The sequence below is a fragment of the Dysidea avara genome, chromosome 8 (assembly GCF_963678975.1).
Source record: "Dysidea avara chromosome 8, odDysAvar1.4, whole genome shotgun sequence".
In the NCBI taxonomy this organism is placed as follows: Eukaryota; Metazoa; Porifera; class Demospongiae; order Dictyoceratida; family Dysideidae; genus Dysidea; species Dysidea avara.
Window position 1 is genome coordinate 27,066,659 of NC_089279.1, and position 72,089 is coordinate 27,138,747.

Below are 72,089 nucleotides of genomic sequence, written 5' to 3' on the forward strand. Positions count from 1 at the left end.
ATAATTACTGAGCAGTCAGCCCTGCTGGTGTGCTCAGATTTGCCCAAATACATGTAACACAATTACAATAATGATTGTAGTCCGGTTCTAAAAATGTCAGCATCTGCAACTTCAATAAGATCTACTGGTAAAGAGTTCCAATCATTAATTGTTTTTGAAAAATGTAGTGCAGTGGATGGTACTGTCTCGTGGATCGTGATGTTGGTAGGTAGTATGGAGGAAGAGATGCAAGTTTTCATATACTTGTGGAGGACTGTCAAATAATGGTTGTACATGTGATGACTGTTCTATTAGAGTATTTTATTTTGAACCCAAGGATGATCATGAATACCCAAGAGTAAATAACTCTCCATTATTTACTCTTGCTATTACATTAAGTATACGTACTTACCTAACAACATAATCATGAGCAACCATGCTACACAAATCTAAACTATGGACATGCAATCGGTTTAAGTAAATATTCCTGCAAGGATAATTATTTTGACTAACAGCATCAAATATAAATTTCAGCATTGTGGAGTAATATCTAATTGATATCTATCTAACTGCAATGATTACATTGTATAGTACACAATAACACAACTAATATTGTCTGCTCTGAGATTCTTACAATGCCATGTAAAGTAAGCCTTATCAATTATACTCTTCAATGCATAAGAGATATGGTTTCTTTTATTCATCCAGTCTTTACTTACAGTTGGTTCTTTACATATGCTATAGACAATTTCAACTACTTCTTGTGGATCAATCACATCCCATATACCATCACTGGCTATCACAAAGAACAAGTCACTACTAGTCAAGTAATGGGTGCAGGTGTATGGAACAGGTGACACTAAGTATTCCCCACTCCTTGTAGCACTCCACAGGTCACCTAGACTTCTTGATAGATTTGGTCTTGGAAAGTTACATGGTATAAGCCCGTCTCCTTCCCACAAGATACGAGTGTCTCCACGAGCACTAACATAGACACTTCCTCCAAGATGTTCGATTCTCTTTCTCTCTTCAACATCCACGGGTCTGTGAGTCATACTAAGTTCTTTTGCCAGAATTTCAGGCTCTCCCAATCCACCATAGTTAGGATTTCTACATGCTAGTATTATCTTAGAGTCACCAACATTTGCTACATGAACTCTATCATCTTTGAACAGTGCACATGCCACTGTAGTACCAGCATAGCTTGGTATGCCCTTGACTGTTTGTTTCCATGTGTCTGTTGTGAAGAAATTTACCAGTAAGACAAGTTCATACTATGAATAAAACAACAAAAAGACATACAATAGAATGCAGTGGAACTTGTCTGTAAAAAATATATTTGGGACCAGGTAATTTAAGAGGCTCCCTTCTTTCAGAGGTAAAAATGCATTGAGCTAAAAATCATTAAATCTTTTTCCTTACTATTGTGTCCTTGATTTGGAACTTAAGAGAAGATGTACCATGACTGCTACAATGCAACTATATAGAATATAAATGCATTGCATTTAATCCAACATCTAGCCATTGAAATTTGTGCATATGACCAGTCAAGTAGCTACAAGGATTTCACACATTTTGTATCCTAGTAATTTTGTGCAAATTTTAAAAGGGATCTGTATATGTGGCTTTCATTCCGAGAATGACTTCTAAACTGAAGCTTATGATATGTATAGTGAGAAAAAATTAGCAATAGTGGCACACACCCCACACAAATGGATACATTAAAGCCATGGTGGCACATGTGACTGCTCTATTAGAGTATTTCTACAACACTAACTTCTTTTCATTCAACCTAATTTTTACTGAGGAAGCTGCAATGATACTATGTTGCTGCCTTAATTGTTATCCTCCGATGGCTATGCAAGTAAATACACTACAACACAATAACATTAGTGCTCAAAAACACAGCAGTTAGCAATGTATAGTACAGATGACAAAGGTCTTTTATATTTTACCACCAAATATATTATCAGAAACCCTTATTCAAGTACACAAAAAATTGGAATTTTCAACTAGAGTAGGGACCATAGCACATCGATAAACAGTACTGAAACAAGTTGGAGTGGTCCATGATATAAAATCACAGTAAAGCAATAAAAAGTGTTATATCCCTACTGTGCTCAAGATACCATAATGGATATGCACAGTAGGGATATTACAATTCTTATCATTTTACTGTGATTTAATATCATGGACTACTCCAACTTGCAATGTTTCAGTACTTTTTATTGATGTGCTATGGTCCCTACTGTAGTTGAAAATTCCAAATTTTTTGTGTACTTGTTTGTTGATTTTTTTTGTAAATAATTATTATGACTGGTGAACCCACGCATACCGCATCTGAAATAGCACTGCACACCCTAGCTATGTTAATTATTCATCTACAAAGTGAAGTAACCATTATGCTTCGTTGTCAGCTATGTTCAATCTGTTACATAGCAGTACGAATCAAGAACTGTTCGAAAAGCACCTCTGCTAACAAAATAGCCACTATGAAAAATACGGGCGATTTCTGTTACGAAGGGAAGCGACACTTTTTGTTGTCAGCAAAGACGAATGGGACACAAAGGAGGCACTGGTAAGCCCATGAAGAATGCATTGTATGTACTGCAGTATGCGAAAAGGTACCTCTTGGGCTGAAGCAACGTCGAACGGTGAAAAAATCAAGCCTGTAGCCTTAGCCGTTATTGAGTTACGCTTGTCTGAAGGCGTCAGTCAGTTACTTACTCAGTCAGTCAGTAGAAAATTCAGTTAAATATTTAAAAAAAAAAATCTGTAGCAACTTGTTGAAAGCGTTTTGGGTCGAACTAAAAGCACGTTTGGGCTTAGTTTTACCTAACCAATACTGCCTCATTGTCGTCAGGGGAAATTGAGGCTGTTTTTGGGTGATGTTATTTCGTGAGCCACGCCTACTACTTTGTGGTCCCTACTATACAGTACTATCATACTGTATGATTGATTACCTTCAAGGGTACTGCCAAGCCCAAACATGCTTTTAAAGCAATCTGACTGAAATGCTTCTGATAAATTTTCTACCTTACTTTATTATTTACCAGTTGTGCACTGGAGGGTTTGCACAGAAGGCAGAGCCTGTACGAGGAGACTACCAGGGAACCTAAGTGAAAATCGTTGAGTTTAGTATCCTAAAGTAAAGCAGTACAAGTATTGAAAAAAAAAGCCAACACCAGCATGACTTCGATCTGCAGTACTTTGGCTACTGGCTGACTATAATTATTATTGAAGCCAACATGTGCATGCATTCAGCAAATATTTACAATGCATACATCAAGAGCTTTCCCTAAAGGTGTTGATTTGCAGTTAATGTGCCAACAGTTTTATGTGCTGTCTATAATTATACTATACCATATAAAAATTAAATACGAATTGAGGGTAATTTTTGTGTCACGCTTCAAATTATTATACAAGTGGATGGATTACAGGAATGTTTCACCATAGATAATCTACGACACATGGATTGGAAACATCCATATTATTTACATAGTGATGTCATGGGCCATCCTCGTTTCGGTGCGCGTAAACTTTATGGCCTTGACAGGTGGCTGTTCTTGTAACCAGCAAATTAGTGTTTGTCGTTTACAGTTGGGTTAATTACCACCTACACTAATTGGAGGCTGGACTGGGTAGGGATGCTGGTGAGTAGCAAGCAACAGTGTAAGAAAATTCAGGTTTAAAGGTGAAATATGGTGTTTCAAAACGGTTGTGCAAATTTTCTGAAGAAACAGAAAGTGCAGCGTTGTTTCTTTACTGCTGTTTACATCACTTGTAGCAGGTAGACTGTAGTAGGCTAGCTAGATATTCACTGCTTCGCTGTATATTCCACTGTTTCGATAAAACGTCACAAAACAGGCACTACTTTGTGCAATTGTTTAGCTCAAGCTGAGCAGTATTGTGGCATAAAATCTATTTCTATGTATCACACATTCCTTTGGTTGTGTAAATACGGTGACGAGAAGTTGGCTAATAGTACTGAAATATTAGCTGGTGCGTACCTGCCATTGTCACCTGTCGCAAACAATATTTTTCCCAGTGTCCACAGACATGCTGTGTTCTTGCTCAGTACACAATGTAACATGATAAACAATATAAAAGGAATGCCCACGCCTTCAAACAAGCGAGAAAAAGCCAAACAGCCACTCAGTACATTTCAACAAATTTCCGAATGTATTGGCACATCGTAACTAGGATAAGTAAATAATTTAACATCCTAGTTAAATAATTTAACGGGAATTTCACATCCACTAGGACACATATAATCTATGGTTTCACATATCATTCTTGTGTTGTAAGGTAGTGCAACAGGCAGAACATTTAACCATAACTCAATGTGCCATTCTTTCCTTTGATGTGGTGTATAGAGCTGACAATGAACTATTTTAACAAAACAAACTGAGGAAATTGAATACCTAATTTTCCTTGACCTTGCAGTAATTTGTGCAGGGGTAAATAACAGCTTAGCTTTCAGGTATATTCATTTCAAAGGAGCATGCTTTTGCATGCTTTTGCATTGTCTGAGTCATGTGGTGACACATGGATCAACTGAACATCAAGTGACATGTACTTAGTCAAAACACATATTTATCACAGCTCAGTACCAATCAAAGCTGTGTATTATGTGCTTGTCACTACATAACAAAATGCTAGCCATGCATACAACAGATATACATTTAATTGAGCTTTAGACTTATTTTAGTGGTTTAAACTAAACAACTGATAATAAATGAAAATGGGACAGTCCTTACCTCTAGCTGACCACATGCCCTCGTGGATCTTCATAAAAGCTGTCTCCATAGCTCTCGACACTTTCACTGGATCACTGCTGTAAATATCTTCGTTCTCCTTCAAAGTTTGGCAGAGGTTATCACGAGCATATTCGGCTGCCTCAACTCCAGCGTGGCCATCAAACAAGGCCAGAAAGTCGATTCTTTCGCGATTTTTCTCTCGTATAATTTCCACAGTAATAAAATCTTCACAAACTGAACGATCTCCTTTCATCTTCACAAACTTCACAAATCTTCACAAACTGAACGATCCCCTAAACTTTTGTGAATGGGGCGTGCGCCGACAGACTAAAATATATTGACAAGTTTAATTTGTAAAGCTTCACATGCAGCTGTGCTTTGTTGCTTGCCAGTCCCATCATCATATGATATGAAAGGACAATTCTTCTAAAGTATTGCTGCATCATAGTTGACTGCTCATGTATTTTTAGTAAGCTATATGTACAGTTGTGCACTTCTGTTGGTCAGTAGAGTCTATAAAGGCATAAATACTAACCACCACTAGCTGTCCATACTGCAATGTAACTGTAGAGGTAGCTAGTGCGAACAGTACAGTACATGCAATGGGTATGATCCACAACACTACATACTTGCCACACAGTTACATGTTTATGACTCCCAGGCTTTAGCCTTCTCACAGGTGACTGGTCCTTAGTGGGATGACATTCACAGATAAAATAAGCTTCACTGAACAGGAGACCACGTAAGTTCTTTTCAATTAAGAACACTTACAGTACACTATATGTAGCTACGTAGCTATAGTACAGTGCATGGGAGTGGACGCCATTATATTTATCCTTTGTAAAGAGGTGTCCTTAGTTAAGGGGTGCACAAGCTACTAATATACTGTTGATTTAGGACCTTGTAGGATGATCTTTATAAAGAGGTTACATGTCTAGTATTCAGGGCTGTCCTTTCCACTAATGACCATTATACATACAAATAACAGAATATGCACACAACCCATACACATCACTTGACTTGATGAGTATATCCCAGCAGCAAAGGTTGATAAAATATCAAGCATGCATTTTTGTTTCTCAAAAACTGCTAATGCATTATGCATTAATATTGATAACACATGCTTGTGGCTGGCTTGAAAATCATTTCAATAATTTCTTATATTACAAAATTTAAGAATTGGCAACAATATTTAGATAGTCAAAGACATTGTGAAATCAGTTTAAGGAGAACATCATCACTCTTAGATCCAACAGCTTGCTTGTCCTCAACAAGCTTTGTGATATCTTTCGACAAAGCCTTCACTTGACCAAGGAAAAGTAGAAGCTTAGATCTTCTTTGGGAAGAATTTGGTAAGACTCTTTTTGCATAATCCTCCAGTAATTCCAATCCAGCATCTTGTGTGCGTTCAATCATCTTCTGTCCACTATCAGACAAGCTGTGTACAACTAAAAATGATGTAAAATGAATTTGCTATCATAATCAAATAATTAATACTCACATGGGTTCATGAAGGCTATCAATTTGAGACATGAAAGTTCTGTTTCATCTAATTGAACATCCTGCATTTTAGCTACACACTCTTTGGTAAGTTTTTGTATGGAGGAGACTACTAGCGGGTTGTCAGTCAGATACAAGTGCGCTAAGTGGTCATTCTTGAAAGCAACATCACTACCAGTTGGAAACTTGGCAATATGGTAAATGAGCTTCAGTGCGTATACTTCCATCCATGATTCTTTAACCAATTTAATTTGATCTTCAACAGACAATTGGGCAAACATTGGTATTTTCTTTGCCCATGATATCACACTTAGCAACAATCTCCTTGTGCTGTCTGGTATATTTCCTTCAGTTATTGGACTAGCCATTGGTAAAACTGGATTGTTCTCTCCCTCCTCTGCTCTTGCAAGTATCTCTAACATCACAGAAGATGACATAATCTTGACATCATTGTTGAATGAATTGCTGCCCATGTGAACAGGTGTGCGGCCAAATGAATAAAATGGAAAAGGTATACCCACAGTACTAACAGTCCATGGGCCATTTTGGGCTGAACTACAACTCTTGATATGTTTAGGTGACAACTTATGCTCTTTGGTTGGATAAGGTGTTCTCTCTTCTTGAACAGCTATTGAAAGGAAACAAATACAGAAATTAAAATATTCTACTGCAATAACATAATCATGCATACTACAATAACTTAGACATGATAAACTAAAGAAATACTATATAGTGGGGATATACTAAAATTCAGGTAATGTTTAGATGCTCTCTAACTATCAGTAGCAGAGCAATATACATTCGCTGATGAAAAACTCTGCAACACTTAATGATGAAACACTGTTTTGTGTGGATATTAGTCAGAACTGTTATGCTTCATTTTGTTATTTCCTGTCTGATGGAAGTATTAGTTTAATGTTCATGTTACCATTAAGCCACTATTGGACTTCTCTATTTAGTATGAAGTGTTAAAGGAATGACTGCTGTGTTGGAGTATATATTGCTCTACTAGAGTGTTATCAACTGTTGAATAACTTGCCCGTGTACAATTTTGTGAATCTATATGCAGCTATTAATTTGACGGCCAATTAAATTAGTATTAAGCCGTAGCTCAGCTCATGCAAACGTCTAACATTTTGATCAAGTCTTCAATATATCTATAATTGTATAAATAGCAACACATGTAGTTAAAAACTGAAATCTTGCATGAAACATCCCTAAAAAGAAGAGTTTGAGATTTAAATACATGCAAAGAGCATACAGGGGAGTAGGGTTGGGCAATATTTCAATAAATCGCCAATATCGCATAAGCAAGTGCTAGCAATACCATTATCACATGTATTTTGCCTTCGCAATATTATCGCATAGGCAATATTAATTGTATTTCACAATAATTATCGCATTTATCATCTATTTTTTTATCTATTCTAGACCTCACAATACAGCTATATACAACTGCTATTATGTTCTTGTAGTGGGGTCATTGTGTATAACAATATTTACAAATAATATTGTGTTGCTGTTCATCACATCATTTAATATGCAAATAAAGATTTTATTTTATACAGTTTGTGCATATTATTGCTAACTATGTCAATTGGTTAACTTGTTCGCAAAGAAGTTGTGTCTGTAAACTAATTCTCAACGAAGACAAGCAGTCATATGGACTTTTCAAACTATCTGGTTGTGTTTCAATTTTCACATGCAATATTGCAATAATTGCATTAAATGACTCGTGCAATAATCGCATGTCATAAAATTCAGTATCCTTCAACCCTACAGGGGAGATACTTGCCCAACCCTACAGGGGAGATACTGTGTACTAGTGATAGAAGATTTTTGGTTTGAAGCAAATCACTGACTATACGGTATATCAAAGTTCACTACTGATATCAAGAGTTTATACCCTACACATTATAAACTCTTGCTGATATGTGTTGGGTAAGTCAGAAGTTTGTTGGAAAAGCTAAAGACTAGTTTCCTCTTAAAACAACTTCATCAGCATATACAGCTTCAGCATCAGCAATGTAATTATTAGATGTACTACTGTATTAAGTTTGACAACCCGAAAAGCATTAATTTATGAAAACAAGAATTAGATATAGAAGAGACGGAAATCAAAAGATACTATCTTGCAAACTGCATATTGGATTGCTTATAAGTATCTATCATCAGACAATAGACAAATCCAATATCGATTCACTGCAAGCTACAGTTACCTGTAATTTATCCGTCAAGGACTGAAACTGATCATTGCTAGCTAGCAAGTTTAGTCTAGTACTTTCGGTGAGCTAGACAGGCATGTAATAGCTAGACTTTGTATGTACAACTTCATGGTCACTGACATTTGTGCTTTCATGAGCCCTGTCTATGTGACAGAAGAGTGTGTTTGTGGTGGTGGAGAGCGAATCACACAGCATATTAATTAATTCCATAATTGATTTGCAGTACATGTATATGGCTAATATAGAATTACAGTTCTCAAAAAAATTCTGCCACACTAGAACTACTAGCCAGCAGCCTATGTTGGCACAACAGAAAATCCAAGTATAAAAAATATAAAAGAACACGAACTAGCTACTACATATACACATAGTTGTGACTACAGTAAATCAAAACAAGTCCTCAAGAAAATACTGCCAAAACTAGAACCAGCAAAGTGGTCTATGTCACTTTGTGGGCACAGCAAAGAAGTATAAATACATCAAGTTCTACAAAATGTAATAAATTCACGGACTAGCTACTACTGCTGCTCTCCAATAATAGCTATGGAAAATACCACTGCTGCTCTTCTATTGTTCTGTACTCAAAACTTCCAATATTCCAATCTGTCATACTCTACTCATTTCTGTTACTCCAACTGTTGGATTTCAAGCGATTAGCAACTTGAATTCCAGGAATTATGATAAGCCACATAGCTACCACAGATAAATAGCCTACTCATGTCCTTACTTCGACTGTCGAATATTACTCGCTAGCTTAGAGGATTCCAGCATACATAGCTACTCATTTTTGTTACTTTGACTGCTATAGCTTTCATGTGATTATTTGCTAGCTTAGAGGATTCCAGGAATATTATGAAGTCGTATATCATATACGTAACTAGTAAATGGTTATCTTATTTCGGATCTAGGCATAATATTCATATATAGCTAAACTATATACTTGATATGATACCTGATTAATGTTAGCCATTCAACCAAATTGGCACTCAAAAGCAAGCGATTAATGCACAGATATTACAATTGCATGGTCCAAATTTTCTTATATAAATATAGCTTTGATCTGTCAAAACTACATCACTATAAAAGTTAGCTATGTAGGTCTTTAATTTATAGCAATAAGTAACCTTCAACTCTTATTTCAAATGATTTGAAAAGCAACTGTTTCTCACAGTCTCAAATTTTTGTACCAATATAGACCCTTTACAGTTAACTATTACATCTGCCATCTTGGAGTACAACTAGAGGTACATCGATATGACCTTTGGCCGATATTCAATTTCCGATTACCGATATAAAATAATATTATCAAGCCGATAAACAAAGCTGATCCAATATGGTAGCATATATGCATAGACCTTTTCTCTAGCAATTTGCATTCTAAATTTAGTTATAAAGTGACAGTGTGGGCTTGTACACACGTTACTAATCCGATACTGATATAAAATAAGGCCGATATAGCTGATAACTGATAGCCAATCCGATTATCGGTACACTAACCACTGAGACAAGCTTGCGTATGATATAATGGACTTTATTGTCTGCATCACTGGGAGCAACACAAACTTTAAGAAAACCAACACAACTCACTAATTGCATCACTGTGATTCAGTTCACTGTGACAAGAAAAGCTACGCGAAGTAGCTTACATGTTTTTCTTATGTTTTCTAAACTGAAGCGGGTACCTATGAGTTTGTTAAAATACAAATGGTTGTTGTATCAGTGCTGTTTGCGGCCGGAGGTTTGCGGCTTGTTGTAACCATTTTTGGCAGCAGTGTGGCTTTTGTTTCTGGAATCCTCTATACACTCCAGCTAGCTATACATCCTTACCATTCCTTTTCATTCCAACATTGACACATTTTTGCAGGCGACAGTGCTGACATCTGTTTCTTGTGTTCTTATCAATTTCACAGCATCTGTTGCCTCTACACACATACTTTGCTTCTACTCGAATACTTCTTCTGAAGAAACTCTTACATGCCTCACAGCTCATCACCCCAAAATGCATTCCTGAGGCAGTATCGTTGCATACACGGCAAGCTTGCTGATGTGGACTGGCTGGCCGCGAACTGGTGGAGTCAGCAGATCTTGGAGGTGAATGAGCGGAGTTCTTCGTCCTACAAGTCCATGACGGTAAAGTGACGGATGGATTAACGTAAACACTGCTTCTGTGATCAGAAATGGAGCTAATGTCAGGCCTATTGTGTTGGTCTTCAACGTCTGGTAGAAAATCTGTTGACAGCCATTCGCTGAAGTAGTCATCATCGAGGCCATAATTACCCGTAGTGCCATCATACTCCAAAGTTCTGTCATGCCACTGAGGCCAATCGTATGTTTCTTGGTGGTGTACAAAAACACCTGGAGAATTCATTTTTGCTGCAATCTTAGCTAGCTCAACGCGTTTTTATAGACAAGTTCTGACCGAGTTGACGTAAATGTATACGTCATCAGTGCCGTGTAATCTCGTATACGCTCGCTTATTCTCGAAGTGTCTTTAAAAAATTAATAAAGATGATTAACCTCGTGTTCGAAACTTTGAACGTGTAGTGCGAAACGACGATCAATGAGAAACACTTAACTCATGTAACTGAGCTTTAGATATAGACTACGATGACCACTTCGATAGTGGGAGCGCGCCACTGAGCTTGGCATGCCGGTACGTGCCAGTGCGATTCTGGCAGCTGCAATCCAGTTTGGAGAAGGGACAATGGAGCTATGCATGCATGCATGAAAATTGTTTATTCTTACCCACAGTGTGGCACGCTATCTTTCTTGGCCATAGGACGTGCTACCCTTGCTGATTACAACCTACAAGCCCTATACTTTGCCAGAATAGCTTAGCTACACGGATGATGGGTTGAAATTATATAATTATAATACCGGTTTAGTAAAAACTTTCATTACAGGACTTTTCTTTACATATAATCACCTTTTAATATTATTCTGATAATTTGTAGCTAGCTCCTGACGAAATCAGACAACTTCAGTATATCTATACAGTTTGTATAAGCAATGATTACTGGTGACTACATTGGTTATTTAATAGGCTTAAAACAATGAGTACTTTGAAGTATCAGCTGTAAAAGGGTGCATCAGAAATAAACAATAAGTATTGGATATTGATAAAATATATGGTATCGGTACAACCTTAGAGTTTATGGTGATTCCTAGACAAGTCATTTCATTGACAAACTTTTCAATTTACCAACATAAAAACCTTAGATCAAACTTCATTTGCCGTAACTTCTCCCAGCCACTAGGTGCAGGCATGAGTAGAAAGGCTGTGTTTCAATAAGCAGTAAATATAATATTATGATGTAACAATCAACTAACAGGCTAGAGCTATTTGGAAGGTCATTCATAATGAAAAGTATAGGCCCAAAGACTGTGCCCTATGGGACATCAAAAATGATATCAATGAATTCCGAGGCTTGTCCATCAACAATAATATCTCTTTACCTTCAGCAATGCCTGCAGACAATTTTTTCTGCCCAGGCTAGCAAAATATATAGCTATGCTGAAAATTACTAAAGCTGGTTGTTGTTAGATGTATCCATAAAGTTTCTAGGTAAAATGCACAAAGCAGCCATAACAGGGTATATGCAATTCACAGTGGAATGGTAATTTTTAAAAAATCCAACATCATTTTACATCCATGCAATGAAGTTCAAAGAGAAAGTTATACACTTATGTAGACAGTGGCATCTATAGAAGTGGGTCTATACCTTGTAGCTGCCAAATAATTTTGGTGCCAGTGTTTATATGTAAGATCAAGACTATCTAATAAGTCAAATATTCTAGTCACAGATTCAATGCAGACAAGCAGTGTAGTGATTTGTGGTTACATAGAAAATACTAAAAAACTATGCACTGTCTATCATAGTAGAGCAGCTAAGCAAAACAATCATTCACTTTTTGATAAAAGCACCAAACTTGGTACAATATTTGCTTGATTCATATTAGATATGGTGCCATTAAAATTACCAATCGTATCACACTCACATAACCTGACAATAAAACCAATAGAAAATGTAGCCATATATGCACTCAATAATTAATTTGTGACCGGATTTGCAAAAAGAGGTCTTCCACACACATCCAATTTTGTTAACATGGTAGATCCCATAACTTAGCGTTCAAGTAACATAATTATTAACCTGAAATTTTTACCATCTATTCAGCTATGTTGTCTGACCAATTTCAGTGTTCAATATATACTTGATATGTCAAAATGACAGACCAACATATAACATGGTCGGTCACTGGTACACAATAGTAGCAATTTGCATACACAGTGTCTCTTTAAATGCTTATTTTGATAGGTCATGATGTCAGACCATTTTTAATTTGGTCGGTCATTGTGGCTTTTGGGTTGAAAAATGACAGGCTGTTATTTTGAGCTCTGAATTTTCAAGTCAATAGCTCTTTCCTATCTCAAGTAATGAATTGTCTAAATTTGGTAAATAGGATGTGTGTGGAAGACCCCTTTTCACAAATCAATATACTGAAATTTTGCATCTGCATAGACAAGCAAGGTATGGTCAGGTGTCATTAGCTTGCAGTGTTAAAAAGCACGGAGGGTCAATGTATATGTAGCCATAGATGTGCAACATATTATTTCTATTGAACTGTACCTGTACTTTTACACTGAAATATTGGCTCCATTAGAAGTGTTTAAAATAAGTTTATTTTATGACTTGATTGCACCTGCAAATTTGAAATCCATTCATCAAGCGTAAAGAAGTGTTTGAATGCACTTGTATGGTTTCCTGATCAGCTAGAAAACCTAGTTTAAAAGTTTCCAAACATTCCCTATGGCAATGATTTTAACGTGGCACTGTATCTCAAATGATTTAGTATACCTTACTCAACTTCCCCAGAAAATCTGGTGCGTTTATCACAAAGTGAATTATTTCATCAAAATTTGTCGCTTAGCTGCTGTAATATCAGTGATATTATTGTGTTCTTAATGTAAAAATTTTGGAAGGCATCACAGGTGATTTTAAGGGGGGGTCAGGGGCACCTGCCCACCCTGTTTAAAATTTGTGTTTTTAGCAGAGTTGCACCCCCAGACCCCCTGAAATTCTATATAGCCATACAACAACCTGCATGCTGTGCCCCCCTGAATATCAGCTCTAGAATCACCACTGGAAGGCATACCAGCACTAGATATGCCACTGTACTCAGGTTGGAAATACCAAGAAAGCTTTCTGACATAATCACTGTATGTGTCCAACTGGAAAATGAACAATGAAATTTAGCCAGTTGATTACAAACACAGTATGGTGAGACACACACATTGTGGGTATTTCCAGTTTGTGCAACTAATATACAAAATAATGTTTCTATTCCTGACATAAACCACATTGCATCACACAACATGCAATTGCAAGTCACAATGCCAGTAATGACCTATCTTTATATGCAGCATTACCCGTACACTGTGTATTATTAACCATAACATTCTTTGTGATTAATGAATAATGACTTACTTTTGCTGCATGCAAGGAAACAATCCCTTCATTCCAATGTGTACATAGTCCATTTCACTGTTTATACACCCCAATTCCCCTTATGATGTGTATGTATTAAGAGTTACACATATCTAATTACCTATGCCATTAACTGTGCATACTGTGTACTTCATGCACTCATGTACACTTTTTAGGTTTTTGTTAAACCTAACTAATTGAATACACCTTTTCATAAAGCTAACTGTTTTTGTCCTTTTCACAGGAATGTTCACTATGTATTTGTTAACTAATTATAGCCATTTTGGTAAGTAGTAACAGTAGCTACATAGTTTAAATGTATTGTATAGTAGCTAATGCAGACCAATTTATGAGCAAATATGATTTTCTAGTACAAATTGCAAGTTTTATCCTTATATCCGACTACATAAACCCGTTAATTGTAATATCAAAGACTACATGCTGCTCAAGTTTTCTTTGATGTCCCTAATTATAATGACCGTGTTTGGGTGAGTATTAAGATGCAAGTCATTATTGGTGGGCTGCTAAACCTATCAGTTATAGTGTGCCATTACTTTGTGCAAAATTGGTTATACTCATTTGGTGATTTCAATTTTAAAGTACTACCTGGTCTGACTATATATAATGATACTTCAAACAGTCATCATACTGAACAAGTTCTTGAAGTAGTGGATGTATCAGTGGCGGATCCAAGGGGGCACATGAAACAAAAAATACAAGCATGGTCGAGATTCTCTAACAGAGCAATCATTCAAATACTTTAATAGAACAGTCATCACATGTAACACTATTAAGAATCTTCCACAATTGCTGAGTATATTAAAACTGGCATCTGCAGCACCATCCCATGGGCATATGTAACCTGCTAGGAATTTTGTAGATAAATTTACATGGTCATTTGTTTGTCATTCTATATGATAATTGGTCTGAACTAATAGGTAATAGTAATCATGTGTGCATCCATTTTGACTCATTTCACTACACAGAATGCAAACAATCTTCTGGTTGAAAAGTACAACATAGGAACAGCTAAAGAAATGTTGACTGGTAGTCTACCTTAGAGCCCCTCGATGTCAGTGATTCCTAGATGTATGTGTTTTAAGATGGCTTACCAAAATACTATTGACAAATGTGTTCCTGTTTACAAACTGAAAATGAAAATGAGAGAATCCGTGGATGAATTCTGATGCCTTTAAATTAAAGAATAAATTGTGGAAAAATATTGTGCTTCTGGGTCTCCTTCTGATTTATTAAACTTTCAAACGGTTAATAACCAGTTAAGACAGTTAACTCATACTCTAAGAAGAAACTATGAAAAGGATTTGGTTATGAATAATTGGTAGTAAACCTAATGCTTTTTGAAAATGTTAATTCTAGAGTAAAGACATGACCCATGATCAATAAGTTGTGCAAACCTGATGATTTATCTACTTCTTTGCTTCCAGAGATGGTTGACATGCTTAATGATTATTTCTCAATAGTCTGATTCCCCCACACTTGGGCAAAATCGTAAGTCTAATCCCTTCCTTTCTCCATTAGAATATCTCAACCTTTGCTTCTAGTATTGCCTAAACCCCCACACTTGGAGCTTAAATTTTTTTGTCTAGTCCCCTCGTTATGCCCTCATTTGCCCGCATGGGGGTAGGTGGGGCAAAACTTTGATAGGTGAATAATGAAAATGATTTTATACCATGGCCAGTACCTCATATTAAAGACTGGCCATCATACTTACAGTTCAGTTGACTTACAAACGTGAAAAGTGCAGGTCCTGATGGTTGGCCAACGAAAATGACATATGGTCACGCCTTTACATAAAAAGGGGCCATGCAATCTTGCGTCTAATTATTGTCCCATTAGTCTTTCTTCTACTATTATTAGTATATAGTCAAGGCCATGTAACCTATTGTCAAAGATAACACGTTCTGACTTATAATCTTATTTTCCCTTCCATATATGGATTCATTCTAGGAAGGTCTTGTTCCACTCAATTGCTGAAGTACTATGGGCTTCAGTTGATGTGGATGTCATGTGGATGTCATGTGGATGTCATGTGGATGTCATGTGGATGTCATGTGGATGTCATGTGGATGTCATGTGGATGTCATATATTTAGTTTTCCAGAAGGCTTTTGACTCAGGGCCACATAATCAATTAGCTGTTAGGTATAACCTTTTTTGGAATTCAAGGTCAACTCCTAAAATGGATTGAAAATTTTCTTGCCACAGAAAACAACAAGTGGTACTGAATGGTCAGTTAATAATCCTATACTGCTTCAGTTATTTGTTGAGTTTTGCAGGATTACATTTTAGTTCCCCAGCTACTTATCATATTCATTAATGACTTACCATCAGCAGTGTCCAGTTTTGTCTCTGGTCTTTCATGTTACCTAAGAAGTACATAGCTTTACAAAAATATTTGGATGCACTCCACTACATGGCAACTAAAGTTCAGTATTTTGAAATGTAGCTAAAACTCTTTCACCTATGCATAACGTTTTAAATGGCACACAAATTAGCTGCATAGTCTGCATAGGGGGTTGGGGATTCTTTTAATGATCACCTAAGGTTCATGACCACACATTTACAGTTACTGGTAAAGCTAATCGTGTATTTGAATTAATTAGTAAATCTCTTATGTTTCTAGTGTCGGAGATGCTTGTAAAATTGTACAAGACTTTCAACACTGGAATATGGCAACCCTGTCTGAAGGCCTATAGCTTTGTTTCAGATCACTGAAAGAAAATGTTCAACAAAGAGCTACACATTTTATTCCCTCCACCTCCATTAGTTATTCTGAGAAGCTGAACTTACCTTCCAATGTACAAAATTATTAACAACTGTTCTAGTACAGATTTTTCAGACTCTATCACATTCTCTACAACTATAGGGGACATGAATTAAAGTCACTAGGATCATCAATAACTGGAATGATTTTCCATTGATGTTGCTAATACTATAGATCTACGTACTAACAGGTACTTGACAATAACCTTACTGATTCTAAATTTATATATAGCATTTTAATGATGTATGTACATTCATGTTCGAGTATATACGGGCTATACCTCTACACTGTTATGTATTTAATCATTAAGAAGATCAGCAGGATGGTGATTAGTAAAAGGTAGCTACTCTAATAAAGCATTCAGCTAATAGTTAGTAATTTGCTTATTTTCGTGTAAAAAGTTTCATGATAAAAGTTTTTGTGCAAAATATTTTCGTATGATTTACGCGAATGACTGCTCTATTAGAGTATAATTCGATCTGTAAAATTTTTGTCTAAGAAATTTTTGTACAAGTTTTGCATACAAAAATTATTTTACAATGAAATAAAAGCAAAATATGGTATGTATAAGATTGTAATGAATAATGAGCTGGCTGGGCTACCAATGAACTGTCCACTTGGATTGGTTTAGGTATAAAAATGGCCTTATATTAGGCTTCCAACCAAAATAAATTCTTTATTATAATATTATGGCAATTGTTGTGCTATCTTTTGGAATCATTATAGTGTAAACCACACTTCAATCAGTGGTTCCTATCAAGAGATACAAGCAAAAGAAGTATGTAGGTAGAGTGGTGATTTTTGTGTTCAACCTTTTCTATGTCACCAAGATCCGAAGTGACATAAAATTAAATATGAGTGTCCTAATGACATGAAATTTTCACCACTTAACCAATTAATGTTGTAAAATGTATGAGCTAGACAAAACCTTTCAAGAGTAACCCATAATATTCAATGATTAACTTGTCTTTATGAATCTGCTGCAGCTAGTGCTCAAAAATTCAGCCTATTATTATTATGCTCCAAATTTTTGCTACATTTCCTGTGTTTTGCTAACAAAATTGCACTTTCAAGTGGAAGTTTGGCTTATGGGTAACTGGTTGGATATAAATATGGCTGCTTTGTGAACTGCTTCATTCTCTAATAAAGCAATCATGCCAAATATAGCCCTATATTGGAGATACTGACTATTCAATTACTGCAAGTCAGCCTTTTTCTGTGACATAATATATACATTTTCACAAACAAGGATATATTATTCTGCCTATACTATGCTAGCATTATGCTTGATGCTTTCAGGCACCTATTATGCTCAAAATTATGCTGGCATAATAGGCTAGTGCCTACCAATGTTTCTCAAACTTTGATTTCACATATTCCAATACAGGATGAAATTTAATTCAGAAAAGTGCACTACGAAGTATGAAGCATCTACCACATAATAGGACAGCAGCTCATGATGTTTGTCAAAGGGGGGTAATTTGATTTCATATGAAAAACTGGTAGGTTGAAATGGCTACTTATGTAGGATTTCCACCCAAAATAGGAAAATGCTTGTTTTGGGAGATTTTCATAAAGACTGACCTTTCAGATAAAGCAAACATGTGCTAATGTATTATTGGACTGATTGTAGCATTCAATATCAACATAATTTTAACACACATAAATAAAATATCCAAAATGTGGTCACGTGACCAAAAAATCCCATCATAGCTACATTGGACAGCCTATATTTTGTATTTTAAGACAGCCTGAATAAAGACTTCTACATCTTGTAGTGCTATATATATATAGCTTGAACGCAATAGGCTAAGGTATAATAAATTAGCACTTGTTTGTTTTATCTTAAAGGTCAGTCTGTGTGAAAGTTACCAGAAACAACAAAAGAAGGCATCTTCACAGGACCAATGTTATTGTAGGAGTTTTTGCTCACATGGCCACTTTTTGGATATTTATACATGTGTTAAATTATCAGATGCTACAAACAATCCAATAATAAAATTTGCACTTGTTTGCTTTATCTAAAAGGTCAGTTTGTGTGAAATCTCCAGAAACAACAAAAAGAAGTATTTTCCTGTTTTGAATGGAAACCCTGACTTATAGTAAATATAGTCGTACATGTATAACATCATTAGAATGGCCACCACTCCAATTAAGGAGAAAATGTGCAAGATTAACTCTATTATACAAGATTATCCACAACCTAACTGAAATACCTAACAGCTACTTACCAACATTATCACCTGTCACTATTACAAGATCTAATCATGAACAAAAATTCCTACACTATCATACATCAATAGACAATTATAAGTACTCATTTTTTCCAAGAACAATACCAGAATGGAATGGACTACCACAAGACATCATCAACCAACAAACTATTGACAGCTTCAAACAATTATTATATAATCACTTTTAATTTAATGTACATTAGCACTTATCAGTGCCCCAGGCGGGCTCTGCTAATTAAACAATATAATAATAATAATGTACGTAGCTATGCTTTCTACATTGTGACTATGAGCCGATCACGGCTCTCCTACATTTTTAAAGTCTCATGATCACCTCGTGCTGATCACGAGATCGATGGTCTACCATCATCGAGACTAGTGATTTCACTTTGATGAGGATATCAGATTCCACTCAGTTAAGCCGGATTATAAGCAGTAGTCTCGGATTCCAGTGTCAGGCCCCTTGACTGCGGTAGCTATGTCAAAGAAACTGACGAAGGTTATACTTTGGACCCCACCAAGGTGTTTATCTAGTGTATTTTATCGGTCCATGACCACGCTAAAGCGAGCAAAATGTTTTCAGGAATTGTTTACTGGTTCGTATTATTTTGGGCCCGAGCGTCGGTCAGATAGATACGTCCGTGAGCGTAATGGCTGCATAAGTGACGTAGGCCTTGATCTAGAGGGACTGACTGTCAGTGAATTGACGTATGATAGAATAAAGAAAACCCTTGTCAGCGATTATCCGAATGTGGACTTGGTTTTTACCAAAGAACTTGTGTACTGTTTACCGGAGTCGTTATACCCAGATATGATCAGTGAAGGATTCACAGAATTCACTCACACATTTCTGATTCGAGATCCAGAAAGAGCTATACCTTCAAACTACAGAGTTACTATGAATGAACAATTTGATTCTGGTTATTTAGTGCCAACGAGTGGTGGATTTGAGGAAACGTATAATCTGTTTAACTTCATAAAGGAGAAGAAAGGTCTCGCCCCTATTGTAGTGGATGCAGCTGATTTACAGACACACTCTGATGAAACAATGAAGAAATACTGTGAGGCTGTAGGGATTGACTTTGATCCCAGGATGACCTCATGGGACCCAGGTCCCTGTCCGTCACACTATAAAATTTTTTCGCAATGGAATTCCACAGTTGACCAGTCAACTGGATTTATCAAAGTTAAACCTGAAGAACTACCACCTGTGCCATTTCATGAGCTACCACATGAAGTTATGGGTGCCATTGAGAACAGTAAAATTTGTTATCAGGAAATGAAAAAATATTGTATTGACATTACTAAATAGCTACAATTATGTAGATAGGATGTGTGTATTATATTTTTAATATAAGATCCACAGAACAAGCAGTTAACTGATATACACTTAGCTATGTATATATGGTAGAACAGCATTGGCAACATATAGTGAAAAAGCCAGTACTTTGTGCTATTTGTGAAAGTGGAACTATGATCACAATCCTGTCCAACATGGATTTCAGCTCTGCTTGCTATGACACATAGCTAACATTGCTGAGTTGAATGACTCCTAACGACTTGTATGGTTCCCATATCATGCTTAAACTAATAGAGTCTCAGTAGACTCTAGAGAGTATGGCTCTCATAGGAACTTTGATCTAGTGAAACAAGGTCAAAACTGCAGATCCAGCCAATGTAACCACAACACATGCTGGCCTCTGCTCAACATGTTGTTCCACCTCCCCCACTAGAATCCCTATTCCCTCACCCACAACTCTCTGATACATCATGACTCATGAGCAAGCTAGAATTACATGTAGTTTAGTCCTGTATATGTCAACATGTCAGACTTCAATCATTTATGTCCAAATGATTTTTAGACACTTACAACACACATTATTTTGTTGATCTCTAAACAGATGGAAAATTTGTTGATCACTAAACGGACGGAAAAATTTGTTGAACACTAAACAGACAGAACATTTGTTATTCACTAAACAGATGGAATTTGTTGATCACTAAACATATTCATGGAACATTATTTTGTTGATCTCTAAACAGATGGAACATTTGTTGATCACTTAACAGACAGAACATATGATGATTACTAAAAGACAGGACTATAGTTACGGTACTGATGCAGGACATGTTGTATTACTGTACAAGCTTTTAGTTTTGATTGTATTTTTGTAAAAGTTTTTTTGTGTCGTGAAAAATCATAACAGAATTAGTAAACCTGCAATGGGGAATTCTTCAATGGTTTTATAGAAATAAGTTTGTCAGATGATTTGTGATAAGATTCACAGAAAAATGCATTGCAAATTCTATAAACAATTCTGATTGGTTACACATAATCAAACCCAAATGTGCCTTCAGAGTGACCCAACAAACTTCTATGAATCTATTAAACTGAATTTTCTGCTGACTGACTCATACATATAGTTACTTGACTATGGTTAAGGCTACAGCCGTACATACAGGATTGATTTCTTCACTGCTCTGGCCCAAGACCTGCCTTTTCACCAACCACAGTAGCAACAATGCATGCATCATGGACTTAAATTACCTTTGTTCTCCTCTGTATCTCCTGTTTCTTCTTCCACTACTGTTGGTTTATGGGTAGCAAATTATGGCTTTAACAATTTCTGTAGTGACTGGATCAATTGCAGAGGTACTTTCTTGTACTGTTCTTTGTTTGTAAATTGTGAAATGGCCATGTCGCTTTTCAGTAATTGATACTAGGGTGGGTATTTTTAAAAAAATGTGTCTAGCACCATTCTGTGTTTTCTTACAGTATACGCTATAATATAGTTCACCAACAATGAATAAAATTTAACAAACAAAACTTAGAAATTTAACATTTCAGTAGAGAAAATAACAGCAATGAAATAAGGGAGGTAAGCTGCAGCTAGGCTAGTGGATATTAATTCCTACTTCAGTCATATAGCCTGAGCTGGCTATTAGCCTGTGCTGGCCATTAGCCTGTGCTGGCTATTAGCCTGTCAATACATAGCATAGCCATGAAGCTAAGATTTTTTAAATCTCCATTAGCACAGCTATATATAGAGACGGCCTCCCTTTCTTGACTGCCTTTTATTTCTATAATCTCTATTCAAATGTTAATTTCTAACATTCCACTGGACTGTAGATGACCATGCCTCAAAGTGGACCCAAATCTATTTCTACTTTTTTTTTTTTAAGTTTCATAGTTACTTAACTGTATGCAGTGCTATACCAATTTCTTATGGTTGTATTATTCATCTTTCATCCATGTACATAGCCACAATTCACAACATCATGATGATAGTGACTACCAAGAGCTGTTTTTGAAAGACCTGAATGATATCGAAGACCAATCAGATGTGATGACAGCAACATGTTGTAGTATTATATAATTACCAACAGTATTTTTCAAATGCATTCATGAATGTGTGTACGTACACTGTGTATATGTCTGTCTGTGAGTGTGAACAAACATTGGTCACAAATGCATACAATTTAGACATTGCATAGGTACATGCTAAATTGACACTTCTAGTACATACTATTGTATTATAAGTCTTGTACCTTGCTTATGTTGGCTGTAGTGTGCAAGAAGTGCCAGAAAATTTCATAATTAATAGTATACATTTCAATTACACTCTTCGATGCATACGTACTATAAGTGATTTGGTTTCTTTTATTCATTCAGTATTCACGTACAGTGGGTCATTTACATATGCTATCAACTACATATCCCGTATACCATTACTGACTATATCACAAAGAACAAGTCAAGTGATTAGTGCAGGTGTAACAGGTGGCATTAAGTATTTCCTTCCCCACTCCAAGTATATAATAACTCCACGGGTTATGCACCTAAACTTCTTGACAGATTTGGCCTTGAAAACTTTTGTGGTTTTACTCCATATTCTTTCACAGCAAAAACAAACTAGTGAAGGTCACTACTAAATGCTCATTGTTTTTGTGCAGTGATGTTTACTACTAATTTTGTGGTGACCGTCACTACAATGTAGTGATGTTCACCACTATGTAGTGAGGGTCACTACAAAAGAGTAGTGAACGTCACTACAAAAGAAGTGAACGTCACTACACAAAAATAATGAGTATTGTGGCAGAAATTAGTAGTGAAATTCACTAATTTATTACAGTGTTCCAATGGAAACAAGGCTCTCCATCATGATTACTAACATAGACATTTCCACCATACAGTGGAACCTCTCTTATCTGGATCTCTATTCCTCAATGTCCAGATAGCCCCTAATGAGTCATGTGGCTTGTAGCTTATGAAGTTTGGTTTAGATGAAAGCACAAGGAGAGAGCCTAAAGGTTGCTGTTTACCTGACTGTTCAACAGCTTTTTAAAATAATAACTACCACTTGGTTGTTATGCATTTTCACAGCCCAGGGGGTAACCATGAATGCTCTGTAGTGACTTCCTGAAATTTGTCGTTTTGTTCATCTTCATATTACTTTTATTACTAGGACTGCATCACATACTGATGATACAACCAAGTAAATATCCCTCTGCTTACTAAACTGCATAGCACTAATTGATAACAATACAAACATTAAAATTGATGTATTTAAAGTCACTTTAGCATAATAACTAGTTATGTACATTTCTGAGATACGGATGGTAGTATGTACCTGACCATCCGGATAAGAGCGGTTCCACTGTATTGTGCTGTATCATTTGCACAATTGAAGCCTAGAATAGCATGTACAGATATAGGTAAGCCGTGTTCATGAATAATATAGTGATTTATCTATACAGAGTTAAGCATTCTTACTTTTTTGTAATAATAAACCAAGTGCTAAAATGTCAGTTGCATTAATTTTAATTTACTCAGCATGCAGGTGCTACAGGTAGACCAAATACTGTATAGTTTCTACAGGGTAGAGAAGATGACCCTGCAATCTTATTATGTAAGTGATGTTACACGTCATTGTAATCACACTTTGTATATATGTAGGAATGGAAGGTGTTAATTCCCAACAAATGTGATATACCCTCCTTAAAATTTCTCACCACAGATGGATTACGGCTAGGTGTATGGTATAGGTAGCTACCTCTACATGATTACTTGAAACTGAGTCATGCCTAAGAAGAAGAAAGCAACATGTACAAGAAGTGACAATAAAGATGGCTCACCATTTAGTCGACTTGAGGTCTACAAAGAACTCAAAACAATTAATGAGAGAGTGGAAAAGGTAGCAAACAGTTTTCTTCTGCTAAATAAATTTTAATTTCAAACAGATAATAGCGAACTATGAAGAATTTGGACCACCAACACAATCATATATTACAGATGAAGAAGTAGTAAGTGAACATTAGCTAGCAACATGTGTACAATAGTAACGAATATATGTTATCACTAGGACCATGTTAGGAAGTTGATAGAAAAGTTTGAGAATGTTCGTTTGGAGAAAGAAACAGTAAGACAATTTTGTCTAAAATTTAGTGTCTATATTTTACCTTTATAGGCTCTCAAGACAGTTAGCGCAGTAAGCCACTGTAGAAATTATTAAATGTGTCAAAATTTTCATGAATTGTGTTAATAGTTCTACATGAAACAGCTAGATATCTGTATGAAGTTTTACAAACCTGTAAGATGACTTCCTTACAAAACTATAACACTCATTAACAATTTCACACATACCAGGATATAGAATCTGGTGAGAGGCTGCTTGAAGAATTATTAAAAGACATAAAGCATCACGAGTTCCAGTAAGTCTATATGGCATATGTGATTAACCATTCTTCAATCATTAGACATGTTTATGATGAGGCATTAAAAGGACTGGATAAATTGAAGACACTTATCACATCCACTGCCAACTTAGCAAATTTGCAACTTTCATATAGACCGTCTACCAGGTAAACACCTACAAGTAACCCGGTAACAAAAATATTTCAATTATTTTTATAAAGCCTCGTATAACAGGCTAACACACAAGGTTTCTGTGAATAAGCATATACTTAATTAAGTAAACACACATTCGGTAAAGTTTCTGTTTTGTGCATATTATATTAACTGCTTTGTGCATATTAAACTTCATCTCTGTACAAAGTGACTCACCACAAGGGAATCACCATGAGAGTAAGTATCATCATTATACACTAACTGTGTACTTCACAAATCTATTGTGATTAAACAGTGGCAAAGTCACCGATCAGTCAAGAGCAGAACTCACATACACAGACTGTGACCCAAAATGCAAAGCAAGTCATAGTGGTTAAAATTTATAGTTTGGTAATTCTATAAAACAGATTGTTGAGAAAATACTCCACCCAACAAAGAGTGAGTACTTAAATAAAGGCCTCATTCTCTCATAGCTATTTCGTTAAAAAGGATTTGGAATCAACCAAAGTGGCTTACAACAAACTGCTACAAGAGAAGACTAACCTGAAGGCTATGGTTAGTGAAGTTGATAGACTAAAGAAGGAACTCAGCCAAGCTAACAAAGTATGTAATGAAATAATTCCTTTCACAAAGTTTAATTCAACAATTAGGAAGTTGAGTTCTTACAAAAGATTGTAGACAAGAAGAAAACTATGGATAGTGCTGGCAGCAAAATGATAACAGACCAACTATCATCTGCAAGGCTCAGTGATGATCAAGATGACACTTCTGGCACAAATTCACCTACACTCCCTCCTATAGTAGTAAGAAATAATTTCAAGTGTTGTGATGTCACTGAATAATTGCAGCACTAAATAGTGCACACACATACATGCAAGCAAGTAGCGTCTTCTTATAAAAATAGATATTTACATATTTTGTGGTACTAAGAAATGTCCCAGTACTGTTTACGCTGAATACCAATTTGCCATGCATTGCATAGTAAAGCTGGAGCTTTGCTACATTGCCTATTAGAACAAGCTGGAAGGCAAATTTTTAAGCATAGTATGCATAAGTATATAATTCTATTATACACTGGTAAATGCATGGTACACAGAATTGAAGTATATACAAATGTATATGTAAAACAAGACTTAGTGCAATCTATTTTCAATTATTTAGACCACTACAGACAAAGGTGCTAATGTTAAAGAGGAACACAGACAGAACAATGTGTTCAGCAAAAGTGCAGTCAAAAAGAACACATTTATTGTTGGGAGAAGACCACTAAGCAATAAGAAGCAACAAGTAGTTAATCCTTTAACTGCCAGTATTAATAATAACAAGAAAGACAGTAGCACTAACTTTTTCACAATGACAAAACTTCCTGACATAAGTCATAAAAGACCTAGTACTACCTATAAGCCAACAGATCCGGTAGTGAAGTTACCAGAGATATGGTCCAAAAACACTCCCAATCTATCAGTGGTATGTACGTAAATGAGAAACTGGATTACTCACATCCACTTATTTTGTAGTCTCAGGAATCAGCTGGTCATAACAGAAATTCCAGCAGCAAACCACAGCCAATTTCCTCAGAGAAAATTGTGGAAACACTCCTTGACCTTCATGCCAAAGATGAACTCAATTCACAACATCTTAAAAATGACCATGTAAATATTCTAAATAGTTTGGTGAAGGTAAATGTGCTACTCTATGCCATTCTTACTGTATTGTTTACAGGAGCCTGTTGACAACCTTAATCAGACAAATCAACATGATAAAGCAGCTCATGCTATAGTAAGCTGATACTAGTGAATACCTGTATATTAATCTACTAATAGGTGGAATACACTAATATGGGTCAAACAATTAAAGAAGTTGACCACATTGTAAATGAGCAATGCAAACAGGAAAACAGAGAATACCAGTGGATTGTGGACAAGGAAGAAGAAAGCAAGAAAACCATCATTGAACATGTACGTATGTGTGCAATAAACGGTACATTATAGTCTATCACTTGATTCAGTATTCAGAGTTTGTGGAGAGTGTAGGATCAGCAGTGGATTTTGTAAACAAGCAACTTCAGAGAGATGGTAAAGCTGTGATCTATACAATGTGTAAACATCAATAATAATATATAGGGATACTTGGTAGTGGGCAAATTAATGGAACTAGCACTGATCATCCAGTTGCGTTTAGTCAAATTTCAAAAGAAACTGAAGTAACTAAATTAAAATTAATGTTTAATTGTATTCCTCTTCTAATTAGGGTACATATCAAGATTTTATTACAAGGATGGCTGAAGGTAATTCCTGTATTATTGCACACAAGTTTAGTCTACACTTATTTCACAGCTCTAACTACTATCAGCACCAGCTCTGCATTGTATTTGCAACATGTGGTAAGCAATAACTGTAGCAAGATTGGTAAGTAAGTTGTGTAAACTCACAGAACCTGTCCATGATAGAACAACAGAAAAGACTTTTGGTTCTTAAAAGAGCAAACCCTCAGGTAAAAAAAATCACTTTAATTAGCAGATGAATTGGTTAGCAGGTATACCAGAAATGTATTCAGCAGTTAGACAAAGACTCTCAGGTGAATTCACACATATTACTGTACTTGCATGTACTGGGCTGCAGGCACAGGTTGCCTGCAGACCTTTGGATTTTGCCATAAAGCCACAATAAATAAATTAAATAAATAAATACTTGCATACTCACATGCAACCCGACACCATATAGTATCCTGAGCTAATCAGCAAGCGTTTACATGAAGGACTAGGCATTATGAATGGCATACTAGAGAAGCACATTGCAGAGTAAGCCTTAAACTTCATAGTCATCTGCCTTGTAAAACAATGATCGAATAGAATGCAGTCTGAAATTGACGTGTTTATGTCTGAACGGGAGCAGCTTGTTGAAGAAGCAAAATTGCAAGTAAAGGAAATTAATGTTGAAATGTTTTTATTCCTTTATAAGATGCAAGCCCACATTGCTGAAATTACTCACCATGCTGGCAAGATTTCAGCTCTACTTTCACTGGATGGTAGACCACGATAATATTGTTCTAGTTTTAATTCAAACGTGTACAAATTTTAGGAAATAAAACATCTTCAAATTTGTCAACAGAACTTCAAACTTCATTGTCATTCCTTAACAGATTATGCAGTAATCACCAAAGGGTACAAGTCTTCAAAGAACACAATGACAGAGAGAACACTAACAAGAAGGTTGAGTGTTAGCTATAGATTTATACAGTCAGTTTAGGTGGATATATTCTAACAGGCTGCACCTTTCTCAGAAACTATCAAACCAGGTGAATAAACTAAATTCTTGATACACATTCCACTTCATTACTATCCTGTAGTGCTTAAAGAGGTTCAAAGTAAAGTGAAGGACATGCTGTACAAGGAGGTAAGCAACCTATAATGAATCCTTTACTACGTACCAAATGGTAATACACGTACAGCTGGGCTTAAGAATGCCACACCAACTTGACTATAAACTGAACAGAAAGTCAAATGATATTGTGGTAACATACTTATTATTGATAATGCATATACACACGTTACTTATTAAACACAGCACACCACATTGCCAGTCCTTCCCAGTAGTAACCATGCTAGGGGTATACATGTACCTACAATGGATTCATCCAGAGACACCTCCTTTGCTAAAACATCAACCAGTAATGGCAGAAATAACACCAGTACATTTTGGCGTACTTCAATGTGGGACACATTTGTCCAGTCATCCTCAGCAGAACAAGAAACAAGATCAATTCTAAGTCAAGGAATACAAGGGAAGACAATTGGTAAAAGAAATAGGATGGAAGACAATCACTTTTTGCCATTAAAGGATATGAGAAATACAAGCAATACAAAAGACAATGGATCACTACAAATAGAAGGTCATGGAAAGATGAATGGCAAAAGAAGAACGAAGCCTCAAAGGATGAGCATAACCATCACGGTAAAGAACAGACTGGTAAGAGATGAGAATACTCCTAAGGAACCAGTTGAGTGCTTCAAAGTTACTTCAGTTGACATCAAAAATAGAGACACCTAAGTACAGTCTTGGTATCTGATATATGTTGTGAGACTGTACAGAATGTATAATAGTGTAATATCAAGAGTTAATAACTACTATTATTAACTCTTGGTAATATGGTTATTACTAACCTACTTTGAAATCCTTTGAACTTAACACTTTTGAGGTGTGCTTTCAAAGTTATCCCCGCATAACAGAAGGTCCACTACAATAGTAGCACTGACAGGAAATAATATGTATGTTTCTTATAATTAGAGAATAATACCAGTAATAGTGACTATTAAATGGGGTTGCTTATTAATAGACATGATGTGGGTGGAGGACGGGTAACACTATATACCTTAATATGGTGTAGCCTAAGAATTTTGACCACAGATACTTAATGAATCTTATCACTTGAACTCTAGATCTGCATCAATTATACCACAAAATGTCTCGCTAGCTTGCATCCCTGTCCAGTTCACCCTACCCCTTTAGGGAATCTAGTTTCAATCATCAACTTACTATATATGTGTACTTCAATTTTTTTACAGTGAATTTAAAGGGGCCAAAACCTATTCAACTTTAGTCCACAATGACAATTAAAGAATGACATGGTATGTATATTATATGCAGGGTACTTATTCTGCTGTGACACCTGAGTGCATGAGCCACCTCAAAATTCCATTCATGCAGGCCAATGTCTGAATAACTAATACATGCATTGCCACGGGTGGTTTAGACTGCATAGGGTTTTGAAGCATTCCCTTCCTAAAGTTTAATTTTACTATGTGCCAGCTAGTAGAAGTTATAGTAGAGGTGATATTCATACAGGGCAGCGGAAAGAGTGAGGGATATCACAATTGTATTGCGTAGGAGCAAGACTTGATTTGAAACTGCTCGGTCTATAGAACAGTCAACCACTCTTAATAGAACGTCCATTGTTAAATTTTTTCTATTAGGAACACTCATCAGTGTGTGAGCTGAAACTGAACCTCTCTTCTTCTCAAGTTATACCAAACTGTACTTGAAAAAAATCTATTGTTTGGATATATAGTGGGGATTGTTAGTTGTAGCTACAGACCTGAAGCTTAAAAGCTTACTTCTGCAACTGAAACATTAATTCCAGTTTTGCAACATTTATATACAGTGTAGCTGTTATAAAGTTAAGGTATAAAGTTACCTGGTCAATCTCCACACATTTATACTAAACTGCTACAGTGCAAACAAAATGACCACTCTATGAATCCCTTGTATATTGCATTTGAAAGCATGTTTGTGGATAATAGGCCACATATGTCTATGGGATGATGCTGTAGATGCAAGTTCTCATATACTTGTCAAATAATAGTTATACATGTGATGACTGTTCTATTAGAGTATTTGACTGTTTTTTATTTTGAACTCAAGGATGATCATGAATACCCAAGAGTATACAACTCCATTATTTACTCTTGCTATTACATTAAGCATATGTACTTACCTAACAACATAATCATGAGCAACCATGCTACACAAATCTAAACTATGGACATGCAATAGGTAGATAATTTCACTAACTGCATCAAATACATATAAATTTCAGCATTGTGGAGTAATATCTAATTGATATCTATCTAACTGCAATGATTACATTGTATAGTACACAATAACACAACTAATATTGTCTGCTCTGAGATTCTTACAATGCCATGTAAAGTAAGCCTTATCAATTATACTCTTCAATGCATAAGAGATCTGATTTCTTTTATTCATCCAGTCTTTACTTACAGTTGGTCCTTTACATATGCTATAGACAATTTCAGCTACTTCTTGTGGATCAATCACATCCCATATACCATCACTGGCTATCACAAAGAACAAGTCACTACTAGTCAAGTAATGGGTGCAGGTGTATGGAACAGGTGACATTAAGTATTCCCCACTCCTCGTAACACTCCAGAGGTCACCTAGACTTCTTGATAGATTTGGTCTTGGAAAGTTACATGGTATAAGCCCGTCTCCTTCCCACAAGATACGAGTGTCTCCACGAGCACTAACATAGACACTTCCACCAAGATGTTCGATTCTCTTTCTCTCTTCAACATCCACAGGTCTGTGAGTCATACTAAGTTCTTTTGCCAGAATTTCAGGCTCTCCCAATCCACCATAGTTAGGATTTCTACATGCTAGTATTATCTTAGAGTCACCAACATTTGCTATATGAACTCTATCAGCTTTGAACAGTGCACATGCCACTGTAGTACCAGCATAGCTTGGTATGCCCTTGACTGTTTGTTTCCATGTGTCTGTTGTGAAGAAATTTACCAGTAAGACAAGTACATACTATGAATAAAACAACAAAAAGGCATACAATAGAATGCAGTGGAACTTGTTTTTAACAAACACATTTGGGACCAGGTAATTTAAGAGGATAACTTCTTTCAGAGGTAAAAATGCATTGAGCTAGATTAGACCTCAAAATCATTAAATCTTTTTTTGTTTATTTTACCATTGTGGAACTTCCTTAATTAAGAAGATTTACCAAAACTGCTACAATGCAACTATATAGTTACTGAGGCAGCTGTCTTGGTTGCTGCAATGGTGCTATGCTACTGCCTTAATTGTTATCCTCCAATGGCTATGCAAGTAAATACACTACAACACAATAACAAAAGTGCTCAAAAGTACAGCCTTTGATAGCAGTTAGCAATGTATATGTAGTACAGATAACAAAGGTCTTTTATATTTTGCCACCAAATATATTATCAGAAACCAACCTTAAATTATTATTACCTTTATGGGTACTGTGAAGCCCAAACATGCTTTCAAAGCAATCTGAAATGCTTCTGATGAATTGTCTACCTTACTTTATTATTTTCAAGTCTACCAGTTGGGTACTGGAGGGTTTGTACAGAAGGCAGAGCCTGTATGAGGAGACTACCAGGGAACTTAAGTGAAAATCGTTGAGTTTAGTATCCTAAAGTAAAGCGGTACGTGTATTGGAAAAAAAGCCAACCCCAGCATGACTTCGATCTGCAGTACTTTGGCTACTGGCTGACTATAATTATTATTGAAGCCAACATGTGCATGCATTCAGGATATATACAATGCATACATCAAGAGCTTTCCCTAAAGGTGTTGATTTGCAGTTAATGTGCCAATAGCTTTATGTGCTGTCTATAATTATACTACCATATAAAAATTAAATACGAATTGAGGATAATGTTTGTGTCATGCCTCAAATTATTATACAAGTGGATGGATTACAGGAATGCTTCACCATAGATAATATACGACACATGGATTGGAAACGTCCATATTATTTACATAGTGATGTCATGGGTCATCCTTGTTTTGGTGCGCGTAAACTTTATGGCCTCGACAGGTGGCTGTTCTCGTAACCAGCAAATTAGTGTTTGTTGTTTACAGTTGGGTTAGTTACCACCTACACTAATTGGAGGCTGGACTGGGTAGGGATGCTGGTGAGTAGCAAGCAACAGTGTAAGAAAATTCAGGTTTAAAGGTGAAATATGGTGTTGTGCAAATTTCCTGAAGAAACAGAAAGTGCAGCGTTGTTTCTTTGCTGCTGTTTACATCATCCTTGTAGCAGGTAGAGCGTAGTTGGCTAGCTAGATATTCACTGCTTCGCTAATAATACTGGTGCTGAAATATTAGCTGGTGCGTACCTGTCATTGTCACCTGTCGCAAACAATATTTCTCCCAGTGTCCACAGACATGCTGTGTTCTTTTTCAGTACACAATGCAACATGATAAAAAATGTAAAAGGAATGTCCACGCCTTCAAACTGGCCTTCAAACAAGCGAGAAAAAGCCAAACAGCCACTCAGTACATTTCAACAAATTTCCGAATGTATTGGCACATCGTAACTAGGATAGGTAAATAATTTAACATCCTAATTAAATAATTTAATGGGAATTTCCAATCCACTAGGACACATATTATTTATGGTTTCACATATCATTCTTGTGTTGTAAGGTTGTGCAACAGGCAAAACATTTAACCATAACTCAATGTGCCATTCTTTCCTTTGATGTGGTGTATAGAGCTGACAATGAACTATTTTAACAAAACAAACTGAGGAAATTGAATACCTAATTTTCCTTGACCTTGCAGTAATTTGTGCAGGGGTAGGTAACAGTACGAGCATTCAGGTTTTCATTTCAAAGGTGCATGTTTTTGCATTGTCTGAGCCATGTGGTGACACATGGATCAACTGAACATCAAGTGACATGTACTTAGTCAAAACACATATTTATCACAGCTCAGTACCAATCAAAGCCGTGTATTATGTGCTTGTCACTACATAACAAAATGCTAGCCATGCATACAACAGATATACATTTAATTGAGCTTTAGACTATAATAGAAATTACAATGGTTTGCTTGCAGCTCATGCACTAACATATGTACACATTGTGACGCATGAATCCAAGACTATAGCCAGTGACACTTCCTCATGTCATGCGATTAGTTATCCTAGGAAGTTATTAGTTTATAGTGGGTGGGTAAGTGTAGCTACCATGCATGTTCGGGTGCGCATCATGACCTCTCTTTGTTTGCCTTAGAGCACTCGGAATTTTAGTGGTTTAAACTAAACAACTGATAATAAATGAAAATAGGACAGTCCTTACCTCTAGCTGACCACATGTCCTCATGGATCTTCATAAAAGCTGTCTCCATAGCTCTCGACACTTTCACTGGATCACTGCTGTAAATATCTTCGTTCTCCTTCAAAGTTTGGCAGAGGTTATCACGAGCATATTCGGCTGCCTCAACTCCAGCGTGGCCATCAAACAAGGCCAGAAAGTCGATTCTTTCGCGATTTTTCTCTCGTATAATTTCCACAGTAATAAAATCTTCACAAACTGAACGATCTCCTTTCATCTTTTGTCCTCTAGCAATCAATCCAGTTGACTGTACTAGCTGCACGTTCGCTGCCATCACCAACTGACTGAAATAGCGCAGATTACGGGCGTGCACATGTTTTTAAAAAGTGTATCTGCGCACGCCCCTAAGCCTTTTGCGAATAGGTGTGCGCAATTATATTGACAAGTTTAATTTCTAAAACTTCACATGCAGCTGTGCTTTGTTGTTTACCAGTCCCATATGATATGAAAGGACAATTCTTCTAAAGTATTGCAGCATCATAGTCGACTGCTCATGTATTTTTAGTAAGCTATATGTACAGTTGTGCACTTCTGTTGGTCAGTACAGTCTATAAAGGCATAAATCAGTACTAACCACCACTAGCTGTCCATACTGCAGTGTAACTGTAGAGGTAGCTAGTGCTAACAGTACAGTACATGCAATGGGTATGATCCACAGCACTAGTACATACTTGCCACTCAGTTACATGTTTATGACTCCCTGTATTCATAGGCTTTAGCCTTCTCACAGGTCCCTAGTGGGATAGCATTCACAGATAAAATAAGCTTTACTGAACAGGAGACCACGTAAGGTCTTTTAAATTAAGAACACTTACAGTACACTATATGTAGCTATGTAGCTATAGTATAGTGCATGGGAGTGGACGCCATTGGAGAATTTATATTTATCCTTTGTAAAGTCAAGAGGTGTCCTTAGTTAAGGTGCACAAGCTACTAATATACTGTTGATTTAGGACCTTGTAGGATGATCTTTACAAAGAGGTTACATGTCTAGTATTCAGGGCTGTCCTTTCCACTAATGACCATTATACATACAAATAACAGAATATGCACACAACCCATACACATCACTCAACTCGATGATTAATATCAGCAGCAAAAGTTGATAAACAGCAAGAATGCATTTTTGTTTCTCAAAACTGCTAATGCATTATGCATTAACATGTAATGTGTGGCTTGAAAATCATTTCTTATATTACAACATTTAAGAATTGGCAACAACATTTACATAGTCAAAGACATTGTGAAATCAGTTTAAGGAAAATATCATCACTCTTAGATCCAACAACTTGCTTGTCCTCAACAAGCTTTGTGATATCTTTCGACAAAGCCTTCACTTGACCAAGGAAAAGTAGAAGCTTAGATCTTCTTTGGGAAGAATTTGGAAAGACTCTTTTTGCATAATCCTCGAGTAATTCCAATCCAGCATCTTGTGTGCGTTCAATCATCTTCTGTCCACTATCAGACAAGTTGTGTATAACTAAAAATGATGTAAAATAAATTGCTATCATAATCAAATAATTAATACTCACATGGATTCATGAAGGTAATCAATTTGAGACATGAAAGTTCTGTTTCATCTAATTGAACATCCTGCATTTTAGCTACACACTCCTTGGTCAGTTTTTGTATGGAGGAGACTATCAGCGGGTTGTCAGTCAGATACAAGTGCGCTAAGTGGTCATTCTTGAAAGCAACATCACTATCAGTTGGAAATTTGCTGATATGATAAATGAGCTTCAGTGTGTATACTTCCATCCATGATTCTTTACCCAATTTAATTTGATCTTCAACAGACAATTGGGCAAACATTGGTATTTTCTTTGCCCATGATATCACACTTAGCAACAATCTCCTTGTGCTGTCTGGTATATTTCCTTCAGTTATTGGACTAGCCATAGGTAAAACTGGATTGTTTTCTCCCTCCTCTGCTCTTGCAAGTGTTTCTAACATCACAGAAGCTGACATAATCTTGACATCATTGTTGAATGAATTGTTGCCCATGTGAACAGGTGTGCGGCCAAATGAATAAAATGGAAAAGGCACACCCACAGTACCAACAGTCCTTGGGCCATTTTGGGCTGAACTACCACTCTTGATATATTTAGGTGACAATTTGTGCTCTTTGGTTGGATAAGGTGTTCTCTCTTCTTGAACAGCTATTGAAAGGAAACAAATACAGAAATTAAAATATTCTACTGCAATAACATAATCATGCATACTACAATAACTTAGACTTGCTAATCATGATAAACTAAAGAAATACTATATCAGGGGCGGATCCGGGGGGGGGGTTTGGGGGCTGAAGCCCCCCCCTTCATATTTAGGCTTTACTTGATCAATATGCTGAGAATTATAATGAAATTTTGTCTTAGCATAATTATGTGATCACTAATAATACAAATACTCATAAAACCACCTTATAAACATCTTTCCAAGGTATTATCAGTGGATTTATGCTAAAGTTTATGCAACAAGGACCCGGATCAGCATTGGAGGTGTACAAGATCGAGATACTCTAATAGAGCAGTCAGCTAACTACTCTAATAGAACATTCACTGGAAACATGTAGTTGATTCTGTTATGGAATTTTTCCAAAACTGCCTGCACCTATACATACAATGAAGTGCATTGGTCTGTTTAAAGGGCTTCATTCATCTACTTGTGTAGTTAATATGTACGGCAATACTTACTTCAGGTACACAATCTCCATTGAAAATGCTCTCAGATTCAATCTTGTATTGTTCAAATTTCAAAATTTTCCACTTTTGACATTATTATTCTAACATGCACCTATTCAGTGTTGTGCAATTGTGAGAGGGGTGCATCATGTACTTGATTGTCTGTACCTACCCAAACATTTCCATTAACAAAATGCTTCAGAGAGCCATACCTATAATCTAAAGGCAGTATATAAAATATCTACAGGCAGAAAATATTATGAATTTTATATGGAAATGCCCCCAAATTGCAATGTTTAGCATCTATTTTTCAAAATTTTCCTGGGGGGCATGCCCCCAGACCCCCCTAGTTCCAGCATGCTCTGCATGCTGGGAAGTGTGCTTTGCACACCTCTACCCAAGAGATTAGTACCTTGAGTTAGCCCCCCCCCCCCTTTTATAAATCCTAGATCCGCCCCTGTATATAGTGGGTATATACTAAAATTCAAGTAATGTTTATAGATGCCTTTAACTATAAGTAGCAGAGCAATATATATTCGCTGATGAAAAACTCTGCAGCACTTTAATGATGAAACACTGTTTTGTGTGGATATTAGTCAGAACTGTTATGCTTCATTTTGTTATTTCCTGTCTGATGGAAGTATTAGTTTAATGTTCATGGTTACCATTAAGCCACTATTGGACTTCTCTATTTAGTATAAAGTGTTAAAGGAATGACTGCTGTGTTGGAGTATATATTGCTCTACTAGAGTGTTATCAACTGTTTAAGTAACTTTCCCACGTACAATTTTGTGAATCTATATGCAGCTATTAATTTGACGGCCAACTAAATTAGTATTAAGCCATAGCTCAGCTCATGCAAACATCTAACATTTTGATCAAGTCTTCAATATATTTATAATTGTATAAATAGCAATGCATGTAGTTAAAAACTGAAATCTTGCATGAAACATCCCTAAAAAGAAGAGTTTGATATTTAAATACATGCAAAGAGCATACAGGGGAGTAGGGTTGGGAAATATTTCAATAAATCGCCAATATCGCATAAGCAAGTGCTAGCAATACCATTATCACATGTATTTTGCCTTCGCAATATTATCGCATTTCACAATAATTATTGCATTTATCATCTAATTTTTAATCTCTTGTAGACCTCACATTTTGTACAGTTTGTGCATATTATTGCTAACTATGTCAATTGGTTAACTTGTTAGCAAAGAAGTTGTGTTTGAAAACTAATTCTCAGTGAAAACAAGCAGTCATATGGACTTATCAAACTATGTGGTTGTGTTTCACTTTTCACATGCAATATTGCAAAAATCGCATTAAATGACTCATGCAATAATTGCATGTCATAAAATTCAATATCGCCCAACCCTACAGGGGAGATACTGTGTACTAGTAACAGAAGATTTTAGCAAATCACTGACTATACGGTATATCAAACTTCACTACTGATATGTGTTTGGTAAGTCAGAAGTTGGCTGTAAAAGCTAAAGACAAGTTTACTCTTAAAACAACTTCATCAGCCATATTCAGCTTCAGCATCAGCAATGTAATTATTAGATATACCACTGTATTAAGTTTGACAACCCAAAAAGCATAATTAGATATAGAAAATGGAAATCAAAAGATAATGTTTTTTTTTGCGAAATGCATATTGGATTTCTTATAAGTATCTATCATCAGACAATAGACAAATCCAATATCGATTCACTGCAAGCTACATGCAGTTACCTGTAATTTACCTGTCAAGGACTGAAACTGATCATTGCTAGCTAGCAAGTTTAGTCTAGTGCTTTCAGTGAGCTAGACAGGCATGTAATAACTAGACTTTGTGTGTACAACTTCATGGTCACTGACATTTGTGCTTTCATGAGCCCTGTCTATGTGACAGAAGAGTGTGTTTGTGGTGGTGGAGAACGCATCACACAGCATATTATAATTATTTAATTCCATAACTGATTTACAGTACATGTATATGGCTAATATAGAATTACAGTTCTCAAAAAAATTCTGCCACACTAGAACTACTAGCCAGCAACCTATGTTGGCACAACAGAAAATCCAAGTATAAAAAATATAAAAGAACACGAACTAGCTATACGTACTACATATACACATAGTTGTGACTACAGTAAATCAAAACAAGTCTTCAAGAAAATACTGCCAAAACTAGAACCAGCAAAGTGGTCTATGTCACTTTGTGGGCACAGCAAAGAAGTATAAATACATCAAGTTCTACAAAATGTAATAAATTCATGGACTAGCTACTACTGCTGCTTTCCAATAATAGCTATAGAAAATACCACTGCTGCTCTTCTATTGTTCTATACTCAAAACTTCCAATTTTCCAATCTGTTATACTCTACTCATTTCTGTTACTTCAACTGCTGGCTTTCATGTGATTAACAACTTGGATTCCAGGAATTATGATAAGCCACATAGCTACCACAGATAAATAGCCTACTCATGTCCTTACTTTGACTGTCGGATATTATTCACCAGCTTAGAGGATTCCAGCATACATAGCTAGTCATTTTTGTTACTTTGACTGCTATAACTTTCATGTGATTATTTGCTAGCTTAGAGGATTCCAGGAATATTATGAAGTCGCATATCATATACGTAACTAGTAAATGATGATCTTATTTTGGATCTATAGTCATAATATTCATATATAGCTAAACTATATACTTGATATGATACCTGATTAATGTTAGCCATTCAACCTAATTGGCACTCAAAAGCAAGTGATTAATGCACAGATATTACAATTGCATGGTCCAAATTTTCTTATATAAATATAGCTTTGATCTGTCAAAACTACATCACTATAAGAGCTAGCTACGTAGGTCTTTAATTTACAGCAATAAGTAACCTTCAGCTCTTTGCTTCAAATGATTTGAAAAGCAACTGTTTCTCACAGTCTCAAATTTTTGTACCAATATGGACCCTTTACAGTTACCTATTACATCTGCCATCTTGGAGTACAACTAGAGGTACATCGATATGACCTTTGGCCGATATTCAATTTCTGATTACCAATATAAAATAATATTATCAAGCCGATAAACAAAGCTGATCCAATATGGTAGCATATATGCATAGACCTTTTCTCTAGCAAATTGCATTCTAAATTTAGTTATAAAGTGACAGTGTGGGCTTGTACACACGTTACCAATCCGATACTGATATAAAGCAAGGCCAATATAGCCGATAACTGATAGCCAATCCGATTATAGGTACACCTCTAAAAACTATTCCATAACCACTAAGACAAGCTTGCGTATGATATAATGGACTTTATACTGGGAGCAACACAAATCTTAAGAAAACCAACACAACTCACTAATTGCATCATTGTGATTCAGTTCATTGTGACAAGAAAAGCTACACACGACTTAGCTTACATATATTTCTCATGTTTTCTAAACTGAAGCGGGTAGGGCTACCTACGAGTTTGTTAAAATACAAATGGTTGCTGCATCATGCAGTGCTGTTTGCAGCTTGTTGTAACCATTTTTGGCAGCTGTGTGGCTTTTGTTTCCGGAATCCTCTATATACTCCAGCTAGCTATACATCCTTACCATTCCTTTTCATTCCAACATTGACACATTTCTGCAGGCGACAGTGCTGACATCTGTTTCTTGTGTTCTTATCAATTTCACAGCATTTGTTGCCTCTACACACATATTTTGCTTCTGCTCGAATACTTCTTCTGAAGAAACTCTTGCATGCCTCACAGCTCATCACCCCAAAATGCATTCCTGAGGCAGTATCGTTGCATACACGGCAGGCTTGCTGATGTGGACTGGCTGGCCACGAACTGGTGGAGTCAGCAGATCTTGGAGGTGAATGAGCGGAGTTCTTCCTACAAGTCCATGACGGTAAAGTGACGGATGGACTAACGTAAGCACTGCTTCCGTGCTCAGAAATGGAGCTAATGTCAGGACTATTGTGCTGGTCTTCAACGTCTGGTAAAAAATCTGTTGACAGCCATTCGCTGAAGTAGTCATAATCGAGGCCATAATCGCCCGTAGTACCACCCACATACTCCAAAGTTCTGTCATGCCACTGAGGCCAATCGTATGTTTCTTGGTGGTTTATAAAAATACCTGGAGAATTCATTTCTGCTGCAATCATACGACTGTCTCATCCTTTTTATAGACGGCAAATTCTGACCGAGCTGACGTAAATGCCTAAAATGTATACGTCATCAGTGCCGCGTAATCTCGGATACGCTCGCTTATTCTCGAAGTGTCTTTTAAAAAATTAATTAAGATGATTAACCTCGTGTTCGAAACTTTGAACGTGTAGTGTGAAACGACGATCAATGAGAAACACTTAACTGAGCTTTAGATATAGACTACATGTATGTTGACCATTGCTACATTTCGATAGTGGGAGCGCGCCACTGAGCTTAAGGGGCATGCACGTCACAGTAGCCGCTATCGGTCGCTATCAGTGCGATTCTTTCAGAGGAACGGTTTTCGTGAGTTTCTTAGTATAGAGTACTCGGGGGATATATGAGACACTTAGCTTAAAAGTATTGCTGTGACCTGAGACTAACAGTCTGGTATACTACTTGTATAGGTAAAGGTGCAATCATCATGTAGCTAGCTATACTAGCTATTTTAAAATTTCAAAAATATGTGTAGCATGCAGTAGACTCTATGATGTATTCTTTGTAGCACATGCAAATTGGAATTATGAGACACTCGGACCTATTATGAGACACTATGTTCATATGGAAATTATTTTAGTCCAGATTTATGGTAGAAGTGCATGGCAGACAGTCACAACAGTTCAGTATAATTATGTGTCTTTATATCTTCAAGTTGTATATATATATATATATGTTTTTAGAGTCTGAGTAAGGAGTGAAAAGACTATCAGCAAAACTGTTCCCACTAAATGATAAAAATTTTACACCTGACTATCATCCAACTGGCTAGCTATGTGGTTGACTTATAATTGCCATTTATGATTTTGCAAGGTGACATTGGGCCACTCCAACTTGATTTCCTGTTTCCCGTCCACCGCCCGCATGTTTTTTTTTCCAAGCCAGAAAATTCCTAAACTGACGTATTCTAAGCATCAAGTGATTGTTTTAGTCCGGATTCTTAATTAGACACAACAATATGCGTGGTGCCAGGGAGTGTGCTGACATATAATTTTACGATAAATGCCACAGGAAAACTGTCAGTATATTACAACTTAATGATGAGGATAAAGTCAAGGATTATTTCTCACCTGTGTCAAGTGATCCTCGGTGTTGAACTGAATGGCCACAAGTACACATTAGATGCTGCAGATGCAGCTGTAGTAGCAGTTAACATGGATTGTCCACCTCATGGCTGTGTAATAGACATGTAAAAAACAGGTGTAGCTAGCTGTGTTCATGTGTAGTAGTTAGCATTATGGAATAATGGAATTTTCCGTCTGCCTGCATGGCAAAGTTTGTTTGACCAGGACAGTAAACAGGAAATCAAGTTGGAGTGACCTTGCCCCTTTCTTCCTAAATCTGCAACATTAATTCCATTGAAGTTGTTTAAGTCAATGAACCCATGATTGGTACTATCTCGCAATACCTGCACATACTCTATTGTTGTAAGGTTGATGTGAAGTCTGGTGTAAAAATGCTAGTCTATAGCTAGATTATTAAATGTATTAGCTGCACTGCAAAAAATTGGTAGTGAATTTCACTACTAATTTCTGCTACAGTGCTCACTATTTTTGTGTAGTGACGTTCACTACTCTTTTGTAGTGATAGTCACTACATGTCTTGTACTGGAGATTCAGTACTAGTTGAACCCCTGGCTATACTAACACACAACTATGATTGAATCATTTATTTTGCTAAAAAAGCAGCAGCAGCAGCAACAACAATACTACCACTACAGGACTAAAAATATACACCAGCAAACTGATACAATAATTCAGTCCTTTTATAGCCAATGTTAAGGACAGTTCTAGAAGTTTCCAGATTCAGCCTGCTAAATTAAAGGTCACTGTTTATTATTTGTCACTTAAGGTGTTAATTAAAGTTTATTATTCGTCTATTAGAGTATCTGGGGCCTGTGATTCTACTTTTGTTTGGTAGTGCAAGTCTTCAATAGTCAATCACCAAATTGCCAATGGCTGCATAAAATCCACACAGAGTAAATCAACCATTCCAGTGCTAAACAATAGAACTGAGCTTCTACTCTCACAATCTTACCTACTATCACTGTCCTGTTTCCACATGGAGTAAGATGCAAGGGAGGTTAAATCCTCTTTAGTACACCACATGCATATATCAAAACTATGTAAGTTACACACCATTATTTTTCCAATCACTTGCGATGCTTCATTTGCCAGTGAATCATTTCACCTTTAGATAAAGGCATTTCCACTTCTCTTAAGACTATTAGCATGACTCCAAACACTGCAAAGATTGTAGCCAACCATTTGTTTACAGAAGGAATTATTGTACCCCATATATTAAGAGGCTACAAAGGACTATTGATTTTGGCCCCTTTTATATTATACTGTTAGTTGTCTGTAGCATCACCCAGTGGCATAGTATACACTTTATAAATACATAGTATATTACCAGTGGTCTCCTCTGGCGGAATTTCTTTTCTGATGACTTGTATCACATAGCACAGTATTGTACATACTATAAGTACTGGTTGACCTTGGTATGCAAATCTGTATATATGTAACTGCCATTACAATTTCTTTCAAGCCACCAAAAGACACTAATATACAATGGTACATTGGTACAGACCAATTATCAAGTTATTCTATTAATATGCGGTTTACTCTGTAGCCATGGCAAAGATGAATCTCAAATAAAGAGAACACTGCGAGTGGACTACTGGTTCATTGCATATGTAGCAAACTTACATATACACACGAATTCACACATTTATTCTGTATGCTCCATTTTTTTGTCAAGTGAACTTTTGTACAACTTTTGTGAAGTGTTGCAAAAAAAAGAAAGAAAAGTCTTATACCCTAAAGGAAGAACTGAAGCCATAAAAAGCCCACTAATATCTTGATCTTGAGAATGGTTGGAGTATTTCAATCCATGTAGAAACAGCTAAGCTGTAAAAGGTTTACAGCCTTCAAATGCCTGTGTGAAAAAGTTGTAAAATTAAAGGTGACGTGGCTGTAATGATGTCAATGCCAATTAGTTGTAATAATGGGTGCATTATTACAACTAATTGGCATTGACATCGTTGCAACATTTTCTTGCATGTAAGTTGACCCTTTCAATTTGCATAATTTTTTTCTTTGTAGCTCTGTAACTGTGATTTCGATACACACAGACTGATTTTAAATGGTTGACCCTGCAGGCATGACATTTTTGTCCATAACTCACTTTAACGCTGGAACTAATTACCAAAAAAGCGCTTTGATACAGGCAAGAACAAGTGAGTTATGAAGCTTTAAAAGTATCCAATATGCTTGTTCCAGTACAAAACCATTGGGAGTGAACTCTTTTATATTACTATATTTGGCAAGGGCTCAGGTGAATGCATACCAAACATCAATGAATACATACCAGATTCACACAAGACTTGATAGATGAATTCACCTCAATTTGTCCTTAATGCAAACCAAATTTCACAGCAATCGAACTGCGCATTTGCATTTTATGCTGGTTTTTGTAAAGTGTGCGAAAAGAAGAAACTGAAATAATATACAGGTCCCTGAAAAAACAAAGAAGGTAAGCCTAACATTGAGGGCTTGTATTACGCATAACTGAAATTTGGAATGCGAGGTGCCAAAGGTGGCCAGTAGCCATTATTTGTTTTGGACCATGGAGTTATGGTTGCGTGAAAACAAGTTTTCTTTCTTTGTGTCAATGTGTGTGCTGGCTTTTTTGACCACATAACACACTACTGTGTGTCTTCATCTAGTTTGGTGCATGGCCTGCCTTATTGCGGCAACTGCAATCCATAATGGTGCCGTTTGGAGAAGGGACAATCGAGCTATGCATGCGTGCATGAAAATTGTTTATTCTTACCCACAGTGTGGTATGCTACCTTTCTTGGCCATAGGACGTGCTACCCTTGATTACAACTTACAAGCCCTATACTTTGCTAGAATAGCATACACGGATGATGGGTTGAAATTATTTAATTATAATACCGGTTTAGTAAAAACTTTCATTACAGGACTTTTCTTTGTATATATCGCCTTTTAATATTATTGTAGCTCCTGACGAAATCAGACAACTTCGGTATATCCCTACTTGGCCCCCCTGTAGGTCAGGTCTAGAATCGTCTCTGCTCTGTGGGACATCAGAAATGATATCAATGAATTGTGAGGCTTGTCCATCCACAATATTATCTCTTTGGTGGCTTCAGCAATGACAATTTTTCTGCCCAAGCCAGCAAGATATATAGCTATACTGAAAATTACTAAAGCCGGCTGTTATTAGATGTATCCATTAAGTTTCTAGGTAAAATGCACAAAGCAGCCATAGCAGGGTAGGGTATATGCAATTCACAGATTTGTTTTAAATCCCAACATCATTTTACATCCATGCGATGAAGTGCACAGTTTACTTCCCTCTTTAGTACCTCATCTCGCACAAAAAAACGATTTTAAATTAATGTATTTAACGGTGGGGACTATTCTACGGAACGGAACGGAACGGAACGGAACGGAATGATGGACTAAACCACGGAACGGAACGCTTTCTCAAATTGAAGCTTGCAACTTACCATTGCTGAAACTTCCCTTATAAGTTAGCAGTGGCATCTCCAGTGGGTGATTAAACATAAGACAAAAAGAATTAACGGATCGATTGTGGGTTTTTGTTGGTTGTCATTAGTAACGAAGTATTATTGTGGGATGAGCTGTATCAGTGATGTTCATCCATACGGAAGGGAACTTTATGTGAGCTGTTTTTCTTATTTAGACTTTAGAAAACAGTCTGGGCCGGTCTTTCAAGTCATAAGTCAGTGTATAAATAAAGCAAGCAGGAAGATACTGGTAACAGGAAAGAGCCAGCTGAATTAAAACTTGAAGAATTTTGTGCAGTGTGTGAGGAGCAAATATTTTGGCAGACCGCAAGGAGGGTATATTCTGCAAACATCACTGAAGTGTATGCATGGAGTTATTTATATATTAACAGCTGGTGCAGTGGACTAATGCCGTATTCAATAGTGAGCTGATTTTATCTGTTGCACAATTCAAGGATGTGTCTGACTGCTAGCCTTGAATCAGGTTAAATGCCAAAACTCCAAGATCAGCCAAATCTCTATTATAAGCCGCATGTGAAATCATGCCCGTAGCCACCAGGCAAACGTGATTTGGACCAGGATGTGTGTGTAATTTCAATGTATCTAGTCAGACCTGAAATGGAACACTCACATTAATTACATACCACCTAAGAATCCTAGGATTTCTTAAGTGTAACATTTCACATGCTTCACTTCAAACAAAACAGGTTAAATTTGTTCATCTATTTTCAAGTGATTCCCAGTCCAGCTGGTCCATGAAATTACAATGGGATCACGTGTATTTGTTACAGTGCGGGCTGTCCTGTGTTGGATCTACTCTAGAGTTGAAATTTCAAGGTAGACTCACTGCCAATGTACTGACACTAGTACTGTTGTAGCATGTTTAAGTGGAGGACAAATGAAATAGTAATGCTAGATTATTTATGTATACAAATTTTTCATAATGAAATTGATATCCCATTTTGATTTGTACTTCCACTTTGCAACATATTCAAGAACAAGAAGCTACCACACTTAATCTCCAATCACTGTCATTAATTAACCAAGATCTCACTAGTCTGTAATTCACCTTACTGTAGTGATTTTATTGATTCATCTGTATGTTTTCTTCATTTTCCTTTGAAGTTGTACCAAGAGTTCATAATAAGGTGGAGAGTGTCTAACTTGAATGCATTCACCAAACACCCTGCTTAAAGTAACACCTCGGCCTTATTTCAGAACAAAGGCTTTACCTTCTTCAGCAACACTAATCAACAGTTTTCTATCCCCCTGTAAAGGTGTTGATTTGATGAAAGGTGAACTTTACGCAGGGCGTTTGTACAGGCCATACTGGGAGTTAGACACTCTCCCCCATACAAATCAGTATTACGAACTCTTGGTTGTACAGTATAGGTAAACAAAGATAAGTTTCTCTCCCATCTTATTCTAGGATTTCTATTGACAAGGAAAATTCAATTATTTGTATACAGGCTCAAAATTGAGAAAATATAAAGAAAGTGGATTAATATTATACAGTCAGTTTGCTTTTGGATATTTAATGTCTCCAACCACAACAAAAATTCGATGAATCCATGCATCTCATCACTGGTTGTCTGAACATTCTGCAAGTGATACCTCACTCAATCAACCATATATTCTGTTTATTAGACTGAATAAAGTCATGATTACCTAAACAATCACTTAATTAATGTTTTATAATTATCCTATTCCATTTTCCTAGAGGTTCCACTGATAAAATGCAATTTCAGCAATGATAGCAGCTAGCCAAGCTGCAAGTTGATTCAGAAAGCATTCCATTCTGTAAAATAGACCCCATCCAGAATTCAACTCAGTACTCAGGCTGAGATATCTGACAATAGTCCACTACTCTGTTAATGAATCATTGATGTTCACACAATATAGCCTCCTTGAGGTATCTGAATGTTTGCTCCTCACACACTGCACAAAATTCCTTTAGATTCTGCTTAGACTGAGTTGATTCAGCTTGTCACCATACTTGTTTCCTTTGTAGTGTAGCTATACACATACTGATTTATGCCGATTAGGAAGGCTGGGCCTCAAACTGTACATTCTAAAGTCAAGTAAGTAAAAATAACTCACATACTAGTAAAAACAAGTCATGCATTAAGTTCCCTACTTGATACATCCGAAGATGAACACACTGAGTCAGCTATTCCCACAATTAGTACTTCGTTACTAATGATAACCAACAAGAACCCACAATCAATCCTTAAATTCGTTTTATCTTTCTTGGGGTACGATTGATTACCTGCTGGAAGTGCCACTGATAACTTGTACAGCAATGGTAAGCTGCAAGCTTCAATCTGAGAAAGCGTTCCGTTCCGCAGTTTAGTCCATCATTCCGTTCCGTTCCGTTCCGTTCCGTTCCGTAGAATAGACCCCACCGTATTTAACAGGGAAAGTTATTTTTATTTATTTATTTATTAAGGCTTTACAGCACAAGTGCTGAAGGTCTGACCTGGTCCTACAGCCTGTTTAAAGTTGTTACAGAAAGTGTGTTTGGAAAGGTGGAGAAAGGAGAAAAAATCCATGACTGGACCTAGGCAGCCTCGAACCTGCAGCCATCTGATTAACGCTCGAACGCTTACAGGAGTCTACCAGGTGATCAGGATGTTTTCTCCTTGTCAATTTCATGTATATGTATCCAAGGAACTCTAGAGAGTGACTTATTATCTCAAAGTACCTCGTGTGGAACCAAATGGATATTAGCTTATTTATTAAGGCTTTACAGCACAAGTGCTGATGGTCTGTAGGACACCTGGTCCTACACTTATGTGGACAGTGGCATCTATAGGAGTGGGCCTATACCCTGTAGCTTCCAGATAATTTTGGTGTCGGTGTATTTATGTAAGATCAAGAGTCAAATATTCTAGTCACAGATTCAATGCAGACAAGCAGTGTAGCGATTTGTGGTTACATAGAAAAAACTATGCACTGTCTATCATAGTAGAATGGCTAAGCGAAACAATCATTCACTTTTTGATGCTTGATTCATATTAGATATGGTGCCATTAAAATTACCAATCGTATCACACTCACATAACCTGACAAATATAACCAATAGAAAATGTACAGGGAAGCCATATATACACTCTATAATTAATATGTGACCGGATTTGCAAAAAGAGGTCTTCCACACACATCCAATTTTGTTAACATGGTAGATCCCATAACTTAGCGTTCAAGTAACATATTAACCTGAACTTTTTACCATCTATTCAGCTATGTTGGTGTTCACTTCTGACCAATTTCATTGTTCAATTTAAGGTTTCTTACTTGATCTCAAAATGACAGACCAACATACAACATGGTCGGCCACTGGTACATAATAGTAGCAATTTGCATACACAGTGTCTTTTTAAATGCTTATTTTGGTAGGTCATGATGTCAGACCATTTTTAATTTGGTTGGCCATTGTGGCTTTTGGGCTGAAAAATGACAGGCTGGTATTTTGAGCTCTGAATTTTCAAGTCAATAGCTTTTTCCAATCTCAAGTAATGAATTGTCAAAATTTGGTAAATTGGATGTGTGTGGAAGACCCCTTTTCGCAAATTAATATACTGAAATTTAATTTGCATCTACATAGACATGGTCAGGTGTCATTAGCTTGCAATGTTAAGAAGCAGGGAGGGTCAATGTAGCCATAGATGTGCAACATATTATTTCTATTGAACTGTACTTGTACTTTTACACTGAAATATTGGCCCCATTAGAAGTACTTAAAATAAGTTTTGAAGGATTTTTTGATTGTACCTGCAAATTTGAAATCCATTCATCAATCAAAAAGAAGTGTTTGAATGCACTTGTATGGTTTCCTGATCAGCCAGAAAACCTAGTTAAAAGTTTCCTGACATTCCCTAAGGTATTGATTTTAACGTGGCACTGTATCTCGAATGATTTAGTATACCTTATTCAACTTCCACAGAAAATCTGGTGCTTTTATCACAAAGTGAATGATTTCATCAAAATTTGTCGCTTAGCTGCTGTAATATCAGTGATATTATTGTGTTCTAATGTAAAATTGTTGGAAGGCATCATAGGTGATTTTAAGAGGGGGGTCAGCAGGGGCGGATCTAGGATTTCAGAAGGGGGTGCTAATATAATGGTTGGTTGGCTAAGAAAAGTGACAACTGGTTAATACAACTAGCTATAGTGTGCAAATTATCTAGGGGGGGTCTGGGGGCATGCCCACACAGAAAAAATTTGCAAATTTAGCCTATTTAGAATTAAAATTTGGCAATATTTTTGACTGAAAAATGATACCACTTTGTTTAAGTGATTCACAATGCTTCCACAATGCTTGTAAAGTCACCTAAGTGTAATCATTATTCCAGAACAGTTGTAATACTAGCTGTCATATAAGGGCACAGCCAGTAACTAAAAATATATTCTTTACATAAAGAATAGGAAGGAGAAGGATGCAGAATCAATACTTGCCATTAATTTTGTGTTTGAAGTACCTTAATTTAGTAGTACATTAAATTTAGCAATTTTAGAGTTTGGTTTTTTGTTTAATTGATTACATCAATTCATGAATTAATAAAATTTATATGGTAAATTCATCAATATACAAGATCACTAAATTTAGTGTATTGCTTGGCTTAAGGTAAAGCTAGTGTGCTTTACAGTCTCATGGCTCAAACTATAATGCCCAAACAGTAACAATGAAGGGAGGGCTTAAGAGGGCAAGTATACACTCACCATGCAGTGTGTAGAGTACACATACGTAGAAGTTTCCAGCTTTGGAGTCTGAGGTGATGCTTCCTCTGGAAAGTTTTGGAGTATAGCTATCACAAGATTGAATCTGGAAGCTATTTTTAACCAAATACTCTATTGTACTGAAAGATTGTGGGGGTACAAGATGGATGAGTTCAGTTGTAAGCAATTTTAGAAAAACAAAACTACACCTTTAAATGCTATTGGATTATAAGGCAATACATAATAGTGGATTGGCAAAGACAATACACAGGATTGGATCTCAAGGTCATTGTAGAGATTTAATATGCACACAGAAATAATTTCAACTTTGCAGTATAATATATAGCCACAGACTCTTCTGTTACTATTTCAATCTGACTTTTTTAACTATATGGCCCCATCACCATAATAATTTTTTACAACCAGAGTCAACAGTCACTTACATATACAACTAGTTTTTGGCAACAACTAACCCCTTATAACATGACAGTATATTTAATGATGTGGTATCATTTTTAAAGAAGTGGCATATGAAATCTCCCCAGCTTTATCAGTGATCTTCCAGGTTTCTTTAGATCAAGGTACACTACCAAGTATCTGGAAAACTGCGAAGGTAGTTCCTATTTATAAGAAAGGTAATAAATCAGACCCATGCAACTATAGACCTGTGTCCCTTACGTGTATCTGCTGTAAAATATTAGAGCATATAGTATATTCAAGTGTGTCTAATTATCTAACATCCTTTAACATTTTATGTGATGAACAACACGGTTTCTGTCACAAAAGGAGTTGTGAAACACAATTAATTCCCATGGTAAATGACTTTGCCAAGTGTTTGAATCAAAAGTGGCAATGTGATGTACTTCTACTTGACTTCAGTAAGGCCTTTGATAAGGTTCCACATTCCCGACTCTACCTCAAGCTTCAACATTATGGGATTGATGGATCTATCCTATTGTGGATTAAGTCCTTTTTAACCTGCAGATCCCAGTATGTAGTGCTAGAAGGGAAAAACAGCTACTCTAAACAAGTTCTCTCTGGTGTACCCCAAGGTACTGTACTCGCACCACTTCTGTTTTTACTGTATATAAATGATCTCCCTGCTTGTGTCAATAATAAGGTTAAATTGTATGCAGATGATGTCCTACTGTACTCCTACATACATTCCGAATCCAATTGTATAGCCCTACAACAGGATCTTGACAAACTTACTGAATGGGCTCATACTTGGCTGATGGAATTTAACATTAAGAAATGTGAACACTTGAGAATTACCAATAAAAGAAATCTCATCATTCATAGCTATTATCTGGAGAATTCTATCATCTCTGAGGTTCCTCACACAAAATATCTTGGGGTCACCATTGACCAGAAACTATCATGGAATGAACACATTCAAAAAGTCACTAGCAAAGCAAACCAGGTTAATGGATTCTTGCATCGTAACCTTCACCAATGCCCTGTTTCTGTTAAGAACAATTGTTATAAGATGATGGTCTGCCCCATTGTTGAATATGCATCCTCTGTCCTGGCCCCCCACACCCACACCAGCATAAACCAACTTGAGTCCATCCAAAGGAGAGCAGCCAGATTTTGCTACAATAATTTTTCTAGATTTAGTAGCGTAACAAGAATGATGTCATCATTAAATTTACCTACCCTCAAAGAAAGAAGAAACAAGTCTAAGATAACTACAATGTATAAGATAATTAATGGCAATCTAAGTATACCCACAAATGATTTTATGCCTAATCATCGTCCATCAAGAGAAGGATATTATAAACAGCTTGACACTATGATTGATTCTTATAAATTTTCCTTTTTCCCTTCTACAATCAGACTCCGGAACACATTTCCCCCCTTTGTAATTCACTCCCCTACCTTAGATGAGTTTTGTACTAACCTGAACATTCATTATGATCACACCTGTGCACAACAATCTTTTTGATTTCTGCACAGTAACAAATATAATAATAATAATAATTTGAGCTACAAGGGGTTTGGGAGTGCAAGCCCTGTATGACATAAAATTTTATTACTAATAGCTTCAATTGATGCTAGATTCAGATAAATGCAGCATGGAACTTTGGTACTGATAAAGCAAAAACAAACAGTTCTCAGATACCACAGCCTTGTTAACTGTATACATGCTAAGAAATTAACTGTCCTACTTAAGCATGTTAACCCAAGCATCAATGTAGCAACAACTGAAAATACCCTTTATAATTAAACTATTTGACAGACGTTGCTCTCAGACAGTGATTAGTATATAGCAAGATGTTTGGAGCAATGGTAAGATAGCAGTGCACAGGTCAAGAAAACACTGGCAACTTCTTGAAAAAAACATTATGATGGATGTTCTATTAGAGTAATTGACTGTTCTATTAGAGTATTTTGATTTTTAGCAGCTTTTAGGTTTAGTCACACACCAAAAGTATAATTTGAACCCCTCTTAGTAATCCTAAGTAAAGATTAGCCATTCTCCCTTCTCTTTTCATCTTTTCATTGCCCATGCATACGTATAAGATGCAATTACATCTATACTACAACTTCTAGAAGCTTCCTACCTTGCACATAGTAAAATTTTGGAGGAGGGGTGCTTCAGCACCCCAAGTACCCCCTAAATCCGCCCTTGGTCAGGGCCGCAACTAGCCCATCCTGTTGAAAAATTTGTGTTTTTAGCAGAGTTGCACCCCAGACCCCCTGAAATTCTATGTAGCCATACAACAACCTGTATGCTGTGCCCCCCTAAATATCAGCTCTAGAATCACCACTGGAAGGCATACCAGGCCTAGATATGCCACTGTACTTAGGTTGGAAATACCAAGAAAGCATTTTGACACAATCGCTGTACATGTCCAACTGGAAAATGAACAATGAAATTTAGCCAGTTGATTACAAACACAGTATGGTGAGACACACATTTTGTACCAGTTTGTGCAACTAATGTAGAAAATAAGGTTTCTATTCCTGACATAAACCACATTCCATCGCAATCGCAAGTCACAATGCCAGTAATGGCCTATCTTTATATGCAGCATTATCCGTACACTGTGTATTAATTCTTTGTGATTAATGAATAATGACTTACTTTTGCTGCATGCAAGGAAACAATCCCTTCATTCCAATGTGTACATAGTCCATTTCACTGTTTATACACCCCAATTCCCCTTATGATGTGTATGTATTAAGCTACATCACTTAGTTATATGTATCTAATTACCTATGCATTAACTGTGCCAGGAAATTTGACTAGTACATATTGCTAAATGTGCATGTGCTTCATACACTCATGTACACTTTTTGGCTTTTTGTTAAACCCGACTAATTGAATACATCCTTTTATAAAGCTGGTTGCTTTTTCCTTTTCTTTTCACAGGCATGTTCACTATGCATTTGTTAACTGATACAGCCATTTTGGTAAGTAGTAACAGTAGCTACATTAACTTTGAATGCTTTGCATGCTATTGCAGACCAATTTATGAACAAATGTGATTTCCTAGTACAAATAATTTATTTTTATTTATTTATTTATTTATAAGGCTTTTCAGCATGGGTACAACTACATACAGATACAGTGGTTACACATTCATGAAAACAATATTAGTCCATGCTGAGGGTCCACTAGCAACCTGTGCTAGTGGCCTGAGTATGTTACAAAAATTAATTACTTAACTACAGTAAGTTACTTATTTATTTAATTATAAATTAATTAGTATGTAACTACAAGAGATCAAAGTTCATGACAAGATGATTGCTGACACAGTTACCACACGGACAGAGATAATGATATTTGTGTGGGTCAGTAGAATTGAAGTTTGTGATAAAATGATTCCAGAGAAAAGATTTGATGCGTCTTTTGATGGTTTCTATAGGCAAACTTATATCAATGATTGGTAGGGAATTCCAAAGGCGACAGATTCGGTTGAAATAAAAATGACGCTCTTTATTAGTAAAGGATATGTTGTGGTGTAGCTTGACTGAATTGGATCTTGTAGTACTATGGGAGAATGAAATGTAGAGGTTGATATTGAAGCTTGGAGTGGGATGTTTCAGAGAGTTGACAAAAAAGATTATGTCTGATATTTCAAAGATGTACATTAATGGAAGCAAATTGAGTTTTGTCAGCCGTATTTTGTAGTCTGAGGAGAAGTCTTGTAAAATATATTTAGTTGCCCTACGTTGAAGTTGTTCAATTTTGGAGATGTCTTTTAAGAGATGAGGTCGCCACACTGGTGCACAGTATAGGAGCTGCGATCTTACTAAGGATATATATAGTTTGAGCGTAACCGAAGGCATAATGGTTTTACAAAAGGTTCTACGTACAAGTCCCAGAGTCTTATAGGCCTTCTTTAGAATGTAGTCATGATGCTCGTTCCAATTGAGATTGTCACTAATCAGGACACCTAGGTCTTTATGCAAATGGGAAGTGTTTATAGGATTGCCATTGATGTTATAAGTGGATGTAAATTTACATTTAAACGACAGATGGGTACTTTTAGAGGAATGAAATGACAATAGAGATGTTGTGCTCCAATTTGATAAGCAGTTTAAATCATGTTGTAAGAGCTGCATGTCGCTTGGTACTTTGATATGTTTAAAGCATTTTGTATCATCTGCAAAAAGAAAGATTTTACTGTAAGTGATGGCACAGGAGATATCATTCATGTAAATAATGAATAATAAAGGACCAAGTATACTACCCTGAGGTACTCCTGATTCAACAGGGAGAAGATTGGAATTACAGCCATTGGTTGATACAAATTGAGACCTATTAGTAACATATGCCAGAAACCATGACCAGAGTTCACCGCCAATATCGAACATACGAAGTTTGTGAAGTAGATGTGAATGAGAAATAGTATCAAAAGCCTTGGTGATATCCAGGTAAATGATATCCAGCTGATGACGAGAGGTAAAAATGTCAGATAAAACTAAAAGGAGTTGTTGTACTGATGAATGATTCTGAATAAATCCAAACTGGGCAGGATTTATTCTGCTAGTAACATGTCCAATAATTTTATCGTGCAGTATTCGTTCCAACACTTTAGAAGTATTACTGAGTAAGGATATCGGTCGGTAGTTGTTGATATGGGTAGGGTCACCGGATTTAAACACAGGAATTATTTTGTGAACTTTCCATTCACAAGGAAGATAACCAAATTTTAATGTTAGATTGAAAAGATAGTGAAGAGGTTTATAGAGGACCGAAGCACACTTAGAAAGTAGAATGGGTGGGATGCCGTCTGGGCCCATGGCCTTGGATGTGTCTAAGCTTACCAATGCTTCATAGACATCAGCTTCAGTGATTGTAATATGACAGAGTGATGCAGGACAATAGGAGTTAAAAGAAGGCGGTAAATCAGTGGAAGTGTTATTAAAAATTGAGTAAAAGTAATTGTTGAAAGCATTGGCTTTATCATTATCACAGTCGAATGTCGTAGAATTGTGATACATAGTGGAGGGGATAGATTTGGATTTTGTAAACCCTCTGATATATTTGTAAATTTTGGAATTGTCAGATGTAGTGACTAAATTGGATTCATATGTCATTTTAGCATTGCTGATCTTTGCTTGAAGCAGGTTTTGGGAGGTTTCCAGCTTATTTTTTATTGTATTCAGTAGAGTTGTTGTTAAATTTACGTCTAAGAGAGCGTAGACAGTTGATGTGGTGTCTAATGTCGGAATTGAACCACACGGGCTGACTATTAGGTTTAATTGTAGTTATGGGAATAAAATGTGGTAGAGCATCTTTAATGGTGTTGCTAAGGTATGACCACACAAATTCAATATCTTCAGACATGAGACAAGGTGTGAAATCAGAGTTATATAAAAAGTAACACAGGTCATTGTAGTTACCTTTAGAGTAATTTAGAATTGGTGTAGCCCTTTGGTCACTGTCATTGTTCAATGATGAATAATATTCAAATACATAAACCCGTTAATTGCAATATCAAAGAGTACATGCTGCTCAAGTTTTCTTTGATGTACCTAATTATAGTGACCATGTTTAGGTGAGTATTAAGATGGCAAGACTCAGATTCATTATTGGTGGGCTGCTAAACCTATATCAGTTTTAGTGTGCTATTAGTTTGTGTAAAAAAGTGGTTATATTCATTTGGTAATTTCAATTTTAAAGGTACTACCTGGTCTGACTATAGTGATGCTTCATCATATTGAACCAGTTCTTGATCAGTGGCAGATCCAAGGGGGGGCACATGAAACAAAAAATACAAGCATGGTCAAGATTCTCTAATAGAGCAATCATTCAAATACTCTAATAGAACAGTCACCTCATGCAACATTATTGAGAATCCTCCACAGTTGTTGAGTATATGAACATCCCATGGGAATATTTAACCTGCTAGGAAATTTGTAGATAAATGCACATGGTCATTTGTTTGCCATTCTATATAACAATTAACCTCCACCTTTAGGTAATAGTAATTATGTGTGCATCCATTTTGACTCATTTCACTACACAGAATGCAAACAATCTTCTGGTTGAAAAGTACAACATAGGAGCAGCTAAAGAAATGTTGACTGGTAGTCTACCTTAGAGCCCCTTGATGTCAGTGATTCCTAGATGTGCATGTTTCAAGATGGTTTACCAAAATTCTATTGACAAATTTCCTGTTTATAAAATGAAAATGAAAATGAGAGAAGCTGTGGATGAATTCTGATACCTTTAAATTAAAAGGAGTAAGAATAAACTGTGGAAAAATATTGTGTTTCTGAGTCTCCTTCTGATTTATTAACCTTTCAAAAATGTTAATAACCATGTAGTTAAGACAGTTAACTCATAATCTAAAGAAGAAACTATGAAAAGGATTTGGTTATGAATAATTGGTAGTAAACCTAATGCTTTTTGAAAATGTTAATTCTAGAGTAAAGACATGCCCCATGATCAATAAGTTGTGCAAACCTGATGATTTATCTACTTCCAGAGATGGTTGATATGCTTAATGATTATTTCTCAATATAGTGTTTTTACTATAGCTAAATGAAAATGATTTTATACCATGGCCAGTACCTCATACTAAAGACCGACGACCATCACTATATACTCACAGTTCAATTGACTTACAAACGTGAAAAGTGTTAAATCTCCAGGTCCTGATGGTTGGCCAACGAAAATGACATACGTCACACCTTTACATAAAAGGGGCCATGCAATCTTGCTTCTAATTATTGTCCCATAAGTCTTCTTCTACTATTATTAGTATATAGTTAAGGCCATGTAACCTATTGTCAAAGATAACACGTTCTGACTTATAATCTTATTTTCCCTTCCATATATGGATTCATTCTAGTCTTGTTCCACTCAATTGCTGAAGTACTATGGGCTTCAGTTGATGCAGGACAGACTCAGTGCCATACAATCAATTAGTTATAGCTTCTTTTGGGATTCAAGGTCAACTCCTAAAATGGATTGAAAATTTTCTTACTGACCAACAGGGGCGGATACGGGGGGTCAAGGGGGACTCTTGATCCCCTTCCAAATTTTTTTAGTATATATACCAAGATCGAGATACTCTAATAGAGCAGTCAATCTAATAAAGCAGTCACAGTATTAGAGCAGTGTGTAGTGAGCTATTTAAGGATTTTGATGTACTTTATCAGCGATAAATGTGTAGTTGGAGAGGTGGGTAGCTATTGTCAGCTGGCTGTGACCTTTTTTTTTTTTTGGTCTCACCTTTCCAAACCAGAGACAATGTAGTGCCTCAGTTCATTTTGCCCCCCCTCCCTTGAATAACTCTGGATTCGCCCCTGACTGACCACAGAAAACAAGTGGTACTGAATGGTCAGTTATCCTATACTGCTTCAGTTATTTGTTGAGTTCTGCAGGATTCCATTTTAGGTCCCCAGCTACTTATCATATTCATTAATGAACTTACCATCAGCAGTGTCCAGTTTTATCTCTGGTGTTTCAAATTACCTAAGAAGTACATATATAGGTTTACAAAAAGATTTGGATGCACTCCACTACATGGCAACTAAAGTTCAATATTTTGAAATGTAGCTAAAACTCTTTTACCTTGAACCCTATATATACCTTTTTAAATTGCACACAAATTAGCTGCATAGTCTGCATAGGGGTTTGGCTATTCTTTTTAATGTTCATGACCACACATTTACAGTTTCTGGTAAAGCTATTCGTATATTTGAATTAATTAGTAAATCTCTTATGTTTCTAGTGTTGGAGATGCTTGTAAAATTGTACAAGACTTTCAACATGGGAATATGGCAACCCTGCCTAGCTTTGTTTCATATCAAAGAAAACATTCAACAAAGAGCTACACATTTTATTCCATAAGTTATTCTGAGAAGCTGAACTTACCTTCCAATGTACAAAATTATTAACAACTGTTCTAGTACAGATTTTTCAGACTCTTTCACATTCTCTACAACTATCTATAGGGGACATGAACTAAAGTTATTAGGATCATCAATAACTGGAATGATTTTTTTCCATCTGATGTTGCTAATGCTATAAATCTACGTATTAACAGTTACTTGACAATAACCTAAATTTATATATAGCATTGTAATTATGTATGTACATGCATGTTCAAGTATATATGGGCTATAGTTACCTCTACACTGTTACGTTTTTAATCATTAAGATCAGCAGGATGGTGATTAGTATAAGGTAGCTACTCTAATAGAGCTACTCTAATAGAGCTACTCTAATAGAGCTACTCTAATAGAGCATTCAGCTAACCCTAATAATAAACAGTCAGGGTGTACCGTAATTTGCTTTATTTCATGAAAAAAAATTTCATGATAAAAATTTTCATGTAAAATATTTTCATATAATTTATATGAATGACTGCTCTATTAGACTGTAGTTCAATCTGTAAAAATTTTCGTGTAAGAAATTTCATACAAGTTTTGCATACGAAAATTTTTACAATGAAATAAAAGCAAATTACAGTATGTAAGATTGTAATGAATAATGAACTGGCTGGGCTACCAATGAGCTGTCCACTTGGATTGGTTTAGGCATAAAAGTGGCCATATATTAGGGGCTTTCAACCAAAATAAATTCTTTATTATATGGCAAATTAAATGTTGTGCGATCTTTTGGAATCATTATAGTGTAAACCACACTTTCAATCAGTGGTTCCTATCAAGAGATACAAGCAAAAGAAGTATGTAGGTAGAGTGGTGATTTTTGTGTTCAACCTTTTCTATGTCACCAAGATCCGAAGTGACATAAAATTAAATATGAGTGTCCTAATGACATGAAACTTTCACCACTTAACCAATTAATGTAGTAAAATGTATGAGCTAGGTAAAACCTTTCAAGAGTAACCCATAATATTCAATGATCAGCTTGCATTGTCTTTATGAATCTGCTGCAGTGCTCAAAAATTCAGCCTATTATGCTCATTATTATGCTCCAAAGTTTTGCTACATTTCCTGTGTTTTGCTAATAAATTGCACTTTCAAGCGGAAATTTGACTTATGGGTAACTGGTTGAATATAAATTTGGCTGCTTTGTGAACTGCTTCATTCTCTAATAAAGCAGTCATGCCAAATATAGCCCTATTAGAGAGATACTGACTGTTCAATTACTGCAAGTCAGCCCTTTTCTGTGACATAATATATACATTTTCACAAACAAGGATATATTATTCAGCCTATACTATGTTAGCATTATGCTTGATGCTTTCAGGCACCTATTATGCTCAAAATTAGGCTGGCATGATAGGTTAGTGCCTGAATTTTATTTCTCAAACTTTGATTTCACGTATTTCAATACAGGATGAATTTTAATTCGAAAAGTGCACTACAAAGCATGAAGCATCTACCACATAATAGAACAGCAGCTCATGATGTTTGTCAAAGGGGGGTAATTTAATTTCATGTGAAAAACTGGTAGGTTGAAATGACTACTTATGTAGGGTTTCCACTCAAAATAGGAAAATGCTTGTTTTGGGAGATTTTCACACAGACTGACCTTTCAGATAAAGCAAACAAGTGATCAGACTGATTGTAGCATTCAATATCAGCATAATTTTAACACGCGTATATATCCAAAAAGTGGTCACGTGACCAAATAATCAAATCATAACTACATTGGACAGCCTATATTTTGTATTTTAAGACACCCTGACCATAGATATACTAACCCCAGGTTAGTAGCTATATCTATGGCCTGACTGCAGACTCCTACATCTTGTAGTGCTATAGCTTGAAAGCAATAGGATAAGGTATAATAAATTAGCACTTTGTTTTATCTTAAATGTCAGTCTGTGTGAAACAACGAAAGAAGGCATCTTCCACAGGACCAATGTAGTAGTCTTGCTCATGTGACCACTTTTGGATATTTACACATGTGTTAAATTATGCTTTTATCCAGGCCCGTAACCAGGATTTGTCAAAGGGGGATTCAAGTTAGACATGGTAGGCATTTATGGCAGTTAGGGTCTGGAGGCACAGCCCTCAGCTGCTGACAACACTTTAATATTTGACTTCTCCTAAATAGTCTAAAATTGATAGTACACACTAATGACTCCAAAGAGCAGTCGTAAGTGTATAATTCTGACTATAATCCCTTCAAATCTGACATACTGTATAATTTGAAGTTAATCTCAACTTCAGTATGTGCACCAACTGCACATGGTTAATTTTAGTAGCTTTAACTAGATACATTGCTTAAATAATCAACACATGAAGTTATCCATTTGTGACCGGATTTGCAAAAAGGTACCTTTTTCACACTCAAATTTTGACCCATTTTGTGAACTTTAAAGCTTCATAAAATTTTTATCATGGCATATAATTGCTTGAAATTTTCAATGAATGTAGCTACAGTATCTGGCTACATTGTGATACTAAGAGAAAGTTAATCAGTATAAGGCATCAAGTGTTACATCATTTTGTTTGCTGGTATGTCAAATGTGTGGAAAAGGTACCTTTTCGCAAATCCGGTCACATTTACTATCTACTTATCAGTGTTTTGCTCAGTACTCCTACTCAATCAATAGCTATTATTCCTTTGTGCCACACTTAAGTGACATGAGCTATCTAGGTCACATGTGACTTCTTGGCTGTACTGTACAATGTTATGGTTTCTTAGGACAGAGACTAAGTGGGTTTATGGTGCACATGCAAGTGTATAGCTAAATACACAAGGAATTTTTCCAAGGTGGTTCACATATTTAGTGGTGATTCACATATCATAAGTGCAAGGGCCTTGGGGCATAGCCCCTACATTTTAAACATTAAAATACTTTAAAATTACATTCATTCATGATTTCTTATTGCATGGTTAGTCCTTTATCAATATTATTACAGCTATTTTAGCTTGAATTTTCAGAGGGGAGTTTCCAGAACCCCCTCATATACACCCCTGTACATCAGTGAAAGAGCTAGAACTTTGCAAATAATACTCATGCAGATAGTTTTTATTGTGAACTTCCTTGCTATATAGTTAGCAGGACAGCACTATCCCAATCACTAAATATTTAACTGAACATGAAGAGCATTACATGCACACAAGCATTTTTCATGCAGGTATACTAAGCAGTAACTATACACTGTTAAAAATAAAGAGTAACCACCACTCTGAAGAGTTCCCAGTGTAGGGAAGATTTAACACCCCATGGAGAGTAACCAACACTCTGAAGAGAATAACCATTACTCTGAAGAGTAAGCAACACCACCTTCAGAGCATGTGTTACTCCCCAATTATACTCCTTTAGAGTAATGGTTACTCTCCAGGGGTGTTAAATCCTCCCTACACTGGGAACTCCTTGAGAGTTGTGGTTACTCTTCATTTTAACAGTGTACTATTTGTTGCCTAGCAGCTATATAAAACACAGACCTCTTCAGCTACTGTACATCAGTACAATTCATTAAGGAGCCACAAATTAATAATTTGGGTTGTCTACACTTTACTGATAATAGTAGCTAATCTGATGATTTAGCCATGACTCCATATCTGAAAAATAGGTATAGCACAGTGTTCAGATAAGCACATTATAGAATTGGTCTCAATTGTTTGAAAGCTTTAACCATGAATGATTAGAGTATTTGAGTGACTGTTTTGTTAGAACATTTGAGTGACTGTTGTATTAGAGTATTTTAGTGACTGTTCTATTAGAGTATATCAATCTTTTAGCAAATTTTCATCCCCACCCAGATCTTAGCTGTGTAGAGGTGGGGCTTAGCTCCACTGACTTTATTTAACACCTCAGAACAGCCTTCAGTGCCCTACATATAGCCCTCTCTACCTTTCGGGCGCCCATGTCTTATACGCTAGCTTAAAACTTTTATTTTATTTTATTGGTAATCCTAGAGGGGGGTTCGTCCGAACCACTCGAACCCCCCATGGTTACGGGCCTGAATTTCATCGAATGCTACAGACAATCCAATAATAAATTTGCACTTGCTTGCTTTATCTAAAAGGTCAGTTTGTGTGGAAATCTCCACAACAAAAAGAAACATCTTCCTATTTTGAATGGAAACCCTGACTTATAATAATATAGCTAGTCTAGCTAGCTGCGTATATATACGTAGCAGTATGGTTCTCTCGGGTTCTCTTTTCTACATTGTGATCATGACTTTGAGCCTATCATGGCTCTCCGCCTACACCGAGGGGTAGGTAACGACCTGAAATTTCGTAGATCACCTCTGAAATTATTATTATTATTTTTTTGAAATTATTTCTGAAAGGTGTGAAAGATGAAATTTGACGATCGAAAAGATGTAACGAAAATTTACGACGTTTTACGGAGTCTAAGATTTATGGATTTACATTGGTTAAGTTATTATTATTATTATTATTATTATTATTATCAAATTTACCACAATGGAAGGCATACACAAAAGGCAAAGCCTGTACGAGGTGTCAGCCACAAAAAAAGAACACTACAACTACAAAAATATACAACAAACAAATAATTACAAAACTGCACAACAATACAAAAACATCAATTAACACACACATAATGGTATAATGAATGCCGGAAGGATTTTGGATTTGGATCATTGAGGATGGTTAATGGTACAGAATTCCACAGAAAGACAGTGTTAACAAAGAACGAATAACGACGAGAGTTTATGGTTGACTGTGGTGGGTTTATTGACAAGTGATGACTTCTAGTAGATGAAATTGAATTAAATTTACAGTGACAATTAAACTTGATGGATGTACGTTGGTGATAAATATTATGGAGGAAAGAAATAGAAAGGTACTGACGTCTTGATTCAAGGGTAGGGAGATTAAGCTGAGAGCAGCAATCACTTGAAGATACGTAGCTAGTAATAAGTATATAGTTAGCGTCAGTTAGGTAATAAGTAGTAGTATGGTGTAGTTTTCAGTATGTACGTGTATTTACTGATTTTAAAATTACTGAATTTTACGGAGATATTTGAACCGAAATTGAAATTTCGTAGACGATTTTGGCTCGTTACCTACCCCTCGTATGGGGTGCCATTTGTCTCAAAAACCCAAAAATTGAGATCTAAACCAAGTATCGTCGATATTTACTAAACATCGACAACATTTGCTAAACATCGATGACATTTACTAAACATCGACGACATTTAGCTAAATATCGACGACATTTGCTAAACATCGACGCATTTACTAAACATCGACAACATTTGCTAAACATCGATGACATTTAGCTAAATATCGACGACATTTACTAAACATCGACGACATTTGCTAAACATTGATGACATTTGCTAAACATCGACGATATTCAGCAACTCAGCTGCTTTCGCGTTTTAATTTTCTGCGGATCCTTTCATTATAGGCGCGCACAATACTAATAATTGCTGATTAGCTGCTTGCGACTGTAGATGAATCATCTGTGGTACTACGTGACTCATTAGGCATTCGGACCTCCTTTAATGCTGCGCATCCATATCTTATTGACAACATCAAGGTTGTACCTGGAATGTCAGACCATGAAGCAGTTACTTTTACATTGTATACAACTTGCGATGCACCTAATAACAATCCGCACAGAACTTACCTTTTTCACAAAGCAAACACAGAATCAATGCTAGAAGATGTTAGAGCTTTTAAAGACCTGTTCTTCCAGAGTGATCCCTACAAAAGACCTGTTGAAAATAACTGGAATAATTTCAAAGATATGATTTTTGAAATGACGAACAGGCACGTTCCATCAAGAATGGTCAAGAATCGCAAAGAAGCTCCATGGCTAAATCGAGAAATTAAACGTAAGATATCTAAAAGGCGTAGATTGTACAACAAAGCTAAGGCTACACAAAATGAAAACGACTGGAAAGCGTACAGGAAGCTAAGGAACGAAGTTAACAGTTTAGTTGATAAAGCTCATAACAATTACTGTAAATACCTATTTGACGACTCCCACTGCAACAACAGAAAACGATTTTGGTCATTAATCAAGAACTTAAAGAAAGACCATCCAAACGTTACCACCTTAGAAAGTAATGACTCCCTGCTTACTTCTTCTGTTGACATTGCTAATGCATTTAATGATCAGTTCTACACTTTTTTTACTGACGAAGATAACGAAACTCCAAATCTGGACATTCCTACGTATCCCATTTGTGACCACATTATATTTTCAACCGAAGGAATTGAAAACTTACTTCAACAATTGGATACTAGCAAGGCTCCAGGTCCTGATGGGATTCCTACGCAAATACTGAAATTATGCAGAGCTGAAATTGCACCTATACTCCAGGTAATTTTTACTCAATCTTTTACCACCAACAATCTTCCAACTGACTGGCTAACAGCAAATGTTGTCCCTGTACATAAGAAAGGCAACCGAAACTCAGCTAATAATTATCGACCAATTTCTCTTACCTCTACCTGTTGCAAGGTAATGGAACATATTGTTTTTCACTCAATTATGAATCATGTAGACCAAAATAATATCCTCAGTAATTGCCAACACGGTTTTAGGCCTAAGTACTCATGTCAATCCCAACTAGTAATGCTAACAGAGGAAATCTTAAAGGTAATGGACCAACAGAAACAAATAGATCTAATTTTATTAGATTTCTCAAAAGCTTTTGACTCAGTTCCTCATAAACAATTATTACAGAAACTATCACACTATGGAATACAAGGAGACCTTCATCAATGGATTAAGGCTTGGCTAACACAACGCAAACAAAGAGTAGTGCTAAATAATGTAACTTCCAGGTTTGTTCCAGTAAAGTCAGGTGTCCCACAAGGCACTGTACTTGGGCCATTAATGTTCCTACTTTACATCAATGACATATCTACAAATATCAACTCCTCGATTCGTCTCTTTGCCGATGACTGTATTATTTACAGAATTATTGATTCAGAAGAAGACAATAGTATCCTACAACAAGATCTAAATAAAGTCTTCCACTGGGCTAAAACTTGGCAAATGAAACTAAATGTTGAAAAGTGTGTTTTTCTATGTTGTTCAAGAAGCAAAACTCCCATGCTCACCACCTACAGCATTGACAATAAAGCTCTGGAACTGAAGAGTCAGCATCCATATCTAGGGGTCATATTCCACCAATCAATGTCTTGGTCCCACCACATCGATCATCTTTGCGGCAAAGCAACTAAAAGTCTCAACTTTCTTAAACGTAATATAAGTAAATGCTCCAAAGAAGTTAAGATAACAGCCTATTTAACATCAATACGTCCTCTGCTGGAATATGCTAGTTGTGTCTCAGGGGCGGATCCAGAGTTTCGAAAGAGGGGGGGCACCTTTCTGAAAAACAGTTGAAGACCAAAAAAAACTTGCTGAAAACCAGTTGAAGACCAAAAAAAAAAAAAAAAAAAAAAAAAAAAAAAAAGGTCACAACAATAATAGCTAGTTATCCTTACCAACTATATCACGTCTGTTATGTAAAATAAAATTCTATTTGTAGCTTCATAGGTAAGCTACACTGCCTCATGAACATTATGACTGCTTTATTAGAGTAATTGACTGCTCTATTAGAGTATCTCGATCTTGTATGCAATTTCTTGAAGGGGGGGGGGGGGCATTTGCCCCAAATGCCCCATCCTGGATCCGCCACTGTGTCTGGGACCCTCACCAGCTATACTTAATTAATACTTTAGAGAAGGTACAACGTCGTGCTGCAAGATGGGTAGCATCGGATTACAATCCAATGAGTAGTGTCACTTACCTGTTGGATCAACTGCATTGGAAGAGCCTACAGAGCAGAAGATGTATTGATCGTTTGAACTTACTATATAGAGTATTACATCACGCTTTGCCATCTATCCAGCTCCCTGAGTATTTCAAGCCTACTTCATATCCAACTAGATTGCATCACCAATACAGATATATAATTCCTCCAACTAGAACACTTGCTTACCAACAGAGTTACTTTCCAGGGACTATCAAGCAATGGAATAACCTCCCTAATCACATCATCGATACAGAGTCACTAGAACAGTTTAATAATTGTATTTTTGGACTAGATTTGTTGTAATTAACCCCCTTTTTGTTTTGAGGGTCCCCCCCCTCCTGGATGTAACCAGCACTGAGTGCTGTCTCTCCAGTATCTAATCATAATCATAATCATAATCATAATCTGTTAAGGTTAATGTTGCTGTGTTGGCGACGAGTTGGACTGAGAGGAAGGAACTCATCTGTGAGGATAAGAGGTATGGGGTTAGCCTCTAAAGCTGTAAATGTGACAGCATGTACACTGTACGTTTTTCGCTTTTCAATGTTCCAGTGACAGAACTCAGTCTGGCAGAGACAGACTCTCACGTGAACGAGGGTCTAGAGACTCTATAGCATACAGGATTTGTGCACAATGACAGCTACATACTTTAATTTGTGCATGCGTGGTGTATGTTGGGTTGCCTTGTGTGGCCAGACCAATTCGGTAGGGAGAAGAAGGGATCTAGTACAGTTCAAATCTTGGTTTATACTGGTCTTGACACTACCCATTTACATGTAGTATTATTACATGGCAATTTAAATTAGTTGTTTCATGGGCTTGACTGACCCAAGTGAATAACCACCTAACATATAATTGTCAAAACATAGCTCAAAAATGCACTATATGTATATGGCTGTAAATGAGTTGCTGTCTCATTGATACCATACCCCATTCTTGTATTTTGTTTTTACACTTCTATATGTCAACTTAAAAATGTGTATGCATCACTTCGTGTACTTTACCTACACTGCTGTACCATACGCAAGGAAATTTTGATGCAAGAAAAATTTGACGAATTCACATTTCAGCAGAGTTGATGAATAAAATGTTGTCGAAATCAAAAAATTATAGACAAAACCTGTATTTTTAAAGACATTTGATGAACTTAAGTTTGATGAATTTAATTGATTGGTCAATTTTGTTAAATTTTTCTATGTCAAAATTTCCTTGCGTACAGTATGCAAGATGACTAATGTACTGTGAATGCTAGCTAGCTATTGGCCTTCTTATTCCAAAGATACCTATCTGTACATATCTTAATACGTTACAACAGACAGTCATCTGCAAATTAGGTGACAAGTAGATTTAATACAGCTGGGAAAGTCATTTATAAAAACAAGAACAGTAAGGGGCCCAATACAGAGCACTGAGGTACTCCACTGGTAACGTTGACAGCTTCTGAAATGAAACCATCTCAAAAAACTTACTATTTACGGTTGGCTAAAAAAGACCAAATACAGTTAATTGTCTCTCTGGTAATTCCATAGTACCTTAACTTTAACAGTAAGAGTTTGTGGGAAACCTTGTCGAATGCCTTGCTGAAATCCAGCAGTATGCAATCAGTTTGTGCTGTCATTTAAACTGGATGCTAAGTCATGGACAGTTAATAGTAGTTGAAGATCAGCAGAATGTTTTTGGTGGAAACCAAACTGATTGGTTGAGAGGATATTGTTACATTCTAAATGCCTTATCACATGCAATTAAATAATGTGCTTGAGAGCTGACTGTTTTATTAGAATTGTGACTGCTGTATTAGAGTAAGCGACCGCTCTATTAGAGTATATCAAATCAGCCAAAAACTGTAAAAATAAGAGTACTGTGCATTTGATATGAAATGCAGCATTATGCATAGTGTGTTCATGTTTTGCTGCACGTATTTCTTACATTCACATTGCTTTAAAATCTTGTATTATTTGCGGGCATAATACTTGATGCTTTTGCTAGCCTGTTAATATACAATCATGCCAACATAATTGGCACAAGCACATTAATGTTTAAAAGATATTAGTGTTTATAAAATACAAGTGCACCTGTAGCTTCTATAGCAGTACCTTCCTATTGTAGTTACTACACAGTAAAAAGAAAGTGTTCGAGCACCCCTACATCTATTCTTAGATGGCCTTTTGTAATAAAGCACATCTTATCTGTGCTTGGCAGCTACTGAGTTACACATGTGTTCAGTACTTATGTATTTTGTACTGATATTAAACATTAACATGTTTAACCTTTTATTAATTAAATAGTATGAAGTATGCAACCATTGAAATCACTACAGCAGATCTTTGGTGACAATCAATTTCACCACTGCCAAAGTTTCTCAAGTAGTGGAACAAAGAATTAAGCATATTACTAAACGGTGCAGTGTCAGTGTAGGATTCTACTCCACTGTATTTGCTTCATATGTAGGTCTACCTAGTATGCAGTTGCTCATCAACTCGCTATCGATGATCCACAGTCAGAGCTCAGAAACGTACTGTTTTGGGTTTCTTTTGTGATTTGTCAGAAGTCCACATCAAGTTTGTGAGTGTATACCAGGAGACAACTAAAAAGGAAAGAAAACAAAAAAACATAATATAGTGAGGCTAGACTTTAGTGACATCACACAATGCACATGTGTGTTTTTCAGTTTGCTGTACAGATGTAAAAAAATACACTATAGCTGTTTGAAATTACAGCTGTTGATTTACACACAATATGTCTCATGTTCTGAGGTGTTTACAAATTGTTGACTCTTAAAACTGGAAAAAAACTGTGATGATTTATTGCCATTGACTTTGAAAATTGTAGCAGCCTGCTGCTGAGTACTGACAGGGTAGCAAAAAGTAGAAGCAGTACTTTCCAAGTATTAATTAAATATGAACTGTTTATAAAAATTTCATACTTTCATTGACATATAAGTGAACCAGAAGATGTACAACACACTCATGTGAGCTCATAGGATTTGTATAGAGTAATAAAGCTACTTTAGAAGGATTTCAATAAAAACTGGTTGACCTCGCTGAACCCCAGGAAATTGGAGACGTCATCAAGTGATAAAGAGCTTACTGCATGAAATGGCAACAATGGAAGAGATCAGCACTGTCAATTTTATTTATTAAAGCTTTACAATACAAGTGTTGAAGAAGGTCTATAGGATTCCTGATCCTACCAACCTGTTTAAAGAAAGTATGTTTGAAAAAGGTAAAGAAAGCAATTGTATTCAAGGTCTCCACAATCCAGTAAACCTAGGCTAAGCAGCAGTAGTTTAAAAGTCAAAAATAATTATACAATTAACACAAATTCTTATTGAAGACACTTAAAGAGTGTCATATCTCCTCTGCAGATCTGTGTGGGTATTCTTCTCAAGGAAATGTTTGACAAACTGCTTCTGGTGCTTTCTCAGGTACCCAAAAATGATTAGACATAATCTCAGGTTATGATGCACTACCCCCCTATATAAAACCTTGTAAATATGCAAATGATAGATGACTAAGGTCACATTAATTTTTGTTGTAAAAGCTAAGCAATTTGTATTTGCATAGCTAGTTGGTCCACTTGGACAACATGGTTCAGGTCCACCACCATATTCCAAGACTGAAATTATACATAGCTGTGCTTAGTAACCACACACAGCCATTTTCCGTATACCAGTTAAGGTTAAGGTGTATATTTTTAATGTATGGGAGTAAAAACCTCCACAAATTACAAAATGTGTTGTAGAGTTTCAACAACTATGTTGTGGTAGTAATGCAACACTGCAAAACAACATCTGTTCTTGGGAGTGTGGTACTGTGGTCCACAATAGTGATGATTTCCCAAAATACTCCTCAGCCAGACTCACAAATTACTGAAGCTGGATTCTTATAATTTCAACACAAGTAACTGCAGAATGAAAACAGGTCTTATTTTTAAAGGTAATGTTTGTGAAGATGTTTTATTGGACCATTATTACTTTCTTTAGCTATATGAAGGCTTGTATCTTCATTACTGGGAAAAACATGCCAAAAATGCCTCCACAGGCCCAAATAAAATTTAACACACAGTATCAATATGCCCCAGAAATGTAGAGTCTACATCTTTTGCAGTATCGTGCAACAGAATAACATGATAGCTGAGTGAGAGCAGAGGCTCCAACCTTGGATCTTTCTTGGGAGTGAGATTTTTCATAAAGGTGAACAGTGGAGATGTAGTCCAAGCATGCAATTCAACAAAGTTAAATTATAACCAATACTTCAGGATTTCATGACATAATAGCATGGCCTCCTTGTACTAGTTATATTTGAAAGTGTTTGCACATAGTTACATCATTGAGAAGCTGTGTATTACTAGCTAAAAGTGTAAAATATTAATAGCTGTGTGTGTGTGTGTGTGTGCGTGCGTGCGTGCGTGTGTGTGTGTGTGTGCTACTGTACATTACAACTGTGGCAATTCATTACAATTTCTATTACAAACATGACGCTCATGTGATCAGCTGGAGTACACACTTCTACAAGATGTCTTGCCAGCTCAACTATCTAGCTTCTAACCATGTCCACACAGGTTGTAGCTATCTTGTAGCAACCAACCGCCTGGATTCCCAGTGACCTTTCAAAGTTCCAGTACACTGTTTGCTGTCCTTATACAACTCTCCTCAGTTGTGGAACCAGTCAACCGCCATTGAGAACTCTGACCACCAAACTAAAGTTTTAACGAGAGATCACCACGTGACTGCTGAAATCCTTGCACATGCCGCAACCTTTTTTAGCCTCAGGGAGCCTTCAGTGAAGCATAGTCAGCAATAGAAAATTCTGGGAGTGAGCATCAATTTTAGGCATGAGAATGTTGGGTGTGATTGAAGGCCAAATTATGAGAATCACACCTAAGGCATGAGAGTTGGAGCCTCTGTGAGAGCGAGGTACAACTGACTTACCAGTATTGCTACTAGTGGTGTGCGATATAGGATATTTTCATATCACGATTATCACGATACAATATATATCACGATATACAAACTCATCACTCAGCTTGTGTACATGTACTTACGCCAATGACACTTGTAGTACTAATGTACTAGAAGTACAATACAACATGGTACATCACTAGCATACAACATTACAAGTTCTTTTATCAAAAAATATTACAGTGTAAAATGACATCTTGGGTACAGTTTTCTCTAATTATAACTAAAATCTATACTTCGGTTTATATCGCGATATAAAGATTCTATATCGTATCATGATATAAAAAAATTATCACGATATTTCGATATATATCACATATCGCACATCACTAGTTGCTACTACAACTTGCCTGTCTTAAACTACTGTATATAGCTACAAACGTTCTCATTCGCTTTAAAATTTTCACACTGACACAGTAGATAGGCGTTCATTGACACAAACTGGAATCATTTTGCGCTTTGTAATTCAACTGTACAGCCTCTGGCTCACACATTGCTCTACAGGACTAAGGGACCTGTGAAGTAACCTTGAAATCTCCCTTATCTGGACCTCTTTTATCCAGGCCCAAACAGTCCAAATTAGTCACATGCATGTGGCCTGTAGTCTATTGAAAATAAGATCTTTACATGTTAGATGGCTTGTTGATTCTAACTACCACTTGGTTGCTAGGTGATAAAAAATTTACAACCCAGGGGAGTGACCACGAATGCTCTGTAGTGACTTCCCCTTCTACCCACTAAAATGTATAGTAGCAATAGTAACATTGCAGAACAGTTAGCTTTATTATTAGCTAGTTACGGATATTTCTGAGATAAGGACAGTATACCAGACTACCTGGATAAGAGAGGTTCCACTGTACCTGCTATAAAATAAATTATACCGATGACTCTATAGTAAATAAAATTCTTCAATTATCCCTGTTGCCTCTCTATAATGTTGATGATTCTATCAGAGTAATTTAATATTGACTGCTCTACTAGAGTATCTTGATCTAAGTTACCAATATTAAAATTCCTTGAGGGTGAATTAAAAGCATTCAACCAATAATGCACAACTGACAATCAAGCTTAACAAGTTGCTCTACCTTTGAGTTGGGAGACCAGGCAGCAAATTTCTAGAACTACCCTTGTGTGTAGCTAGTTGACAAGTTGAAATGATCTCAGAATTTCATCTTTGCAGGCAAGTCCATATTATATCGTTTGGTTGGGAAATTTGACTAAATAAAAAGTACCAGTCTGACAAGAGCACTCAAATTGTGGCCTGCTGAGATTCATATGAATATTACAACAAGCTATTTTATTAGTTTAATTTTGTGTATTGATCTGTTATGCACCTATCAATGTAA

The 72,089-nt window shown here is 36.3% G+C and overlaps 6 protein-coding genes and 1 long non-coding RNA gene across 8 annotated transcripts; 3 read left to right on the plus strand and 4 right to left on the minus strand.

The window, feature by feature from the left end:
- Positions 1-485: 485 nt before the first annotated feature.
- LOC136262698 (protein phosphatase 1D-like) lies at positions 486-5,090 on the minus strand. The gene is made up of 2 exons (XM_066057067.1): positions 4,740-5,090; positions 486-1,216 (listed from the first exon to the last, which is right to left on the minus strand). Exons 1-2 carry the CDS (start codon positions 4,990-4,992, stop codon positions 558-560), a joined length of 912 nt encoding a protein of 303 aa, XP_065913139.1. The 5' UTR covers positions 4,993-5,090; the 3' UTR covers positions 486-557.
- A 785-nt stretch (positions 5,091-5,875) lies between these two features.
- LOC136262690 (retinoic acid receptor RXR-alpha-B-like) lies at positions 5,876-40,312 on the minus strand. Of its 2 annotated transcripts, none has more exons than XM_066057060.1 (3): positions 39,771-40,312; positions 35,032-35,658; positions 5,876-6,187 (listed from the first exon to the last, which is right to left on the minus strand). In XM_066057060.1, the coding sequence occupies exons 1-3, from the start codon at positions 40,309-40,311 to the stop codon at positions 5,940-5,942; spliced, it is 1,416 nt and encodes a 471-aa protein (XP_065913132.1). In that variant the 5' UTR covers position 40,312; the 3' UTR covers positions 5,876-5,939. The 2 variants fall into 2 exon arrangements, with proteins under 2 accessions (XP_065913132.1, XP_065913131.1); XM_066057059.1 differs by lacking the exon at positions 5,876-6,187 and adding an exon at positions 34,581-34,979.
- On the minus strand, positions 6,195-10,832 carry LOC136263669 (retinoic acid receptor RXR-gamma-A-like). Its single transcript, XM_066058305.1, has 2 exons — positions 10,292-10,832; positions 6,195-6,867 (listed from the first exon to the last, which is right to left on the minus strand). The coding sequence occupies exons 1-2, from the start codon at positions 10,830-10,832 to the stop codon at positions 6,230-6,232; spliced, it is 1,179 nt and encodes a 392-aa protein (XP_065914377.1). The 3' UTR covers positions 6,195-6,229.
- LOC136263559 (uncharacterized) lies at positions 19,305-20,341 on the plus strand. Its single transcript, XM_066058168.1, has one exon. The coding sequence runs from the start codon at positions 19,450-19,452 to the stop codon at positions 20,281-20,283; it is 834 nt and encodes a 277-aa protein (XP_065914240.1). The 5' UTR covers positions 19,305-19,449; the 3' UTR covers positions 20,284-20,341.
- Positions 24,053-28,942, plus strand: LOC136263670 (girdin-like). The gene is made up of 26 exons (XM_066058306.1): positions 24,053-24,166; positions 24,213-24,275; positions 24,335-24,391; positions 24,440-24,460; positions 24,518-24,562; positions 24,619-24,683; positions 24,729-24,833; positions 25,293-25,422; positions 25,470-25,622; positions 25,981-26,286; positions 26,337-26,498; positions 26,542-26,598; positions 26,643-26,777; positions 26,828-26,894; positions 26,943-26,994; positions 27,070-27,202; positions 27,253-27,312; positions 27,355-27,396; positions 27,543-27,619; positions 27,671-27,737; positions 27,780-27,846; positions 27,900-28,030; positions 28,086-28,116; positions 28,168-28,214; positions 28,270-28,332; positions 28,386-28,942. Exons 1-26 carry the CDS (start codon positions 24,053-24,055, stop codon positions 28,866-28,868), a joined length of 2,733 nt encoding a protein of 910 aa, XP_065914378.1. The 3' UTR covers positions 28,869-28,942.
- LOC136264449 (protein phosphatase 1D-like) lies at positions 30,399-33,797 on the minus strand. Its single transcript, XM_066059181.1, has 2 exons — positions 33,464-33,797; positions 30,399-31,117 (listed from the first exon to the last, which is right to left on the minus strand). Exons 1-2 carry the CDS (start codon positions 33,771-33,773, stop codon positions 30,459-30,461), a joined length of 969 nt encoding a protein of 322 aa, XP_065915253.1. The 5' UTR covers positions 33,774-33,797; the 3' UTR covers positions 30,399-30,458.
- A 25,877-nt stretch (positions 40,313-66,189) lies between the features above and the next one.
- LOC136263541 (uncharacterized) lies at positions 66,190-68,499 on the plus strand. Its single transcript, XR_010704687.1, has 2 exons — positions 66,190-66,261; positions 68,232-68,499. It is a non-coding gene; the product is annotated as an uncharacterized lncRNA (long non-coding RNA).
- Positions 68,500-72,089: the final 3,590 nt, after the last annotated feature.

Coding starts and splice junctions, on each gene's coding strand:
- LOC136262698 (XM_066057067.1), bottom strand. CDS start 4,992: ATGAAAGGAGATCGTTCAGTTTGTGAAGATTTTATTACTGTGGAAATT. Junction 1,217..4,739: donor GGGCATGTGGTCAGCTAGAG/GTAAGGACTGTC, acceptor TCTTCACAACAG/ACACATGGAAACAAACAGTC.
- LOC136263669 (XM_066058305.1), bottom strand. CDS start 10,832: ATGAATTCTCCAGGTGTTTTTGTACACCACCAAGAAACATACGATTGG. Junction 6,868..10,291: donor TGTTGGAATGAAAAGGAATG/GTAAGGATGTAT, acceptor TCCTTTCAATAG/CTGTTCAAGAAGAGAGAACA.
- LOC136263559 (XM_066058168.1), top strand. CDS start 19,450: ATGTCAAAGAAACTGACGAAGGTTATACTTTGGACCCCACCAAGGTGT.
- LOC136263670 (XM_066058306.1), top strand. CDS start 24,053: ATGCCTAAGAAGAAGAAAGCAACATGTACAAGAAGTGACAATAAAGAT. Junction 26,287..26,336: donor ACACTCCCAATCTATCAGTG/GTATGTACGTAA, acceptor CTTATTTTGTAG/TCTCAGGAATCAGCTGGTCA. Junction 28,117..28,167: donor CTCAGAAACTATCAAACCAG/GTGAATAAACTA, acceptor ACTATCCTGTAG/TGCTTAAAGAGGTTCAAAGT.
- LOC136264449 (XM_066059181.1), bottom strand. CDS start 33,773: ATGGCAGCGAACGTGCAGCTAGTACAGTCAACTGGATTGATTGCTAGA. Junction 31,118..33,463: donor GGACATGTGGTCAGCTAGAG/GTAAGGACTGTC, acceptor TCTTCACAACAG/ACACATGGAAACAAACAGTC.
- LOC136262690 (XM_066057060.1), bottom strand. CDS start 40,311: ATGAATTCTCCAGGTATTTTTATAAACCACCAAGAAACATACGATTGG. Junction 35,659..39,770: donor TGTTGGAATGAAAAGGAATG/GTAAGGATGTAT, acceptor TCCTTTCAATAG/CTGTTCAAGAAGAGAGAACA. Junction 6,188..35,031: donor GATTACCTTCATGAATCCAT/GTGAGTATTAAT, acceptor CATCATTTTTAG/TTGTACACAGCTTGTCTGAT.